We start from the raw sequence: 55,038 nt of genomic DNA, 5'->3' as shown, positions 1-55,038 counted from the left end.
TCAATTAAGGTAGTCAAGAATCTTATAATTTAACTAGCACATTTTAGTATTTCCTTCAAAAACGTTGAGAGTTCAAATCCTCCCTACCTAAGTATCAAACTATCATAAAATAAATAGATTGGGGAAAAATGCCCATACACCCCCTAAAACTTTCAACTACTGGCCAAAAGACCCCCTCAACATTTTTATTGGCCAATTTACTCCTTAAACTATTCAAAACTGCTAAATCAATGCTTCAGTTAGTTTCACGTTAAAACACTAACGGAATAAACACGTGAGACTCACGTGACTTTTAAAAACAAACCTTAATCACTCAAAAGTCCAAAACCCAACTAAAAGAAGAGGGAAGAGAACAGGTCCAGACGGTGAGAGCTTAGGTGATTAGTTCAAAGAGCTTTCCCTTGCCGTCTCGCCGCCCTTGTCCTGACGGTGCCTTGGTGGTTCCGCAGCACCGTTCTATCTTGGTATGCCTTTTTTTTTTTTTCCCTTAAATCCTTCCCTGAGTTTAAATCCACAATGAACATTTTTTTTTAATCTCCATGTACGAATTTTTGGGTTGGGTCTCTGTGAGCTTGGTTTGGTGTTGTACCACCTGGTATGTTTGTTTTTCCCCTCTTACGAATTACTATTTAAATCCTCATAGAACTTGTTTTCAATCTCCATGTGAGAATTTCTATAGTAAGAATTATTTGTTTGTTTTAATTTTTGGGTTGGGTCTTTGTAAAATTCTTGTTTTTTTTTTAATCTCTATGTGTCGTTCACTTGGTGTTTGATTAAATGCCTGAGAGACATAGCTACTGCTTTGATGATTTAAAAAATGAAGGCTGCACGCATCAATGAAGATACAAATTGCAAATAATTTCAATAGTGAAAAGAAAATCTTACTTGGTCCTTCACTAAGCTTCTTGCCCATTTGAAAATCTTACTTGGTCCATCTCTTTCACGATTTTCAGCACGTCTTCTAGCACAGTGCTTAGTTCCCATGGTTCTATACAATCATGTTCCCTGTTTGTGGCTTTGCTGAGTGCACCAATGCAGATTCCACTGCTAGCTTTCTTAACTTCAGCAATTGAGCCATTGACATGCCCATCTTATGTTCATTGCCTCTGTTAGTAAACATTGACACCTACATGTCCCTCCCATCACTTATCACCATAGCAGCACAGAGGTGTTAATCTAGATGTGCAGCATCACAGTTAATTTTGAAAGAGCCAAGAGAGGTGCTTGCCAGTGAATTATCTGCCTATAACTGCTGGTTGTGTTTTGAGTTCTGTTGATCTAAAACTGCTTCATGCTCCTGGAATTTCTTGTCTAAAACAGCTAGCATGCTCAAATATTAGTTTGTTTTATATTTTTTTTGATGTGGAATTTCTATTGATGTGCAAATTTTTATATATTTTTTTTCCCACTATTCTCTATATATATATATTTTTTTTTAATTTGTTTTCTCCAGCTCTTCTATTAATGTTCTTGTTAATTTTGTATTGTAGCCATGGATGAATGTCCACTGTCACTCCCTGGAATTCACCTTCTATGCCAAATGTACAAGCCCCTCAATCCCAATATGATTCTATTGATGTTGATGGCCAATCTGAAATTGTTAATGTTCCAATTGATGTGGAGGATGATGAGGATGACGAGGATTACAATTTGAGTGATTTTTCTGAATCTGATGATGATATAAATGAAGATTTTGGTATGGAGGATGATGAAATCAATAGAGCAATCGGGGGCAAGTAGCTTGAGGGAGTTTGGAATGGTGAAGGAGACTCAGATTATGGGGATAACAATGAGTTAAGGAGTGCAGAAGGGTCATCTGATGATGAAGGGAATTCAAGGCCTAGGTTCCCTGAGTTTAACCAGCACATTGGCATGGAGAATGTACAACTAGTGAAGGATCAAAAATTTGCATCGCATGTAGTCTTCAAGGAGGCACTAAAGGAGTGGTGTATTAAAGAAAAACATGATTTTGAGTATAAGCACAATGATAAGTGGAGAGTGACAGCTGTATGTAAAAAAAATGTGGTTGGAAGATAAGGGAAAGGCTAAGGCCTAGTGGTAGCAAGAAGATAGATAATTTTTTAGTTCAATATCTTGTTTAGTGATACGTGGCCTTTTAAAAATACTGATGGAACTAGTATACTTTTGTTTTTCAATATTGCTAGAAAAGTGTGATTGTTGATTCATTGAGTGTTATTTTTTGGCAAACAATATACTATTTGTAAACACTCATTTGATATTTCAATTCGTGGCATATTGAGATGCTTTTAAGAATACTGATTGAGATCCTTAGAGTTATTGCATAAAGTTCAATCCATGGTAGATTGGGACACAATCATTCTACAGCCTTTCCTGCTAGTATTTTTTCTACCACACCCTAAATTAAATGGTTAGTTTCAATTAGTTCCTCCAAGAACCAACATCTGGAATGGACCAATATATATTGAATGAATTAAAGAATTACAAATGGAAATGTGGCAAGTGGACAATGCAGTTGTGCAATTTTATTGAAACATTCAAACTGGAGAAAAGCTTTTCAAGAGATCACAGGCCTTGGTGCTTAGAGACATTACTTCCATTGATACTGAGTTTTGGCAGTGCACTAAATATTAAGATGGGAAAAGGGAGATGTGGTAAATTGCATCTTAACAAGCATAGGGCAATTTGAACTATAAAATCTAAGGATATTTGGCTCCAAAAAGCTCCAAAAGCTCTTTTTTAAAGGAAAATACAAATCTAAGCATGATCACAGATAATTACTAAACTCGAGAAAATATACTGCCATTAATTTCATAAGTTGAACATTACATAGTTGTGAATATTTGTATATTACATTACATCTAATTTTCACATATAGATACATTACATTACAAATCCTTTTTTTCAGTACTCCTACATATTTAATCACTGCAAATAAAGATGACTTTCAACGTTAACACTTGGACCCCATACAAAAGGCTATTACAATCCCACTATTGATTTAAGAAACCACTAATAATCACCAAAGCCACTTAAGGATTCTCTTATGCATTGCAGCTTCATTCTTCAGCCTTCAGTTAGTGTCCAATAGTCTAGTAATTACATTTTTTTTCTTGTTGGTGCGAATTCAATGTCATGCCTCTCAAAGTAGTTACATACATTACATTCTTCAGTCTTCAATCTGATCACCTGAGATAGCTGCGTTCCCTGCAACAAATAGTTTTTAAAATCGTAAAAACCCCAGGTTACATAAACCAATAATTTTTTATATTACACTCTACTACAATTATATGCTGCCAAATGCCAAGTTTCAATGAAATTTTAACACAACTCATTTATAAGCTGTGTGCACCTAAACTGATCGTTACCCTTCATCAGAAAATGATTAATAAAACTGGACAAGAAAAGGTTATAGATAAGAGGTGTGTCACTGGCCACTTTCCCTGTAGGTTTGTATCATGAGAATTTAACCAAACCAACACAATTCTGATGCAAAGAACGTTGATTCAAATAGAATCAAAAACACAAAATGCAATTAAGCTAGACAAAGCTTTTTGTACCATAGAAGGAGTTAGACCTATGAAAAACATCCTGATGGCATTCCAGCATTCTTCTTCACAGATTTTTGGCAAACAGTGAAGCAAGATATCTACAGCACAATGCAAGCATTCTTCCATTCAGGTACCAAGATGCCTTTATTAAAGAGGAACTCAGCACTTTCAAAAATAGTACAGAGTTCCTGAATTGAATTTAAACCTCAGCTATTTTTTCCACCAGCTCAGATTCTTTCCCCAAAATAACTTGGAGAGCTGAACACTTTCCAGTGATTGACTTGATCACCCATCTCCTGCAAATAGACAGTGTGCATAAGAACTCTGTATTATTACTTAAAGCCATAATAGATAGGTAGAAAAGAAAAAAATACTATTAGAAAGGAATGTGAACAAAACAGAAATTTTGGCCAGGTGAAAAATTAGATTAATAAACCCAAAACCCTGTGTATCAACAAGGAGATAATTAAAGAACAAAAAGAAAGATTGGCCCCCTAAGTTCTGTTCATCAAGTTGATAATTTTATCTCTTAAGGAAAAACTAACCAACAGGAATGGCATGTGAATATCGTGCTTTGTAGAAACGATACAAAACAATTAATTTACAGTTAAAAACTATGTTACCTATGACTCCACGCCTGATCACTTTTGGGTGAACATGAAATTCCAGGAGCGTGAAGCAGTTTCAGATCAACAGAACTCAGAACACAACCAGCAGTGATAGGCAGATAATTCACTCGCAAGCACCTCTCTAGGCTCTTTCAAAATTAACTGTGATGCTGCACATCTAGATTAACACCTCTATGCTGCTATGGTGATAAGAGATGGGAGGGACATGTAGGTGTCAATGTTTATTAGCAGAGGCAATGAACATAAGATGGGCATGTCAATGGCTCAATTGCTGAAGTTAAGAAAGGTAGCAGTGGAATCTGCATTGGTGTACTCAGCAAAGCCACAAACAAGGAACATGATTGTATAGAACCATGGGAACTAAGCACTGTGCTAGAAGACATGCTGAAAATCGTGAAAGAGATGGACCAAGTAAGATTTTCAAATGGGCAAGAAGCTTGGTGAAGGACCAAGTAAGATTTTCTTTTCACTATTGAAATTATTTGCAATTTGTATCTTCATTGATGCGTGCAGCCTTCATTGTTTAAATCATCAAAGCAGTAGCTATGTCTCTCAGGCATTTAATCAAACACCAAGTGAACGACACATAGAGATAAAAACAAAAAAAAGAATTTCACAGAGACCCAACCCAAAAATTAAAACAAATAAATAATTCTTACTATAGAAATTCTCACATGGAGATAGAAAACAAATTCTATATGGATTTAAATAGTAATACGTAAGAGGGGAAAACAAACATACCAGGTGGTACAACATCAAACCAAGCTCACAGAGACCCAACCCAAAAATTAAACCAAACCAATAATTTCTATTATAGAAATTCATACATGGAAATTTAAAATAAATAAAAAAGTTCATTGTGGATTTAAACTCAGGGATGGATTTAAACTCAGGGAATGAATGAAGGAAACAAAAAAAAAAAAAAAAAAAAAAAAAAAAAAAAAAAAAGACATACCAAGATAGAACGGTGCTGCGGAACCACCAAGGCACCGTCAGGACAAGGGTGGCGAGACAGCAAGGGAAAGCTCTTTGAACTAATCACCTAAGCTCTCACCGTCGGACCTGTTCTCTTCCCTCTTCTTTTAGTTGGGTTTTGGACTTTTGAGTGATTAAGGTTTGTTTTTAAAAGTCACGTGAGTCTCACGTGTCTTGTTTTAACGTGAGACAAACTGAAGCATTGATTTGACAGTTTTGAATAGTTTAAGGAGTATATTGGCCAATAAAAAATTTGAGGGGGTCTTTTGGCCAGTAGTTAAAAATTTAGGGGGTGTATGGACATTTTTCCCAATAGATTGATTAAGATTTGAATATTAGTTATCATGAACTGTGTCAAGGTGTCATTGACATCAACATTAATGATTATACTTTAGTAGTTGAGATAAACATGGGTAACAAAATTTCCTCATCTTGCCTATGTGGATTTTCTTGTCTTGAAGAGGGGGAGTAGGTGGGGACTAATCTAATGATCTTGCCTACCTCACCCCATTTCACCTTACCCACCCAAAATGTATGTGTGCACAGACAGTCACACACAAATATATATATATATATATATATATATATATATATATATATATATATGTATATATATATATAACTATATATATATATATATAACCCTCCAAAACACCTATTTAATACTCCCAATGTTATTACTTCTCTTTCTCTTTTATACATATTTTTAAGACAAAAATGCAAATGTATGTTGATATATATCGCGGGATTGTGGAAATATTTAATAATGATGGAATTTATCCCAATTGGATGGTATCTTACACAGTTTTTCATGTTTAAGGTCAAAATGACTAGCAAGCTATCAAATTAAGTCAAATTTTTACCCAAATGCTAAACTTCATCTTTTCATGTTGAAATTAGTGTTTTTAACCACTGTTCAAAAGTTTAACCAAGTTTAACTACAGTGGACCCTTTTTTTTACCTTGTTTTGACACCCAAAAAAAAAAAAAAAATCTAACCTTCTGATTGAGATAATTTTTGGCCCATGTCATATATAATTTGATTCTCTTCATTTTGATAGTTTATGGACCAATATCGGAGTAAAACAAGCAAGATATTGTGAAAAAAAAAAAAAAAAAAAAGCGCTTATCAATTAATTTTGGCAACAAGTCATTCAAGTTTAATTAAAGTTCAATTTATTGAGTTATAAGCAAATGACCTCAGAATGTCCCAAATAAGGTATCATTGAAAAGTCTTGTGATGAATTTCAATTTGGTGAGATTGATTTAATAAAGATTTAAAAAATATAAATGAATTTATCATAATTACAAAAAACTACTTTTATTGTTTATTTAAACATTGTTTCTACCCCTTTTTCCAAAGTATCAAGCTCACTCAACTTGAAAGTTGGAAATAAAAAGCAATGATTTGAAGGAAGTAGACATCATAAGCTTTCCAATGACACCACATTTGATCAAAATGGAGGTTGGAAAGTCCAAAAGATTTAAAAGTAAGATAGGCCAAAGTTAAGGAAAACGCAGATTAAGAGATATCAAGTTTAGAAAATTAACCAAAATCATGGAAATTAATGTGGGCAACCAAATTTGGAGGCTAATAACTTTTAGCACTTTAACTCCAAAAATGACTTGAGGCTGGAACCTATCGAAAGTAAGATGCGAGATTTTGAACAACCACTTATTCCCTCCTTTTTGTTTTCCATTATTAACATGTTGGAGTATTTCCCTTTTGCAGCATATTTGAAGATTAATTACCTCTGGTTCCATCTACTAAATACCCTACAAAGCTTGCTTGTTCACAAAACAGAGCAAGGTAATTCCAATTGGAGTAGCTTGCCAAGTCTCTTTGATCATAAATTCACAAGCATCATTCCTAGACCAAAACTCCTCAAATTGAAACTATTTTTGCCTCTTTTATCTCACCTGAGCTTCTGACATGATGTCTAGTAGTAGGACAGAGTGATTAGAAATTGGCAGAACCAAGTGCCGCACCCTTGCGTGGCAATGTAGACCAAACCAAGAAGGATTCTACAAACATATCAAGTATCCGTTTGGATACGGATTAATTTGGCTGCGTTTGCGTTTTCACGTTTCCTTTTTTTTTTTATTCTTCTTCTTTCTGCTGCTACACGCGTCAAGAGGGACAAATTCTACTATTCATGAACAGTAGCCGTGAATTGTTGACTTTTCAGCCCTTTTTATCATATCTGTGGGTCCCGTGTACTGTTCACGGGACTCACAAACTTCACTTTTCAGCCAATTTTTTTATTAAAAATGGGTCCCACGGCACTATTCACACATTTAAAAATTATTTCGCTACATTATTTTCAGTTTTCAGTAATAAGTTCTATCCAAACGGACCCCAAGTCTTTCAAATAGATAACCACCTTCCATACAATTGTTTCATCTCAGAAACTTTAAGCAGGGACGTAGCTAAAATTACATTTTTTTCCCTAAAATAATATCATTGATTCTTTTTAGAGTAATGCTATATTCACAAACTTTTTTACAACATTTTTACAAAATGTTTTGGTAGCAAATTCTTATTGGTTCATACATGAGCCCACCACTCACATCATTTTTTTACTTACTAGTAACCACTTATCACATTAGTAGTCTATAAAAAGTTTGTAACGCTAGTATTTTCCTTATTTTAGTGATTATAAAAAAATTTATAAATCTAAAATTTAAAACAAAATATACAAGCCCAAAAGAAATAGCTCAACAACAAAAATTACAAATAGTAAATCTAAAAAAAAAAATTAAGCTCAATTAACCAATTTTATTTAAAATAAACAACCCTGCTCTTTAAAAAATCCTAAACAAAGATAATTTTGTTCTTACCAACACACAAAAAAAAAAAAAAAATCTCAGTAGCTAAGTAATAACAGAGTCAAATGTTGAAACTGCTGCACACAGCCAACAATAAAATTGCCCCTCTTAACTCAAAGTTTTGGCGCTGTCCCTGACTTTAAGCATGCAAAACCCATGTCTTTCAAATTGCAATCGTTATGCACCCTGCTAAAAGCCCACATTTGAGTAGAAGATCAAACTAATTCTCCCCTATATTTTTTGGATGATATAATTAATTTCATTAAAATCACTTACGGATAGCCATGACATCATTAACTGATACTTAAGTCCTTGATATATTTGCCATAGAATCCGGTAAACCACCAATTGTGGCATTTTATTTAGAAGCGTAACGCCTTGTAAAATGAGAATAAGAATAGATTTGGTCCATAAATTGTGTCTCTTGATGCCACAAAAACATAAGCCTACCACACCAAAACCTACTATTTCCACGAATATAGTGTTTTAACACTGATGGGACTGACGAAATCAACTACCAACGAAACTAAGGCATCTAATGGGACTGACGAAATCAACTACCGACGAGTTCAGTAGGACAGACAAGACCGCTCTCTGAGACGAGCCTAAGCATGTATCCACGTCACCGACGAGGATATCAGGATCATTTAATGCCACCAATAATACCCCGGACGGTTACATAACCAGCTGGACAAACCATTGAAGGCATATTAAAACCCCATTACTCAGCAAGAAGCATTACCAAAAAAGGCATTAACATCACAATATCAACCTCAACAGCTAGAATTCAGAGCAACATATATAAAGCCTTCACATTGCCAACAGGAGGTACGGACACATTTTACAAGAGATACCTAATCAATCTTATTTTCTATTTTTAAAAACTCCCTTATACTGACTTTGGCATCGGAGGTGTTGTGGCAGGCACCACACCGGTGACCTTTTCAGAGAATAGCTTCTTCCATTGCAACACAAGCAGACATCTGGTTCCGTTTGGACGACCTCACTACAACTGACGAACTTGTGTTTCATCAGTTAGGTGCCGTCTGTGGGGAATGACATTTTCGTACTCGGGTTCGAAAGCATAGTTTCTACCAACTTCGATATTCAAATGGAAACCAACCAGGATTCAGCGACCCTAGCTCAGCAAGTCCAAGCTCTTGCGGCCACTATTAAAGAACTCATTAGGCGGAATCAAGAGATGAGGCAATGACTTCAACAGGAGGAGAACTGGTCCAAAGCCGGCCAGGAGGATGAGGTGGGCAGCCATGGAAGAAGTGACTGACGAAGGCCCACTACTCCGGACGAACAGGGCTCTGACCTCCTTCAAGAGATGAGGAAAGAGATGGACGAGCTGAGGAATGCCATTAAGGAGAAGACAGATCAGAGCCTGGATAGGATGGTCAGGGCAACAGACTCTCCTTTCACCACAGCGGTCTTGGAACGCCTCGTACCGTCAAAATTTCGGTTGCCTCAGCTTGAGCCGTTTGACGGGCTTAAGGACCCCTAGGATCATCTTAACACCTTCAAGACAACATTAGGCCTCCAACAACCTCCTGACAAAATATTGTGTCGTTCTTTCCCTACCACCCATAAAAGAGCTGCAAGAGAATGGTTCACAAAGTTGCCAACTTCATCAATTGACAGCTTCGAGTAGTTAAGTAACGCCTTTCTGCGTTACTTCGTTGGTGGGCAACGTCCTAAAAGACTAGCAGACCACTTACTCACCATTAGATAGGGGGAGAAAGAAACATTGCGATCCTATGTGAAACGCTTCACCCGAGAAACCCTAGAGCTAGATGACGCTGACGATAAGGTGCAGTTGACGACCTTTAAAGCAGGGCTGAAGTCTAGAGAATTTGTGGTTTCTCTTGCAAAGAATCCACCTAAGACGATAACAGAAATGCTCATGAAGGCACAGAAGTATATAAATGCTGAAGATGCATTAGCAGCCATAACAGACGAAGAAAAGCCAAGAAAGGAGGGAAGGAGAGAAGACGATCGTAGGGGACAAAAAATGGAGCGTCCAGGTCATTGAAACAGTGACGGGGACAAGCGGAAGGACGACGAAGCCAAAAGATCATCAAAAATGGCTAGGTAATAAGATTCCACCTTGATAGATGTACATTACTGACGAAACCAAAAGATCATCAAAAATGGCTAGGTAATAAGATTCTGCCTTGACGGATGTACATTACTGACGAAGCCAAAAGATCATAAAAAATGGCTAGGGTAATAAGATTCCGCCTTGACGGATGTACATTACTAACGAAGCCAAAAGATCGTCAAAAATGGCTAGGTAATAAGATTCCTCCTTGACGGATGTACATTACTGACGAAACCAAAAGATCATCAAAAATGGCTAGGTAATAAGATTCCGCCTTGACGGATGTTCATTACTAACAAAACCAAAAGATCATCAAAAAATGGCTAGGTAATAAGATTCCGCCTTGACGGATATACATTACCGACGTAGTAAGTAATAAGATTCCGCCTAGACGGATATACATTACTGACGAAGCCTCAAAAATGGCTAAGTAATAAGATTCTACCTAGACAGATGTACATTACTGACGTAGCCAAAAGATTATTAAAAAAATAATAATAATAAATAAATAAATAAATAAAAAAACCTTTCATCTTCTATGGTCGTCATGGCACATCATGACGACCACAGAATCCGGGGGCATCTGATGGGACTGACAAAATCAACTACCGACGAGACTAAGGCATTTGGTGGGACTGACGAAATCAACTACCAACAAGTTTAGTAGGACAGACGAGACTGCTCTTTGAGACGAGCCTAAGCAAGTATCCATGTCACCGACGAGGATATCAGGATCATTCAATGCCACCAATAATACCTCGGACAGTTACAGAACCAGCTAGAAAAACCATTGAAGGTATATTAAAACCCCATTACTCAGTAAGAAGCATTACCAAAAAAGGCATTAACATCACAATATCAACCTCAACAGCTAGAATCCAGAGCAACATATATAAAGCCTTCACATTGCCAACAAGAGGTACGGACACATTTTCCAAGAGATACATAATCAATCTTATTTTCTATTTTTAAAAACTCCCTTATACTGACTTTGGCATCGGAGGTGTTATGGCAGGCACCACACCGGTGACCTTTTCAGAGAATAGCTTCTTCCATCGCAACACAAGCAGACATCTGGTTCCGTCTGGTCGACCTCACTACAACTGACGAACTTGTGTTTCATCAAACACCTAATTCAAACCCTTACACGTTTGGCTTCAAAACTTATCAAAAGGTGTTGTTATGATGAACACTACCATGGGATATTTAGTTTTCACCAAATGGTGAAGGAACTCAACTGTACTTGGACAACCTTTTAGGCTTGAATACAAGTTTCACGTCTTTCGCATAAGTCAATCTCTTCCACCATATTAGGCTTGAATATAGCTTGGACAACCTTTTAATGACATAATCGCCGGCAAAAATGGGCAAATGCCCATTTCGCTAAAAAAAAAGGGCAAATGCCCCCTTTCCCAAACTAATTAGGAAAATGCCCCTTTTTTGAAACTCGATTTTCTCAAAATAGAGTTTTTAAAAAAAAATATTTTGGAGCCCTATAGTGACGTTTTAAGGAGCCTATAGCAACGTTTTAAGGACCTATAGTAGCGTTTTGTAACTTGAGTTCCATGCAAGTTTTTTTTTTTTTTTTAAACCTATAACTCGATTTCATAAAACTCAAGTTCCAAAATGCCGCTATAGGCTCCTTAAAACGTCGCTATAGGTTTCTTAAAACATCACTATAGGGCTTAACTCGATTTTGAGAAAATCGAGTTTCAAAAGAAGGGCATTTCCCTAATTAGTTTGGAAAATGGGGCATAATGCTTTTGCGCGAAAAGGGCATTTGCCCATTTTGGCCCATAATCGTCTCCACATTTTTGTCCCGATTGACCTTACACTCCATGTCATGGTCATCTCCCTCTTATTTGTAGATCAACTATATCCTTTATTTGCATGTTCCTAGTCATGTCTTGATTAGGAACTTCCATGGGCACTTCACTAACCACCATCACAGTAGTATTGGGCTCAATATAGCTCTCCTCTTGTCGTTCAATAGTCTATCCCTTGCTTGGACCTCCATGAGAATCATTAACCTTAGTTGAATTACTTTGAGTTCTTGTTTGGGAGTATGGAAAGGAATTGAATGGAAATGAATGAAAACAATAATTTTATAATATTTCTCATTTTCCCTTGTTTTGGATTTTTAACGGATACCTTGTTTGGAAGTTTAAGTGGGAGGTAGTAGAATGGATATAAGCAAAACATTCATTTCTCAGTATTCATTTAAACCTCAAATTTTCATTATTCCCAAAATTGGGAGAAATCGGAGGGAATGGAATGAGATTTAATTAAATTTTCACTAAAACTCCCAAAATGCCCATATATATATATATAGTCATTTATTTTAAAATAAGGGTTTAACAATAATATTATGATTAAATGTGAGAATCATACCAAGTGTTTTTTTAACTTGGATACCATAGGCAAAGCGCTCAACCATGCACCATGAAGTTGCCCTTCCTACTCTTCTCATTACATATTAGCCATTCAACACATGCTTTATCATTGTGGCCTAGGCGAACACAATAATATATAACAAAAACTCAATGGCCATTTTATATTTGAAATGTACTCAAATTGATTCTTTCCTATCCAAAGTTTCTAAAAACATTTCCTTTAAATCTTATACTAGTTTCATATAAACCCTTAGATCTCGTTTGGGAGGAGGGAATGGAAATGAATGAAAACAATAGTTTTAGAATATTCTTTCCTTCTCTTGTTTGGAAGTTTTAAAGGGGAAATTGTGGACACAAGAGGGGGGGGTCGAAATGGAGTCACCACCTAGTTTTTGCAATGGTCTAGGAGCCATATATATAGCATCCTTTCGAGGAAGGTCATTTTGATCTTACTACCAGAGATATGGGTTCGGAGTTAAGGTATGGTCTTGAAAAGGTGTTAGGCACCCAAAACCGCCTAACCCTAAGGTTGTCTTCACATCATTGTGTCTTATGTCTTAACCCTATTAAAGGCTCACTCAATACTTGTATCTAACTCACACATGCACTAACATATATTTAGCAATTAACATGGCATCAAACATCTTTAACCATACATCTATCATGCTCACAAACAAAGCCTACCATGCATCCAATCATGGCACAACATCTCATCATATACCCTAGCATTAATCTAGCATGGCATCTCCTAACATTCATCTAGCATACATCTTAACCAACCTAGCATTCATCTAATCAAGGCAGCAAAGCATATCAAACTAGGCAGCAACAAAATAAGGCAGCAACATATGAATCATTAATAGCATTGCACGTACACTTTGGAAATACTCAACCAAACAAACATATTCATCTCTAATACCAAACATGATCGTATCACAGATGCATGAACATTTCCAATACATGACTTACCTTTTACTTACCTTGTAGCAACTCAGCACCCATGGTATTTATGCATGAGCATGTGAATGAATGATCATGTCATCAAAACAATAACAACACAATAAACCCTAACTCTAACATGTTATAGCAAACAAGCAATTAAACATGTGAAACAGAGACTTTTGGAAGTATAAAAACATGGAAAAAAAGCTAAACAAAACAAATATGTGAATGCAGAAGCAAAACTAACAAAAAACCAAAATCAGGATTTCTGGGCAGTGGCTTGCACACGCAAGAACAAGCCTACATATACATAATTAAGCTTGCGTACGCAAGCAAGTTTATGCATACACAAGTTCTTGCCCAAAAATCCTAAAAACACCAAAAATAGGGTAGAACCTCAAAAAGGGAATTCTAACAACCTAACATGCATTTTAAACATACAAACATATAAACCTAAACTAGATAAACATGTTAAAGCATATTAAAACAGGAAAACAAGCAAACAGAAAGATTTAAAGGCAAAAGAATAAAGAAAGGAAAAAAGAAAAATTTAGACTAGATACCTCAAAGAAAAGCTCTTCAAGCTTGATTTTTGACCATTTCTCTCAGTCAAATCTATTCACAATTCAATAAAAAAGTTATTAGTAAAGATTAAACTCAAAGATCAAGGCCAGAAAAGGCCCTAATCAAAAGAAAATTGATTTTGTGAAAAAATCCCTTTTAATTCACCATTTTTAGTGAATCTTAGTGTTTTCCCGTGGGATTTCTATTTGTTTTGAAAATATACCATATAAGGCTTATTATAGTGTGAAAAAGGAGGTTTGGAACGATCCCCAGACAATGTGGGATTTGTTCCAAACCTCAACATATATGCAGAAAACTTGCCTTGTTTAGGTTTTTGGAAATTGCTGTGTGTGCAAGATCAAGCCTATGTACGCATGCAAAAAGCTGCATACACAAGTTGATTCATGCGTACGCATGGCGAGGGTTTTGTTTGGCCTCATTTTTCAAAAATTGATTTATTTGCTCGTTAAAAGTTATATTTCTCATTTTAGCACTTCTCATCCAAAATTAACTTCTGATTGGCCCCTAAACCAACCTTGGGGTCTTAAAATTTAGCGTCATTGGGGAACGGGGGCCCAAATCGTAAGGGGTACAAAATGCAATGTGTACAGATGCCCCTCTTTTGATTCATGAGTTTCACTAACAAAATCAAAAGAATAAGAGACAAAACATTTTGTTTTAATGTACGGCTCAAGCCCAACCCACTCACACGACACACATCACGCATACATAGGACAGGGTGCAACTTCAAAGAGTTGTGTGGGAATTCGTATGTCTGAATTCCCATCTTTGTTGCTTGGGAAATGAGCAACGGCATGTTCACTATCCCAGAACCTGTTTTGCCAATTGAAAGCAAAAGGCGAGTGACTCACTATCCTAGAGTCACTTAAAAAGGAAAACAAAGGTGCTCTTACGAGCTCAAACAAACAAACAAGGGTGCTCTTACGAGCTCAAACAATCAAACAAAGGTGCTTTTACGAGCTTAAAATGATATATATATATATATATATATATATATATATATATATATATATATATATCTGTGGTTTCCATATGGGGCTCTTGGCTCAAACTTCTCCAAGTGGTATTTGTCTTCTATCTCCATCTCTACTTGTACTAGTAAGGCTCTTGCCTCGGGGTTGACCTTGGTATCTACCTCTATCTCTACCTCTATCTCCATCTCTACTGTACTAGTAAGGCTCTTGCCTACATGTTCAATTCTCGAAGGATATGTGCGCAAAATTCTTATGGTGTGCCTGAATGTTCAATCCCGAAGGATATTTGCATAACTTTGACTTATATAAGATATGTGCTTGCAAATTCAATTTCCGTAGGATATGTGCACAAAATCTGTCTTTTGACTTTCTTACTTGTATAAGATCTATGCCTGCATATTCAAATCCCGTAAGATATGTGCACAAAAACTGCCTTCTATCTTTCTGACTTGCATGAGGTTTCATGCCTGCATGTTCAATTTGATGAAAAATTACATGTTTGTATCGCATACAAAACATATGCAGCGGAAAATTAACAGATCTACTTCATTCGCAATTGATAACATGTTCTATGTAAATTTGAGAATATAAGAACAAGAGAGTGTACATTGGTGTGATGAATTTCAAAACAAAGAGTAGAAGTACTCGGGAACATTTTTAATCTTCACTCCAATTCCACTAACGCCCAAGAAGTGTGGTCTCTCAATCAGTTTCTATGAATTTGTTCAAAGAAGAATGAGAGAGTGTCTCACACTCACATACATACCATTTCATGTTCTTGTCTCTTATTAAAAATTCTAAATGTTTCTCTCCTTATAACTGATTATCTAATTGGGCTAGCCTTTTGGGCCTTTCCAATTAGGCTTTAGTGTGTGGCTTGGAGTGGGATCAAAATGGAACAAATAAGACACTAGCTCCAATAGGGCTTAGGCTTTTCTATCAACTCTTGACAAGTCCAAAATTACCATTAACTATATTTAATACCACTATATAAATATGATTGCACTCTAGGCCTTATTTATAAATCATATCCCAAGACTTTATTATACATGCAACCCCTTCATAAAATATTCATAGTAATACAAAGTCATTAATGTAGACTACCACTTTGTAGATTACTACATTTTAATCCATGAGTATCCGGTTTAATCCTTTAAAGTTATTCATCATATATTTATGAAATCCAATTTCATAAATATATACTTTAGTAACTTCTTACCAAAGTGATTAGGCCTAACTCTCTGAATAACTGAACCCATTAAACTTATCTCAAGGGAATATTTTATATCTCCGTTAAGAAACTATAAATTCCATCTTGAGAATACATGTCCCATCAACACTAAATGTGGCTGCCTAATATACTGAGGTTTTGGCCGTTACTTTAGATCTCACTCCTAATATATCAAAGCATCCTGCACTTCATGATCAGGTCCATTATTCTCTCAAGATTAAGAGTTCATGTAAATATAAGTCGTGAGATTTATTATTCAATTAACAGTCGTTAGGAAAATAACAAATCTCACAGCGGTCCAGTTCAATATGTCTTAACTTTTAAAACATATCAACATACCAACTAGAAGTCTCCACTTTCATGATCAAGAAAAATCATTTTAGTTAATATGTTATAGTCTTCGCAGATGAAATGCCCAATTTCATCACCGACTACGAACTACAATTCTGAGTTTACAAAGAACTTGTAATTTATATTTTCTGTGACTTTTCACATAAATCACATACTATGCATCTCACGGACTATATGATAATGTCCAAATATTCAAGTTACTATTATTTTAGATAACAATAAAACAACTTTATTAATACAACATTAAGTCATACATAATGTCTTACATAGCATCATACAATAGAATTTAAGGGCACTAATCCTAACACAATTCTCATAGGATATGTGCACGAATTTTGTGTTATATGGGATCGGTACCTGCATAATTAATTCCTGGAGGATATGTGCACCACTTTGACATGTGTAAGATTTGTGCCTGCATATTCAATTTTCGAAGGATATGTGTACAATATCTGCATTCTGACTAATTTTGGATGAAAGATCCACTGGGGATGCTGGAGGACTCACTAGAGAGTATGATTCTGTTGAAAAGTGCTTTGGGTAATGATTTCGACTTACCATGAAAACTTGATGGTGTATAGCTCACTGAGGAGGAGGTAGCTTACTAGGGATTTTCTGATGGTGTGCTGTTTTCTGGGGAACTTCCTTCCACCGAGGAAATGATTATCTTCTTCTTGCTCTAAATCACTGATGATTGATGTTGACTTCACCCTCGAGGGGGTTTTATCAAACTCTACTGGGGAAATTTTCTTTTGCAACTCTCGAGGGAGCTACTTCTGTGCCTTAGACCCACAGAGGAGTCCGTCTATGATACTGGATTTACTTGATATTTAATTGAAGATCTTGACTCATAGACGAGTATTCATGATGATTTCTAGTCCACTAAGGGATGTTTGGTGCCTTTGATCCACTAGGGATATTTTTGATGGTTTCAATCCACTGGGGAATGATCTTGATGCTTTGATTTATTGGGGATGCTTTTGATGTATGTTGATCCACTGGGGATATTTTGGCATTCTTGGATGTACTTTGAATTTTCCTTTGCACTTCTAGCCTTCTGGAAACTCCGTGGGATTTTTGAATTACTTTTTACTAAACTACACATAGTTTAGCGGGGAGGCCTAAACTATGCGTAGTTTAGCCATCTGGTGTGTTCCTACCTCTTCATTTTTCTCCAACGGTTACCAACCGTTTTTTTTTTCATTCTCTTCATCTCCCTCATCTCTTCATAGTCTCTAACTCTTCAATGTCTTTTCTTTCTTTTTCCCTACAAAAGCTTATGCCCTCTCTCTCAATCCCTCAAAATTTGACTTCCATCTTCTTCTTCATTCTCAACTTCTCTCTCAAACTCTCTCATCTCCTTCAATGGCACCCAAGTCTTAGAAACATTCCTACGTCCTCTCCTTCAACATTCTCCATCTCGCCTGTAGGAATAGCATCAGGCAGAAACCTTAATTTAGTATCTTAACTCCTTTTTCACCCATTTTCTCTTCTATTTGGTATTTTAACATCATTCTTCACCACTTTTGCAATCGATTGTATGTCTCATGTCACATTTCATCTTATTGTCAATATCACTTTTTCACAGCTTCTTTCACTTAATCAAGTCTTTAATCCCATTTTCTTTTGCAGGTCCCAGCCTCATATTCTGGTAGTGGAAGTACCAGCTAGGTCTTGGTGTAGTACTATATATAGAATGAGGAGACTCGGGGCTATGTCTGTGCTGCGGGTTTTGAGCCTATTATCCATTTGATGCCCAAGAGGTCTACTAGTGCTGTCTGGGCACAGACCTTGGCTAAGAGGTTGTAGGACACTTCCAACACCTTCCACATTTCTAGCCGAGAGATGACCATCACTCCTTATGACTTCCACCGCATGATAGGCTTGCGATTTAATGGGGTCCCGGTCAGCCTCGAGGATAAGTTGGGTGTTCAGTTAGGTGCAGACTTACTAGGGAGGTATGCTACTGAGACAATCCGCTACATTGTCCTCGAGGCAAACTTTATGCATCATCCATAGGAGACAACTGAGGAGTGCCTTCGAATGGCTATGGCCTTTCTGTTGTTCCTGGTGGGGGGCGTACCTATCTGCCACAGGTGGGCAGACTGTGTCTTTAAGGTGGTTGGCCCTTTTCCAAGACTTTGAAAGGGCTACCAACTAGGGGTCAATATGCTTGGCTTACTTGTTCTCCTCTTTGGATACTCTTAGTCGAAGGACACTGTGCCAGCTGGTGGGGCCTTGGAAGCTCTTTGAGGTTAGTTTCTCTCTCTTTTTTTGCTTGTAGTTCATGCATTCTTATTCTTATAGTCATACAACCACATGCCATATAGGATAGGATCATGTACTATATTCCTGCTACCTGCATTCATACCTGTATCTTGCAAACTATCATCTTGCAAACTGCCAATTTATCTAAACCTTGCAAACTATCATCTTGCAAACTGTACCATTACCTTTTGCAAACTATTATTTCTGAATCTTGCACACTGTCATCTTGTACACTATCTTCTTGCTCATTGTCATCTTGCAAACTGTTCTTTTTTTAACCTTATACACTACCATTTTTCAGCGTTGGGCCGTGAAGTACGGTTTGCTAAAGGAGCTAATTTGAACTTGAAGAGGATCATTTTGCTTTAGGTCCACCTGGATAGGCTCTCTCCTGAGGATGTAAGTTAGAAGCATATTTCATTTCCATTATTTGCATGCTTCTTTAAGGTTCTCTTTCTAACTTCATGTGTTGTTATAGATCATATGGAGTCCTTGGCTGGAGCTGCCCCTATAGCGGACCTAGGATTGGAGGCAGTTGTGGTAGTTGCTTCTAGTCTCTCTCAAACTCTTAAGGATGGTGGAGTGAGGGTGATTTACTTGGCAGAACGGGTGTGCTACCAATTGGCGGGGAGGGCGCGCCTTAGGTTTCAGTGGACCCTCTAGTGTTCATGCTTGCTCCTTGTTCCATGATGGATGCAGAGTATAGCCAGTAGGGGTCGAGCATTCCTTTTATGAGGAGTTTAGTGGGGCTCGCCTCATGCCTTCTCTCCTTGCTCCGATATGTGTTCTTGCTCTCTTATTTCTCTTAATCAATCATTATCTACATTCCTGTACCTTAGTAACACATAAATGAAATACTTGTGTCAGGAGGACCCTACTACTGGTGCTATCATTGATCCCCCCCACTTGGTCGGGAGCATCCTGTTGGGCGCAACAAAAATGTCATAGGCTACGCCTTTCCTGAAGGCACTCGGGTGGTGAGTTCTCTTTCATCCTTTTCCTTTTTTCCTTAAAATCCTTGCATCTGAATACTTGTTCTAACAACCTTTCCTTCAAAATTCAGCCCACTGTTCAGAAGAATGAGGAGCCCATCTTGCTTGCGAGAAACTCAAGCTAGAGTTGACTGAGTACTCTCGGCAGCTATATAGAGGCGGGGATGATGAAGATGATGATGATGGTGGTGGTGGTGGTGATAGTGTGGGAGGTTCAAAGTTGACTCCAAGCCATCAACAGAGGAAAAGGCGCTTTCGGTGATCCTGCAGATAAACAGACATAGGCACAACATAGCATAGCATACTTTTTTCTTTTTGTTGCTTTTATCATTTTTTTTAGCACACATGCTTGCACTTTACATTTGGTTTGAGACATTGGGTTATATTTTAAGAACACCTTTTACATTCATGCTTTTATTTGGGATACGTACTTAAATTACAAACTTGTGGGAACTTTATGTCTACCAAAGGACATAGAAGAATTAGAATTCTTCTGAAATTGAGTTGAAAAGCTCAAGACTTTTAGGCCTTGTTTGGATTTTGCAAAACTGAGTTAACAAAACTGAGTTTTGTTAACTCATAACCCAAAATCCGTGGGGCCCACATAAGGAAACATTGTTTGGATGATTTTTTGTTTGTTCACTCAATTAACAAAACTGAGTTTTTTTAGTTTTGAGTTACCAATTTCAAAAATACAAGAAGCTTGTTTTCAAGTTATGAGTTTTTTAACTCAGTGGCAATTTTCGTAATTTTTTTTCCAAATGGGTCCCACAGCAGTGTGTAGTTACATCACTGCAAACCCACAGAGAGAGAAATGGATATTTTGGCTTAAACTTTCCCAACTACCCAAGCTCACTTTCTTCATCTCACTTTCCCTTTTCCTTCTCCCAAACCCACAACAACTGAAGCAGAGCTCCAGTCCGGCGATCATCACCTTCTGCCCGAGACTCTATCTCACAGCTCCGTTCACCGATTTTTGTTTCCGGTGAGACCCACATTCAGCCCTTCCATCTGTTTACATGCCCGAAGCTGCTGGGTTTTATTTTGATTTTTTTTTTTCATGTTCCTCCATTTCCATGTTCCTCCATTTTTTGTGTTGTGTTTACTGAGACCTTGGCTCACTTGGCTGTGAATGCTTGTTTATTTATGCCTCTTTTTTTACTCTCAACTCAAGTATAGCTTTTATGCCTCTTTTTTTGTTTTTATTTTTTTTATTTTAGAAGTTTCTTTGTCTTGTTCCTTTGTTACAGCCATGGTATTATGAACGTAGCATGCTTTGCTTTGCTATTGGTTTGGGAAAAAAAAAAAAACTATCTATACCAAAACTCTACCAAAAAAACCATCACAGATTCCTTAAGGTTTAGATTTAGTTTTTTTAATCATCATTTTTGAAGAAAACTAATCACCCTCTCATGTTGTGGGTTCCCCTGCTTTGCTCGTTTTTGAAGCTTTACTCTAAAGAAATATTAGTATTATGAACAATATCTGCTTTGCTCATTTTTTAAGAAAACTAATCATCATTTTTTTTTCTTTGCTTAATCCGTGCTGTGGGTTCCCCTGCTTATTTGCTTACTGATTATATTACTTTTTGACATGGTTCATGTGATATTCTTATAATGGAAGATGGATGTACCTTCCACAAAAATATATATATATTAGAATCAAAGATGGATGTGCCTTAGTTGCTCTTTCTTTTTCTTTTTCTTTTTTAATTATGATTGTTACTTTATTTACTACTTAGTGAAACTGATAAGATGTAGCTACTGACAGACTATACATGAATATATCAATAGAGAATGTAACATAGCTAACTGTATCCATATCCATAAACAATATGGTGGGTTTTTAAAGGAGGATAAAGTGACAACTATTGCACCTTAAGATAAGACCCTAAACACTATTGTCTGACTTTGATTGAATACATGGAAATGTTTATTGTTTACATGTGATTGTTACATGATCAGAGGTTGTTGTTAGATGGCTGGGGATTTAAGGAGGTGGGACGATGACTGTGTCAATGAACTTTGTGACATTGTCTTCGGCCAATTCCTGCTGGGTAATTTTGCAACAGGGCTTCCCCATGAGCCATTGTAGGATATAATCACAAACACTCTCAACGCTCGGACTGGGAAGGATTTTCGCAAGAGGTAGGTTATGCGTCAGTTCATGTTCGTCCAGAAGGAGTATTGTAGGGCCAATGGAGTTCAGGTTGGGCCAAGGTGTGGGTGGCCAGTGGTGGGTCCAGATGAGGGGGCTGGTCCGTCTTAGTAAGAGGCGATTGGTGGACTCAGAAGCATTGTAGTGCATAGCTAACCATTTTGTTTTTGCTAACTTATTTTGTTCCCACTATGGTTTGTAGACTACTATGCTGTTGTTCGCGTACACTTTCACATGCACTATCCTATGGCTATTAGTGACCACTTTTGTACTAAAACAATGCTTCGGTCTTTTGACTTTTTGTATGTTACATGGTCACAATGTACATGTTTAGCTGTGAACTGGAGTATATGTATGGTGTTATCTTTATTTACATGTACCGCTTGTTTATGTAGAGTTACTTGTGCACTTTCTCATTACGCAACATACTTGGTCACGGTAACACATTAATATTCCTTGTTCATTTATTTACCTGTCAATACAAAGTGTGTTCATCTTATCATGTGAGATATTTGAATTAGATGGCACATGAATCCCAAGATGCGAATGACAAAATGTGGCCTCCCCATATAGAACACATATTTATAGAGATTATGGTAGAGGAACAAATAAAGGGTAACATGGAGAATGGTGTTTTAAGGGCCCTATATGGGAATTAATGACACAAGAACTTAATAAAAGGACTGGTAAAAATTTCACCACTAAAAAAGTCTTCCAAAAGTACAATAGGCTTCGAGGTAAACAACACAAGTGGAGTCAATTGCTTAATCGTACGGGGTTGGGGTGGGATGAGGCCATCCAAACTATGACATGCACTGACGAGGTTTGGGCGCATGTGGTGGCGGTATGTTACTTTATGCATTTCAAGTTTCATGTTAGTATTGTATGCCTTTGCATTGTTATGATTACTTTGCTGCCTAACAATTGTTCTTATGCTTGTGTTGTTGTAGGTTGATTGGAACACAAATAACCTGCGAAAGAAGGGATGCCCCAACTACAATAAGCTGAAACAATTGTTTGCCCCCAGTACTGCAAGTGGGCACCTTCAGATTTCATCAAACACACCTCCACTGAACAGCAATGAATAGCGTGCACTAGAGGATAAGCTTACCGCTAATGCTGCTCCTATCCATCTTGATGATGACTGTTACACCCTCAACTTGGATAGTATTTCTCGAACTACGGAGGAGACTGATGGTATTGACCAAACCCAAGCTGCAGGCAAGCATCCCATGCAAGAAGCAAGTGTCAAGGGTAAGAAAGTGGCGAAGAGAGCCGATAAAGTAAGTGAGATGACTGTGGCCCTAAAGGAGTACACCGCAATGATGAGGGAGAGGTTTAGCGGTAACAGGGGCAAGTCAAGTGGCACTTCTAAGCAATTTTCCCAATCAGCAACTGGAGGCGATCCATGTTTTCTAGTGAAAGCCATTGACATGCTTAATTAGTATGAGGATCTTGAAAACAAGGCATATTTGAAGATCTCAAAGGCTCTCCATGTGAAGGAGAATAGGGTGGTGTCCATGGGCATACTGGAGCATAGGAGGCGAGCATGGATGGACAATATTCTTAACCCGGAGGATTGAGACATGGATCTTATTTTATTATGTTGTGGTTATTGTAATACTGTAGGATTATGTTATGGTTATTGTAGTACTTGTACCTTTTGTCACAAAAATCGTTGTTTTGTTGGTTATTATTCTCTACTATGGATGTTTGTCAGGTTGCCTTTTTTGGCATCTAGACTTGATGCATTTTTGTATGTTGAACAATCTTAACTTATTATGAGTGAAGATTTATGATAATTTCTCGTATTCGACTTGGTTTATTGTTGAGTGCTTGTTATTAGCATTGGTTTGCTTTATAAAATAAAAGGGGTTAATAGTATGTCGTTGTGGTGCGTAGGTGACAATGGCATCAAGGATTGAATGGTTAGATACATCCCTGGCTTATGATGTTAACGAATCATACTTCAACAGCGTTGATTATGATGATGCTGGTTATGATACCAATGATGACGACTGGTGGGGTTCAGAGTGTGATAGCGAAGATGAAGCAGAGTTTGACTTTATGAATCCTTTGGTAGGTGAGATGTTCGCTTATATGCAGCGACATTATGATAAACAGCCCATGCGTGATAGTATCCTCACGAGGCAAGGATACATGGATGAACTTGACAGTAATCCTAATAAGTGCTTTGAGATGTTTTGCATGACACGCTCATATCTATTACATTTAGTGGATGAGTTAGTCGGTCATGGATACTTGATGGAAGGGTAGGGTGATGTGGATGTCACGCAGGCAGTCGCCATGTTGTTATACATACTTGGCCACAATATCTGAATAAGGTGTATTGCAAACAGGTTCCAGCACTCAACTGAGACGGTGTCTCACCACTTCCGCAGGGTGTTGCGGGCTCTTCACTCGTATGCGAGACATCTGATTAAGCCAGATCTAGATGTAGTTTGCCTCCCCGAACATCTTCAGGTGAACAAGTATTGGTCATGGTTCGAGGTAATATATATCACTTAATTATATTGTAAACATATTTATATTTAACTATGTACATACGTCATCAGTACTTATGTCAAGTGTAAAAATGTGTTGGGGCAATGGATGGCACCCATGTGAGTGTTCGGCCTCCTAAACATGCGACTTAAGCGTACAAGAGCTTAAAGGCTATTGTAACCACAAATGTGTTGTGTGTGTGCAACATGGATATGCAATTTATTTATGTTCATGCGGGGTGGGAAGGTAGTGCTAATGACTCACGGGTATTGGAGGAAGTGATTGGTGACCCGAAGCATGGATTCCCATGGCCACCTACGAGTACTACAATTAATCTCATAGGCTATCAATTTTTACATGTTTTTGTTATAGTTAATGTAGCCAATTCTGAATAGCTTCATAAACACGTAGGATCATACTACTTGGTGGACTCAGGCCTGCCTATTGGCACAAGTTTCCTTCCACCTCACAAATCAACTAGGTGCCATGCCTAGGAATTCCATTCTAGTAACAGGTTTCCAACAACCAAGAAAGAGTTGTTCAAATATCGACACTCTTCCTTGCGAATGGTTATTGAATGATCATTCGGGGTGCTAAAGGCTCGTTTTCCCATCCTCAATTTAATGCCAAACTTCAAGCACAGTAGGCAGCGCTATGTGATTACTACATGTTGTTGTCTACACAATTTTATACGCATTAATAATCGGAGTGATGAATTGTTTAACACCTGGGACAATGTTGAATATGAAGAAAATCCTGTTGTTTCGCCCAGTAGTGGCAACAATGGAGCTTCCATTAGCACCGTAAACCAGAGACATGTTGTGGAGATGTCGGAGGTATCAAAGAGACGTATGGCCCACTTTAGGGATGACATCACCGATGCTATGTAGGCTGATTATGTTGCCTGTCGGCATTGATTTCGCACATGAATTGTATTGTAAATGCTTACATTTTGATGTTTATAGACTTGGTAGCATAGGCCAGGCGATTAGCATTTGATAGGTGTATGTTCAGTAGATGTTATGTATTTTTTTTTTTATAACAGTATTGCGCTATTTTGGAACCACGAATGTATGATGCAAAAAAGAGATGGTTATTGTAGTATTTGTACCATTATATTATGCACTATTATTGTAGGGTCAATGGTATTTGAAGTTTATGTCAAGTCCACATTTTGCCTAATTTTACTTTGGTGATGATGGGTGATTTTGTAATGGTATAGCGTGATTTTATAAACTATGTGCAATGAACTGCAATTTTTTAGATAACTTAGTCATATTCGAGGCAACTATGCTCCTAGAAATAAAGGGAGAGAAGGATATTTGGGATTAAATTCTGCTTGCCTCATATTATTCATATCGATGCTTAAATACACTAACAACACAACTAAATTATAAACAATAGGAATGGCAAAAAATAAGAATGCTGCCATTACAAAACATCAATGTTATATACAAGGTTACAATAAGTCTATCATTCAACACATTCGTTGCCAAGTCCAACACCTACATTAGAAGGCACTGCCAACACCTACAATACATTTCCATGTCCAACCACATAATTGAATTTCATTATGCAAACCACTAATCCAAATTCAAAATCATGGCAGACACATTTGCCGTAATCCAACCTCTCTATTACAAAGTGAAAATATAAACAACACCACAAAGATAAGTACAACAATTTGATATTTACGTGCTCGCGCATTGACCATACGAAGGGAAACCCTTGCTTTTTCAGCACTATGCTTTGCTACTCTTTCCCTGTGGAGTAGGTCTACTATCATTGCACGGGCTTCCGTCTCATTGTTTTTTGCCATAGCTGCCTTGGCCTCAAGCCTAGTAAATTTCGCAATGACAATCGGTGTTGTTTCAGCTCCATGCCTACATGGGATGCCACCCAACCACTTAAAGGACTTACAATGTTTGTTGCTGCCTTGCATATTAAACAAAGCTGGTAAGGACATGAGCTGAGGAGCATAGCAACTTTAACTGTGAAGGAACGATAATAGTAAGCGCAGTTGATACTTACAGGCTTCCAATGTCTACAGCCATAAAACCATCTACCGTAATTATGGAGTTGCAAAGATGTCCGCAACATGCACTGATCCATGTCACACACATACCCCCTATAGTTGGAGTTATAGCTACTAGCATTTGCCTCCGACATGGTGGTGAAACATGCACCCCTACAAGGCATATTCACTGTCATTCAACACATAGCTAACCATACTAAAAATTTTCATCAAGTTGTATGTAGTAAGAGATGACACTAGTGTATAACCAAATTGTCGTAAAGCTTAGTTGTTATCAATAGTTAAATACCAAGCTTAGTTGTTAAATACCATGTTCAAAGATGTTAGCTACTTAGTGTATAAAATCTTATAATGTTGTGCCAAAAGTCCCACCTTTGAATTCTTGGTCAAAACACTCCCTGTACTTATTGGTCCAACTCTACAACAGCATAAAATTAGATCATACTTCCTTTATCATCACACACACTATCATAATCTGAGTATAGAGTATAGTTAACATTTTAACACTAAGTTTTCTCACTTTCAATATATTGACAATAAAATAGTATTTATTTCTTTAACTACTCATCAAATATCATTAATGATCTTCTCCCAATTAATATTAATGCAACTGCTAAGTTGGAGCTAGCAAACAAAACATTTAAAGGCATTGAAAAGAGAAAAACCACCCAACAAAATAATATATTTCAGTTTCCAAACGCCACCAAGGAAGGACACCCAAATCCCCACACTCTCTCTATATTATAAAAACTTTGAATTACTCTTTAGTAAATTTCAACCAAAACCCATCTCTGGAAGCTCCTATTCCAAACCCTTCACAAATTAAGCACCCATGGTTTAGAAACAAGTTTCAAACTTTTTCAAATGGGTTTGCACAAAAAACCTTTCTCCTCTTTCACTGCTTTCATTTATCAAATTTTATGTGTTGGTTATTATTCCCCTATGTCATAATTGCCGCAGATAACACAAACTTGGTGTACAAGGGTTGTGCAGAACAAAATTTCCTAGACCCAATTTACTCACAAAATCTCAAAACCCTATTGTCTTCTCTAGTTTCACAAGCTTCACAGAAAACTTTCTACACAACCACCACTGGTGACAGCCAAAATGCCATGATGGGTCTGTATAAATGCAGAGGGGACCTCACTCTCCCTAACTGCTACAGCTTTTGATATGGTGGAGAGTGGGGTTAAGAGTGGTGGTAGTGGTGATGGGGGTTTGTTTTACACAAGGAGCTATGAGTCAGTGTATGTGTTGGGGCAATGTGAGGATGATTTGGGCAGTGATTATTGTGGGGATTGTGTGAAGACAGCTTTGGAGAGAGTCAAAGCTCATTGTGGTGACTCTATCTCTGGACAATAATATCTCTATAAGTGCTATATTAGCTATAGCTATTATCCAAATGGCGTCCCCAACGTAGATTCATCATTAGGCAAAGTTAGAAATACACATATTTGATATATTCATGTTTTATGCCTAGTTTAGAATCCAGAAAAGTCACTTCAGAGAGAGAGACAGAGAGACACTAAACAAAATAAAACCCACCTTTGAATTAAAAGAAGGGCATGAATTGCATAAATATCAATACTATAGGTCCAATTACACAACACTTTTATTAGTGATGGACCTATTGTCACAATTTATTTAATAATGGCTTCATATTAGCTATTGTAATCGGTGAATGATAAAAACATACATCTAAATAAAAATATACATCCAGGAAAAGTACCAAGGCTCAGGAACTACCAGCTTCAAGACAAGTTTGAGACCTATTTCAACATAATTTGGATGTCAAAACAAGATAACAATTTCCATAACTTATTTATTTTCTATTAAATTTTTTATTATTGGTATTTACTCATGTACCCAAGGGGATTTGAATCCTCAACCTCACTCACCAATCACACAAGGTTGATAGAAAAGACACAGTCAAGTTAAATTTATAGGGAATGCGACCAAAGCAAAATCTTACAATTTCTTAAAAATTGGCATGAAAATCATTTCAACAAGTATAAAATCTGCCAGATCATATTTCATGTCAATCAATAGCATACCAACTTATTTTATAAAATCTCAAGCCCATATTTCTTAAACTAATGAAGCTCATTCAATTTCTTAATATCATTTGATTTTTTTTCTAATCCTACAACAACATGCAATTTCTGTTCTTCCATCTGATTTCTTAATATCATCTGATTTCAAAAATTAAAAAAATAAAATAAAATAAGTTTAACAAATTAAACTCATAATTTACTTATGCTCTGAGAGAGAGAGAGAGAGAGAGAGAGAGAGAGAGAGAGAGAGAGAGAGAGAGAGAGAGAGAGAGAGAGAGAGAGAATTCTCAGTGTGTGATGGTGGCTATCTAGGCTCAGTTTCAGGGGCAGAGGTGATGCGGTGGACAGAGCTGTAGCGTCCTCTTCGAGGTGTAGTGGCGCTTGGGTTCAAGGATAGGGAGAAAATGGCGATGGCGGAGAGAATCTGTGGTCTTTTGGCTTTGGGGTTTGAGAGGCGCAGACAACAGAGGAGTTGGGGAGAATGGAGAGAGAAGCTGATGAGATTTTTTGTGGGAAGGGTGTGAAGAGGAGAGAGGTATTACACGCAGGTATTTACTTAGCCGTTGCAGAGAATAGCAGTGCTATGTGGGACCCAGACAGTGACATAAAGTTCAGTTCAATTTAGGATTTAAATTTGAGTTAACTGCTTCCAAACAAGCATAGAGGTGAATTTTGGGTTTTATTGAGTTAGAGTTGTGAGAAATTGAGATATGAGTTTGATTGAGGAGATTTGAGTTATGAGTGTTGGGATATGAGTTATTGACAAGCCAAACAGGGCCTTAATAACTCTCCAAACAAAGGTGTACTTCCTTGAGAGGAAACCAATGACCGTTTGGACACTTGCTTTTGAGAATACAACTTAAAGCAATCAGGACAAATGTGTCTAGAAAAACCATAATGGTGACAAACATGAGCAATTTTAGAACTACTTGGCACCCTAGAAGGAGGTCTAACCTTAGAGGTTGACAGAGACCTCAACTTAGGACAATTTGGCCTAATATGACCAACAATATGACAATGATGACAAGTGGGGAAAAATTCAAATTTTTCTTTCAACCTAGGAGGAGTTTTAGACATAGGCTTAGAAACTTCAGCATTATCATCAGAATTTTTACCTTTATCTATTCTAGCAATATTGGCCTTCACCTCCTCATTATTCCTTTTGAATGGAGGACTATAAAATCTTTTTCTTTTGAGTTAGGCTCAACAACAAGTCTGGCACTAGTTAATTTTTCAACTTCAGTTTTAAATTCAACTAGTTGCTTTTCCAAACTCTTAATTTTGTCCACCTGAAATGAAATTTGATTTTTAAGATTCTCATTCAAATTATTGGCTTCATCTAATTTTGCAATCAAATCATCTTTTTCAAGTTTGACCTTTTTAAAATTAGCTTTTAATTTTGTAGAACATTCAAGGGATTTCATACAAAAATTATAAAGCTTGCAATAGGCATCTTGAATATTATCATCATCATTCAACACAATATCATGCAAATCAAAACAATCAAGAGTTTCCATGACAACAGGGGTCAAGGATCACACTCAGGAAATTAATCCAATTAGAGTGTACCCGCTCTGATACCACTTGTTGGAAAATTTAGACCCCGGTTGATAAAATTAACAAGTTTTAAATCAAAATTGTTAATTAGATTGATTATGAATAAATCTTGTTAAAACAAAGGAACATCAATATCATGCATAGCAGAAATAAATAAGACAAGATATGATGACCCAAGAAAACCAATGAAACAAACTAGTTTTACAGTAAAAACCTGAGGGGAAACCTTCCCGAAAAGCAATTCACTATAGTAAAGAGAAGTTTCAAATCTAGTACAAAACCTTTGTCCCTAGACTCTACAATCCACGTAGATGAATGTATAGCAGAAACCTTCTACCGCTTCAGAACCTCTGAACTCTTCAATATATGAATGCCACCATTTTGCACAGATCTCAGTATGTGACTAACCAATGATGCACGGCTCCTAGTACGTGACTAACTCACCAACTTGAAGAAGATGTTGGCTGTAAAGTTCTTCACTTCATCAACAATGAAGATCAAGAAGCACTTAGTTACAAAACCCTAAAGCACAAAAACGCAGTAACTTCTTTAAGAGAGAATAAGGCATCGGTCACTTTTTGCATGTGTTCTCCATGTATTCTCTTATGTGACGGGCTTTAAAATAAGCCTTATATATGTCTAGGGCTGTGAGAAAAAAAACCTTACACATACATGTCAGCATGGGCCGAAAAGCAGATCTGAAAATTCTGATTTCGTAATTCTCGATAAATAGTATCTGTCGAGAAGCTGTCAAGCCTCGATAGATACTATCTGTCGAGCAGCTATCGAGAATCTATCCAGCTTTAATAAACAACCCTTCTTCACTTTTTTCTTGGACCAATTTGTATGGCTTCAATATTTGGACTTGAACTCTTGTTCCTTGAAGTATTAAACACATCCTAGATCTACTTAATTACAAATAAAGTGCATTTTGTCATAGGATTAGTCAATTCTAAATGACATATGTTCTTAACATGATTCATATATGTCCTAACAAAACCAAAGAGGTAGCCGCACTCTCTATGTTAAGCCCCCAGCCCTAGCACTAGCCTCCCTGAATTTTGCCCTAAAGAGCCTTTAACTAGGTTAAGGAATCCTATTACAAGTTGAATTCCCGTTTGGAGAAAATCCCAGATTTTTAGGCTTCACTTAATCGACGATTTTGGCATATTTAATGTCAAAATTTGGACTTTTGTTAAACTACAAAGTTGTAGCCCTTTAAATTAAATTTCTAGCCCAACTTGAATCATCTTGATTGGACATCTAATCCAAAAGTTATGTCAAAAATACTAACTGATGTGCAGGCTAGAATCCTAATCCCAATTAGACTTGGATTTGGTGCAAATTTCCTTTGATTCCTTGCTCCAATTGGACTTAAATTTAATTGGGCTGACCTTCTTTAACTTCATCATGGCCCCTGTAAGAGTAAAATCCGTTAGCTTTCTTCTTTGCACAAATCCACTTATGTAATTCTATTCTCCTATAAAAGACAAATTCATGCAATAAATTCAATTAAGCACAAAATTAATTATTCAACATTATTCCAAAACCAAATATAAAATGTATAAATTAATTCAAAACAAGTATGATTATGTTTTCTAACAATGATATAAATATGCAAATTTAAGCTATTATCAATGCACATCAATGTGCCTGAACAATGGATAATGCCTTAGGGGAATCCATCCGCCGAGCAATAATCGATGTCTGGAACAAGTTCCAAGGAGGTTATATTAGCAACAGATGGTGAGCCCCATCTGGTCAGAAATATAGAACAGAAGGACCCACTGACGTGGGAAAAAAACCCCTCATCATAACAACCCCACTAAAGGGAGATTATAAATAGGGGAGTAGAGGCAAGATGTAGGAGGTTGGAAAATTTTGGGAAATGAAACACAAGATTAGTAAGAAAAGACTTAAGTCAAGGAGAAGAGAATCTTGCTCAGATTCTAGGGTAGAAACTTGGCTATCTAGTGGTCATCTTGGCTGAGCTAAGAACTACGGGGTTTGGTGTAAAAGAAACATTAATTCTCTCATATACTTAAAGAAACACCTCTTAGACCTCCCATTGTGGGATAAGCCCAACCTAGAATACAAGTAAATTGGAGATCAAAGTCCAAAAGCCTAGGGTTGTTGGGAACAGACCACCACAGCTAGTTACCAAGCTAAGATACTAGATGTTCCATTTCTGATTTGCTCGCCTAGATTGCTATTTTCGAAATTAATAAAATGCCGTAATGGGATGATGTTTGTCCTCAATGTCAATCCCATGATACCACATCAATTTTTTAAAAGAACAAGATATGGCAATACTAGTCATTCACTTGCTAAGCTTGACCAACTTTGTCATCTTAATGTTTACATCTTGAAGGATACTGGACCTTGGAAAAGCAAAGGTGTTATCAAATATATCACAGTTTATGTGGATAATTCAGAGATATCTTTAGCTGATATCAAGATTGGTTCTGTTACATGGTCATCTAGGTGGGGACCTAAAGGTCTTTCTGGTAACTCAATTCATCTTTTGGACTCAATTAGATGCCTACAAGCAACATCCATCTAGGTGGGGACCTAAAGGTCTTTCTGGTAACTTAATTCATCTTTTGGACTCAATTAGATGCCTACAAGCAACATCCAGAAAATTCATTGTGACCAGTCCATCTGCGGCACTGAAAATTGGCTCAATTGATTGTCAACGTTACAGAGCAAGCAATATGGGAGCTATTGAGTTTGTTACTGATTTTGGTATATTTTTAGGGTGTCCATTTACTGGACTTTCTCAAAATGGAACGCCTCTATTCAAGTTGTGGTTTGAGTAAATGATTGAAAGTATTCGGCGTGTTCAATAATCAAGATGCATGGGAGTATTGGTTTAGTGGCCTCTCTCCCCTCATGAAGATGTCAATGACAACAACACCTTGTGGGCAAGGTGTTTTGAAGGAGAGGGAAATGTTAGGAACCCACATTTAGGTATAGAATACATTTAGTTAGTTAGCTACAATTCCCATAATGTTTTTTTTTTTTTTTTTTTTTGGACAGAAACAATTCCAATGCATGTTAATCACATTTAACACATGTTGGTATTATTAATGTATATGGAGAAAAATAGGATCATAGGGATAACGCCATGTGGGCCAATAGAATAGTTTTATGATTCTATAAATATCTACTTGTAATTACATTTCTATTATTGAAGAATAAACTAATTACTTAGTGCATATTTCTCTCTTAATCTCTTTCTTTCTTTATGAAGGGTGACTACCTCAAATTTAGTCAGTTTCCCTATTATTCTCATCTATTACTTAAATGCATTATATTCCTTAACAAAAAGCATTATATTCCATTCCATTTTTGTTAAGAACCACTAGGTTCATAACAAAAAGCAATCATCAAGAGTGAACTCCATAAGTAGAACTCTTACTTAATTTCATCATATTCCTTTCTTTTCATTCCCTTTCCATTTCCTTTCTATTACTTAAATGCATTATATCCCATTCCATTTTTTTATAAGCTCCTAAACGAAGTCAGTATCATACAATTTTTTTTTTAACTTGAATAGGCGAAGCCCTCAACCATGCACCAGGAAGTTGGCCTTCCTACTCTTCTCATTACATATTAGCCATTCCTTTCCTATCGAAATTTCTAAAAACATTTCATTTAAATCTTATACTAGTTTCATATAATCTATTAAAACCTTATAGTATGCGTTTAGCTCAAAATTAAAAAACCAGTTTATTTTACTATTTTACTATGCAGCTTATTTTTGCTACTATTCATGAGTCCCACTACATTTTTTAGTACTATTCATAAGTCTTACTATATTATTTCAGTTACCTTTTACCTTTATCTACAGTATTTTCAACAAAATGTTTTCAGTTTCAACAAAATAAGCGATTCCCAAACAGACCCTTAGAGTTTGGGTAAGTTTACTTTAAACTTCCAAATTTTAAATAAATTTCATTTAAACAAATTTATCACTTGGCATATGACTAGCTAAAATTATAATATAAGGTTTAATGTTTAAATAAAACAAGCTCAAAACTATCTCTTATGACTTATGACTAGCTAATTATTTGGATAGTGGAATCCACTGATCTCCTTGAATGAAATTCTCAACTGAATATGTGCCAATGTGTTGTGCAGGGATCTGACTACTCCAAGTTACCCTCTGGGACGTAGTTGAACCTGATCCGGAATTCCCAGATTCCCCATAATAAAGCGTTTTCAACGCAAAATCGCCACTCCATGGCAGCCAGCCTTGTGGTGAAATAAGAGCTTCAAAGTTGCACTGTATGAAAACTGTCCTGGAGTACTCCTTCCATGGCCTCCCCAAGAAATTCTTGTGTACTTTGGGATTGCTATTGTACAATTTCATATATTCCTCGGTGCCATTAATCAAACAATTTTGAAAAACAAAACCTGTTGATTGGCCAGGATCTGTTCTGCCATGTGCAGTGACGGCATTGGTCGAGCCTTTTTCTGGTTTAACTTGCCGAGGAGCAACTAAGATCTGGCAGTCCTGGAAAAAAGACGCCGAGTTTCCAAAAATAAAATCCACATTGCCTTGAATCCGGCATGATTTGTAGAACTGGCGCAGTGACTGAGCATAGAGAGTATCTTGATTGCCTAGGAATTCACAGTTTTCAATGACAGATAAATCACTGCTTGATCTGAAGGCTACTGCTTGGTGGGCATCAGGACCGGCTGTGTTCTGGATTGTGAGACCAGTGGCCATGAATCCATCGCCAAGAACAGCTGCCCAGGAATGGATGATTAAAGCATTAGAACAAGAAGTGATTATCAAAGCAAACTCAATATAACTGCTTCCTCACATTTACATTTTTTGGACTCAATTAATTCTTCTCCTTCAAAGAAGGATATCATTTGCATTTTTAGCTCTCACTAGTGTCTTGCATGTAACCATTTAATTATAATCATTTCACAATTTTACTCCCTTATTTTACCTATCCAAAAAAAAAAAAATCATTTCACAAGCACTTTGGTTTCGAAATAAGCTTCACATGAATGGATGGATTTGTGCTTGTAAATGTCACTGAAAACATAATATATCTTCGGGTTTTTCATTTATTCAGTTAAAATTAATGGTTAGAAATATAATGGCTAAAAACTCAATAATTTATTCAATAAAACAAACACACACACATATATATAAGGCTAACTTACCAAATTGTACAAATTGAAACTTCGACATATTTTCATATATATCAATTATTTAGGTTTCATCTATTTCGTTTCAGTGTTTTAACTTCCATTAAAAGACTTCCATTCGTTTCAGTGTAGTAGTTCTTTCATCAAGTTTTGTCCAAAACGATGCTGTTTTAGAAAATGAAAGATACTAAAAAGTAAAAACTAATTGCAAGATTGGACGCAACCAAACAGAATGACTAAATTAAAATCAGGCTACGCTAATCAATAACAAAGGGAAGAATGACTGAATTAATTAATAACAAAGAAAAGTTAAAAGGATTAATTTGTAATTTAGCAGAAGACAAAAAAAAAAGTAAAAGTTAGGGGGAGACAATTCACAGTGGGTTTAGGATTAGGTACGCTTGAGTTGAGTGGAAGTAGACGTAGACGTAGACGTCAACCAACCATGTGATATTGTCGACTCACGCCACACTCACATGCAGATACTGTAGTGGATGTCGATGTGGACCTACCAAAGCGCGTAATTCTACATTTTCTCTCTCAATAGTCAATACGTTACTACTTACTACGCTGAAGAATTTCATTACAAAGTCGCCCTTCACAGCTGGTTCTTCACTTCAAAATTACTCTTACATCATCAGTGATAGATACCATCAAAGTTCTTTTTCCTTGGACTAAAAAAAAAAAAAAGTTCTTTTTTTTTAAATTCCTCTTTTTGGTCTGTACTATTTTATTTTTTCCGTCAAACCATTTCATTCCCTATCCATATATAAAATACATTTACTTTACGTCCTTCAAATCCGTTATTAGTTAGACTAGAGTAATCCTATTGTTATAGTTAGCTTAAACAAAATTCATACGCATTTTGGAATGAAAAGAAAACAAGTACTAAAACTGCACTGAAAGAAAAACAGAAAAAGTTAGTTACCAACGGTAGGCGTATTGTAGGTGGAAATCCCAGGCTGGCCCACATTCAAGGAGCCGGTAATGACCGTTTTACCAATGCCATCCCCCAAAAACACGACATTCTTCTTGGCCAACGGAATTCTGACCGTCTCTTCATACACCCCTGCCTTTATTCCTATCACAAACCTCTTCCCAGCACCGTCCTCGGGCGCTGCGTTCACCGCCTCCTGCACCGTCTTATAAGACCCACTTCCGTCCTTACTCACCGTCACGTCCTCCTTCAAGTCCCTCGGAACCCCACCTTTGAACCCACCCCCGGGCTTCCCCACCGCCTCCCAAAACCCATCACGCTCGGTCCTCGCTGGAACCCACGAAGCGGTGTCGTTTCCGAAATTATCGTACGAAAACAACAGGCTCAGCGCGTTGCTCGTCAAGTGGGTTAACGAGTCCAAAAACGACATCGTCTCGTCCGTCAAGCTCGTGTCGTTTGCGTACTTGAGAGCTGACCAGCAATCGTATTGGGAGAGAAGAGAAGAGCTCATCCAAGCTCTAGCGTTTTTGAGGTTGCCTTGTGGGAGGGCGACATCGGTGGTGATAGAGATCCGGTACTGTGCATTGTCGAGAACTTCAAGACAGTTGGTCGCGGCGGTTGTGCGGTTTTGGTTCCCTGCGGAAGACTCTAGGATGGACTTCACCTTTGATTGGGCTGTACGCAGATTATCAGAGGAGACAGAGATGGATGTGTAGAGGAGCTGGAGAGGTGTTGGATCTGCAGGGAGTTGTTTGGATTGGGATAAGGAGCTCACGCATTGATCGGGGAAGCGAGTGGCTTTACAGATTTGTTGAATCAAAGAACTGGGTGTGCGTGTGGGTGTGGGTGTGGGTGTGGCTTTGGGGGAAGAGTGGTGGTTGTGGTGGCGAGAGGCGGAGGAGAGAGAGAAGAAGAGGATGAGAGAGAGGAGGGAAAGGGCAAAGAGAGTGGACATAGTGATGAGAAGTAAGGTTGATGATTTTTTTGATAAGAAAGTGAAAATGGGTTTTGTGGGTTTTCTGTGATGAATGATTGAGAGGGTCATTCTATTTATATATAAAGAAAGTAGTGAGTATGGTATAGGTGATGTTTGTTGGCTGATTTGATTTGGATATGGAATTGGGATATGTATAGATTAGAATTTGATGGTAAAGGATTGTTGAAAATTTCTATTCTAAAGAAATTGGGGAAAAAGCATAAAGTAAAATTAGAAAATTGGGTTCACGGGCTCTCTTTCTGAGTCTGACTGAGTCACGGGATTATTTTTGGCGCAAAGTAGGGAGTGGACTGGAAAGTGTGAGTCTGTTTATTGTCGTCGATGAAGGTAGGACGAAATAAAAGGAAACTATTTGGAGGTTTCGGTGTTTGGAAGGATCCGACTCATTTGCTTGGGTGGATATGCTGTGTAATCACTAATTAGGCTCAACATTTGGTTTTGCAATGAAACCAGTAAACCACCGAAATTGTTGCCCACCCGAAATGAAGGGAGGACATTCTCCCAAAAAAAAAAAAGGGGGAGGGGAGCAAAGGGAGGGTTATTTAACAATTGCATATTTTGAGGGATAATTACAATCTACTGTTAACCTTGCAATTCGAACTTTTTTCCCCTTAAACAACTATTGAAGTGAAGATAAATGTTTTTTTTTTTTTAATAAAAGCGAAGATAAAGTTTGACTCTAAATATATTTGAAAGTTTTTTTTGAGAATAGAACAATCATTCATTCATTCATATGTAAACAATCTTGATACAAAGCTTCTAAGACAAGTGGTGGTGAATCTTCCACCTAATACAACTCATCACTAATGTTCCTAGCATAACGAGCCAAAATATGCGCTACCCTATTCCCCCCTCTTTTAATATAGCTTATGGAAACTGATTACAGCCCACGAAGATAGCATTGGATATCTACATAAATGTGTCACAGCAAAGAATGATTGCCTGATGAACCCGAAACTACTTTCATAACAGTAGCATTGTCACCTTCAATTAGTAACTCTGAAAAACCTGCTTCCATTGAGAACTCTATTGCCTTTCAATAGGCCAAAGCCTCTGCTTGTTCATTACTGCTAACTGAAGGCCCTTTGACAAACATTGCAACCATCACATCTCCATCTAAGTTACAGATTATTGCCTCAAAACCCGAGCAATGAAGCTAAAAAAAAAAAAAATAGCCGCCTCAAAATTGAGCTTGTACACTGATGGAGGGAGGAGGTTGCCAAGTGTTTCTGGGCTGCGTCATGCTTGGGAGAGTCAGCTGCTCTTGTGCCTTCTAATATTCATCCAAATAATCTGTTGCTCTCTTGTTGTTCCACTTCGGTTTCTTAATCTGCCCTCCATGTACAATTGCATTCCTCTAGTTCCAAATGAGCCAAGCTTAAACAAAAAACACTTCAAACTCAGTTATTGATAACTTGTCCAATAATGACTCAAACAACACTAAAATACATGGAAAGCAATAGTGCATTTCTGCAAGCTGATGGAGCTTCCTGCCCACACATCCTGTGCAACCCCACATTCCCAAATTGCATGTAGGTAGACCTGTACAGCATTGACAGCCACTATCTGAAATTATTCTTCTTCAAATAAGGTTCACTCATGTTGGTAAAATGTCTTGGCATACTCTCCACTCGAAAACCTTTATTTTATTTGACACATATAGCTGCCAAATCTTCTTCCACACCTACTGAAAGTTAAAAACTACTTTTTCCAACTCTTTTTACTAAACTAGTGTATAGCTTCATGCATATACACGGATACAATTAACAATACTTGCAATTATATGGTTAAAATTATTTTTTTTTTTAGAAGAGGTTCAAATTATATATGGTATTAGCTTACACTTTTTTTAAAAAAAATCATACATTTCTAAAATATGTAATGGTTTCTTATTATACACACACACACACACACACACACATATAATTTAAAATTTAATTTGTTTTAGACTTTTCAATTTTTGCACCCAATAATTCATTTTTCACAAAAATCAAAAACTAAAATGAACACATGGCAGAAAATTTGACTTCAATTGAAATTCAATTTAGAATCTAATTAGATTTGGACTCTTCGATTTTTATACTCAATAATTCATTTGGCACAAAATTAAAAATTAAATAGGATACATGGCGCAAAATTGAGAATTTAATTAAAATCTAATCGAATTTTCTCTAAAATCTCTTACTTTTTTAAACTTCACTTTTAACTATTTTTTATTATGTTCAGTTTTTTAAAGAGAAGTGCTAGATCTACAATATTTTTACAACAAATCATAGGTGATAAGTTCTTATTGGCTCTAATGATGCGATGAAAATCAGTAGGCTGGATTCTTCGGATTTGTAATGCCTACTTGCTGTCTTGATGGTTTGAAAAAGAAAAAAAAATGATCAAAGGTGACCAGGGTTGCCGGCTAAGAACCCTCCAATGGCAAAGTTAGTTTTCTCTCTATAATTTTGAAGTTCCAACTTTTCAGGAAATGTAAAAACGTACCTTTGTTTGGTCTGAATGAGCGTTTATATAGTGTCCTAGAAACAGTTATTAAACTTGTAACCTCCCCTGGATTTGAGGAGGTGGGAGGATTCAAAGACTTCTATAACTGTTTAAGAGTTACATTTTTCTCACATAACAGTCACTGGAAGTTATGTGTGTGATAAGGAGTTGTACTACACACTCAGAAATTTTCCTAAGTGTCAATGGCTCGTCCAGCGGTCCTCCTGTCGAGCGCACCTCTATGGACGACCTTCTTCAAGACGAGATTGATGACTCCCTTGGACGAGATGGTGCGGTTTTGTCAAACATGACCTTGCGAAGCTCGTCTAAGCATCTTCCTGCATGGACGAGCTTTTTATGGACAAGGTTTTTACAACCTTTGCTTTCCTGGTCTTGTCCTGGATGACCTCCATGGATGATGTGGAGTTATATTTTATCATACCTCATCAGTTGCCCCTTGTCTATGGGTCGTCTAAGAAGTACATAAACTAACGTCATCTTTTGGACGTGTGTCTTTATGTTAGCTGTTATGTGTGCCACATGTTGCAATTTCATTGGCAATTTGTTATGTTGATTTAATTTTTCGAGGGAAATGCCACGTGGCGTGTCCTGGTTAGTCACGTAATTCGAGACACTATTTTTCAACGCCTATAAATAGCATTGTTATTGATACCGTTCCATTCTGGCCGGAACGGCCAGAATTTTTCGTACCGGTATGTAAACTGGTACCAAAATACCCCACGTTCCACATCGGGTCAGATTTCGGGCCATTTCGGACAATTTCGGCAAATTTCGGCCGAGATGTAAATTCCGGCCGATACAGGATTTGGCCTGTTATTATTTAAAAAAAAAAAAAAAAAAAAGAGTAAAGGTCCGCCGCTTACTTGAATGAACCCAGCGTCCCAACTCCCAGGCCACTTCTTCATTTTCTTCTTCTTCTCCGTTTTGTATCCACTGGTTAGTGGGACTGGTCTTTTCACTCTTTTGATCTTTTATTTTTCTATTGTCTTGACTCTTGAGTGTCTTGTGTCTTCTAGAGTCTAGTTCTATTCTATGATTCTATCCTCTTTTATTGATTTAAATTTTCAGCTTTTCTGAGCCCATCATCACGTGAGTAACTTTGGAAATGACAAAAGAAAGTTTTAAAAAAAAATCCAAAAGCAAATGTCAGTTAGAGCCTTAGAGGTATCATTCTTATTTTCCTCACTGTGTACAATGGTTTATAACTTTATATTAATGTTATATTGATAACATTTTCACAATACTTACACAATAAACTGTAAATAATAAGTTGATATTAGTTGTTATCGATAAACAAAGTAATTTTAATTCTAGATTTAAATTAAAATTAATAACAACTAGACACTTATGATTTGTTGTGAAAATATTGTGAACGTAGCACTTCTTTTATTATTATAGTTTTAAGATTCATATACTAATTAAAATGTTAAGAACTTTTGTGCTTTGACTTTCACATTTATTGTATTTTTTAGGATTATCCAAAATGTAAATTTTATTTGTAGACAATTATAAATAAATATTTTTTTTAATTTTACTTTATTTAATTTTTTAAAAAAATTAATTAAATTCATTTTTTATATAATAGTAACACTTCTTTAAATTGAAACTTTTATGTTGTATACGTGTGGGTTAATATATATATATATTTAGGAATCCCGAAACACCTTGAAACGGTACGCTGAAACAGGCCGGTACCGAAATATTCCGTTCCACTAGACAAACCGAAACGGGGTCCAAAACGGAATTAATAACATTGATAAATAGTGGAATTCCTCTCGTACCCTCTACATTTCCTCAAATTTTCTTCTTTGACATCCCTCGTCTTAGCGCCTTGTCTAGAAGTTTCCTGCGTCCATAGTCTCCCTTCGTCTAGACCTAGGTATTTTCTTCATCCTCGTCCTCAAGTTTTAAGCTTTCTTAAAGAATGTCTGTGGTAGTCCATTCTTTGTCTAGCAATAGTGTTGACAAAGTCATAGACGAGTATCATGACCCTAGTAGTTTTAGTGAGTCTAGTGATAGTAGTAGTAGTGATTGCAACAACAGTAGTGAGGGAAACACTACAGACGAGTATATGTCTAGTGTCCCTGGGGTTCCCTTAGAGGTACTTCAGGAAAGTCTTAGAACGAGGGCTGAGTCCGGGTCTAAGGCTGGTACAAGTGCTCACTCATCTTCCGCTCAAGACGAGGAAGAGGTAGTTTATAGTTGTGCTATTGGGATTGCCTTTAAGACAGACGAGAGAAAATTAGGCATCCTTAAGACTTGGTACCAAATTCCTGAAGACTTGAATCCCATGGTACCTGTGCGTGATGAGTGGTGTTGTCAACCCCGTTTTAGCGTTGGCATTTATGAGGCTTACCTCTCAGGGGGTTTGAGGTTGCCCCTTAATGCCTTTGCCAGGAGTTGCTTTCTAGGTTAAGTTTAGGTATATGTCAGTTCAACCCCAATGCATAGAGGCTAATTGTCGCTATGTAAGTTTTATGGAGGGAAGTGTTTGAGGGGGATCGTCCTCTTAGTGGGCGAGTTCCTTTTCTGCTATAAGCCCTCCGAGATTAACCAATCCCTTGGCTTTTATCAGTTCACAACCAAAGTGAGAGATTATAGGCTAATAAAGTCCTTAGTCACCTCAGATAGGAAATGGAAGATGAAGTTCTTCTTCGTCTCTGGCTTTTGGGCTAGACGCCCTATTAAGGTTGACAGGGATCTATTCCCTCCTTACACAGGAGAGTTAGGGAACCTTCGTCCTGAAGGTACGTCTGTGGCTGTCACTTTACTTTTTGTTATTCACTTTTGATTATAGTCGTCTAATCACCCTCTTTTTTTCTTTTTTTAAGTGTTAGATGGCCTCATTTAAGCAAGTTTTATTTTGAACGAGTTCAGAAGGCACGTTTATATACTGACAGGACTTTCCATTCCTTGGTGAGCCTTCAATGTCTTGCCACTTGGGGGTTAGGTCTAGAGTCGTCCGCTGAAGCTATTGCCTACGAACTCACTATTTGTAGACATAAGTTCTTTTTTATCCTTTTCTCTTTTCTTTTTCTTTTTTCTTTTTTTCTTTTGGTGACTGGTGTCTTTCTTTTCTAGAATGGCGACGATGAAAGAGAATAAGGGCAAGGAAGTGGTAGACGAGGCAGCTGGGTAGGGGTGGAATCCCAGCCTCGTCTATCCAGTGGTGATAAAAGGAAGAGCCTGTCACTTGGAGTTGATTTGGGGAATCTTCCAAGCAGGCGCAAGGACAAAAAGGCTAAGCATAGGTCGTCCAAGCCTCGGGACACCCAAACTCAGGACGACCAACCCAATCCTTTCCTTCTCCCCCAAAAGCACTCCGTCCAGATTTTGGATGTTGATTCAGAGCCCAAGGATCCTTATTCTATGAAAATCTCGTCACGATCACTGAGCCTACCTCGTCTCAACCTTCCTAACAGGTGCCTCAAAACCTTCTTGGAAGTGAGGACCTTGCTTGGGAAAGGTTTGAGAAAGTCATGACGAAAGAGGACGTGATGGCATGCTATGACATGACTTTAAAGGATTTTGAGCGCTCTGGCATTCATGACCTTTTTAAGGTATGCCTTTTTCATATATGTATACCTCGTCTTGTCAGTTATACTCATGTATATATGTATTGTAATGAAATGAAATTTACGCTGGCAATATCTAAGTTTATCGTCGCGTCCAGGCAGGTAACTCAATTAGACAAGACAGGGATTCTATTGGAGAAGACAGTCCAAAAGGGGAAGGACGAGTCTAAGAGGTGGGCTAAGGTGGCAGCCAAGGCTTAGTTGGCTGCCAAGGCTAAGGAAGATGCAAAGAAGCTGAAAAACGTCGAGGAGTTAAAGACAGATGTCAAAAAGAAGAACGCTCGTCTTGATCTCCTCCAGAAGAAGAACGATGAGTTAAGCGCCCTTCTTGAAAAGGCTAAGGGAGACACAGTTGCAGAGTTTAAGGCGTCCAAACAATTCACCGATCTACTGGACACCAACTATACAGCTGGGTTTGAAGATTTCAGGATGGACGCAGTGGAGAAATTCCCTGAGATTGACTTCAGTCTTATTAAACTTAACCTTGGTGGGGCTGCTTCAAGCTCCCTCCTCCAGACGAGTTCAGAGGACGTTAATGTTGAGGACGATGCCACCATGCAGCCTGCCCGGAACGAGCCTAAGGCTAGAGACGACCCTCAGTAAATTTGTATCAGAAAAAGTTTATCTTAGTTCCTTTCTCCTTTTTTTTTTTTTTTGTAAGGTCCATAGTTTGGGACCGTTTGAAATTTATTCAAGTAAAATTTTGCTCGTCCAAGAAATTGGGATGAGATTATAAACAATTGCCTTTTAGGCTTTCACTTTATAAGGGTTTTTGGACAGTGGTCGTCTACCCTTTAAAGCTTTGACTTATGAATGTTTATTTACATTATTTGTCTAATTATTGAACATATTGTTGCATGGATAAGGTTATATATATACCACTTATGCTACTAGCTTTTACAAGTATTAGAGGGTCGTCCATACACTTTTCCTATGGACGATGTTAGAGGTTCGTCCACGCGCTTTCTCTATGGACGATGTGTTTGCATATGGACGACTCATTTGTCATTCAACAATTTTTGCAAGTATAACTCATCCTCAGAGTGGCAATGATGGTTTCGCCAGTTCTTTTCCTTGTCCATAGGCTAGGCAATTGGCATTCGTCTTTCATCAAGACGTTTCTAATGCTTGACTCATCCTAGAATACTAGAGCGTCTTGGCTAGATGCTCGTCCATGGACTCTAATGCTTCGCTGTATGCCCTTTTCTCATCCGTCTGCTTTTTAGACGAGTATGCCTTAGCTTATTTTTCTTTGATTTATCCTCATTTCGAGGAAAGCTTGTGAACGTTACATCCCTGAGTCCAGATTTTCATTCGTCTTAGGCTTTTGCCCCCTTGTGGGTACTATTATGGAAATTAGACTTATGCATGAAATACATTGGAAATCCAAACCATATTATTATATAAACATTATTCACAAATATGGCACCTGCTTAGAAGCTAGTGCCTTAGGAAAATACTTAGGAAAATGCTTTTACATACATAACTTCGTCTTTCACTAACGTGTCTGTAGACGGTGCAAAAGTTTAAAAACTAGTACACTTTTTATTCTTAAAACACACCATAGTAGTAATAAGAACACAACTGTAAATATGAGTAAACACATAGACCATAGCTGTAACTTTGTCAATAGCTGCAACCTCGTCCTTGGAGAATTTCGTCCAAGCTTATTACTGATAATACCTCCTTAGGTGCTCCACGTTCCAAGGATGCTCTAACTTTCGTCCGTCCAGGGCTTCCAAGTAATATGACCCCTGCCTCTTGCAGTTGATTACCCTATAGGGTCCTTCCTAATTGGGTCCTAATTTTTCATGAGCTGGATTCCTGATTGCCTAGGAGACTCTTTTGAGAATGAGGTCCCAATGTTGAAGCGCTTGGGCTTTACCATGGTATCGTGCTGCCTAGCCATAAGATTTTTATATGTCCTTTGCTCTGCATTCATCCTTACCTCATCAATGAGATCAAGGTTAAGACGGATTTGCTCTTCATTATCTTTCTCTTGGTATTTCATCACTCAATGATTAACCATATAAACTTCCGTAGGTATGACTGCTTCACTTCTATAGGCTAGCCTGAAGAAGGTTTCTCCTGTTGGTGTCCTCACAGTCGTCCTGTAGGCCCAAAGAACACCTGGCAACTCATCTGGCCATATTCCCTTTGCCCCCTCTAGCCGAGTCATGATGATTTTCAGCAGGGATCGGTTTGTTACTCTTGCTTGTCCGTTCGCCTATGGGTGGGAAGGCGAGGAATAGTGATTCTTGATTCCAAACTATTCACAAATGTCCCTGAAAGGTGCGTTGTCAAACTGTCGTCTGTTATCAAATACTAGTACTCTAGGTACTCCAAATCTTCATAGGATATTTTTCCAAACGAAATTCTTAACATTTTGTTGAGTGATTTTTGCAAGAGGTTCGGTCTCCACCCACTTGGTAAAGTAGTCAATCCCTACTACCAAAAACTTCATTTGTCTAGTTCCTAGGGAGAAAGGACCTAGGATATCCAATCCCCACTGTGCAAAGGGCCATAGGGCCATCATTGGGGTCTGGTACTCCAATGGCTGTCTAGGAACGATGCTATAGTGTTGACACTGGTCACACACCTTGACATAAGCCTTACTATCTGCTTGAATTGTAGACCAGTAGTAACCTACACGGACGACCTTATGAACTAGCAATCTTGCTCCCGAGTGATTCCCACATGCTCCTTCATGGACCTCCCTCAACACATAGTTTGATTCGTCCGGAGCCAGGCACCTTAGGTAGGGTTGAGAAAAGCTTCGCTTGTATAGCACTTTATTTGTGAGGATGTACTAGGCAGCCTTGACCCTCAGCTTCCTAGCCTCATCCTTGTCTTCCGAAAGCCTTCCATCCTTAAGATAGATTACTATTGGACTCATCCAATTCTCTCCTCCTCCTATTTGCTATACATCTGGAAGGTCTATGCTCGGCATGTATTATATTCTGTCATATTCGTCCATAACTCCTCTTGCCAAAGCTACTCTTGTCAAGGCATCTGCTTCCATGTTCTCCTCCCTTAGGAGTTGAACAAAACTCACTTCTTTAAACTTTTGGACAAGCCGCTTCACTTTGTTGAGGCATTTCTTCATCCGATTTTCTTTATCATCACACATTCCATTTACTTGGTTGATGACTAGCTGAGAATCTCCTTCGACTATTATTGATTCCGCCCCTAGGGACTTAGCCAATTCTAGCCCTATGAGTAGAGCTTCGTACTCCGCTTCATTGTTGGTGGTTTAATACTGTAAACGGGCTGCGTACTCCAACTTGTCACCCTTCGGGGATTTTAGTATGACTCCAATCCCTCCCACGTATAATGTGGATGACCCGTCTACATTGATAACCCACCTTTCGACTCCTACGTCTTTGTCCAGCTCGTCCTGGCTAGGGGTGAACTCCACAATGAAATTCGCCAACACCTGTGCCTTTATCGCACTCCTTGGCTGGTATCTGACATCAAACTCACTAAGTTCCACTGCCCATTGGATTAGTCATCCTGCAGTTTCCAACTTATTCATTGCCTTCTTTAGGGGATGATCCGTTAGAACATTGATAACATGAGCTTGAAAATAATGTCTCAGCTTTCTAAAAGCCGTGATCAAAGCAAAGGCTAGCTTCTCCATCATCAGATATCGTCCTTCCGCTCCTCTTAGTGCTCGCCTCATATAGTAAACCGGTTTCTGAACTCGTCCTTCTTCTCTAACCAATGCCGAGCTCACAACATGCGGGGACACTGTCAAATACAAGTACAATTGCTCTCTAGGTACAGATCAGCTTAACAACGGTGCTGTCGTGAGGCAAGCCTTCAAGTCTTGGAAGGCTTTCTGACACTCGTTCATCCACTTAAATGTCTTTCTAAAGACTTTAAAGAATGGAAAACACTTGTCAGTAGCTTTCGAAACAAACCTGTTAAGGACGGCAACTCGTCCGATAAGAGACTGGACTTCTTTGATGTTCTTCGATGGTTCCATATTTAGTATCGCCTAGATTTTGTCTGGATTCGCCTCAATTCCTCTATGCAAAACCATGAACCCCAAAAACTGTTGGAGTTTATGCCTTAAAAATTCAATTTATTGGCATGTCATAAATAATTAAATTGTTTAATTATATGAGACTATTTATAAATGAATTAATGGGACATTATCATAGTCCATGAGATGCATTGTATGTGATTTATGTGATTTAGTCATAGACGATGTAAATCACAAGTTCCTTGTAAACTCAAAATGTAGTTAGTAGTCAGTGATGCAATTGGGCGTTTTATCTACGAAGACTATAACACATCAACTAAGATGATTTGTCTTGATCATGGAAGTGGAAACTTCTAGTTGATGTGTTGATGTGTCTTAAGAGTTAAGATATATTAAACTGGACCGCTGTGAGATTAATTATTCAATCAACAACTGTCACCTGAATAATTAATCTCACGACTTCTAATTTCATAGACTCTTAATCCTGAGAGGGTAGTGAACCCAATCATGAAATGTAGATTACTTTGATATATCAGGTGTAAAATCTAATATTCGTGGTCAAAACCTCAGTATGTTGGATAACCACACGTAGTGTTGAGGGAACACATATTCTCAAGATGGAGTCCATAATCTCTTTTAGTAGAGATATGAAATATCCCCTTGAGATAAGTTTAATGGGAACTGGTTATTCAGGGTACCCACTTTAGTAAGAAGTTACTAAAGCTTATATTTATTGAAATTGGATTTCAATAAATACGAATAACTAAAAGATTAAACCGGGTACTCAAAAATAAAATAGTTGTTTACAAAGTGACAGTTTATTATAATTTTGTTCACTATAGATATTTCATGGAAGGGTCAAATGATATTATTAGAGTCTTGAGATATAATTTATTAATAAGACCTAGAGTGCAATTATTTTTATATAGTGGTATTAAATATAATTAATGGTAACTTTGGGCTTGTCAAGAGTTGACAGAAAAGCTCAAGGCCTATTGGAGCTAAAGTCTTATTTGTTCCCTTTGGTCCCATCTCAAGTCACAAACTAAAGCCCACTTGGGTAAGCCCAAAAGGCTAACCCAATTAGATAATCAGTTTTTATTTAATAAGAGTTATTAAATAAAGTAACTACTAAAGTAGTTAGCATGTATGTATGATGAAAAGAAAGAAAACAGTTTTTCTCTATAAGGAGAAGAAAAAAGATTTTTCTTTGAGAATCAACGTATATAAAGACTGATTGAGAGACCACTCTTCTTGGGCAGCATGTGCAATTGAGATGAAGATTAAAGGTATTCTCAAGTCCTAGTTTTGAATTTCATAGCATCAAGGTACGCTTTCTATTCTTTGTTCTAAAATTCAAGATTACATGTTATCTCTCATGAATGAAATAGATCTATGATTGTTGCTTCCGCTGTGGATTTTGTATGAGATGCAAAATCAGTTTTTTCCAACAATTTGTATCAGAGCGGTCTTCAATATCATGCTTGTATAACATGTAATTGAGTTTTAGAATTAAAGAAAATAGTTTTCTTGGTGATTTAATTGTCTGCAGCAAAGTTTTTGCATAATTTTGTTTTGGAACTGCTACGATTAATATATGTGATATATTGGTTGTTGATTCGGAAACCATTGGCTTGATATTTGTTTTTTAATTATGGGTCAGACACGATTTGTAAAGGGAATGGTTGTTTTTGTCATCAAGTGCGGTGTATATGTAGTCCAACTATTGGAGTTACACGCCGCTAACATATATTGCTAGGTTTAATTGATATCTGATATAAGTCAATTGCATCATGTCCAAGGTGTGAACTTTTGTTTCGCACGTCTTGGATATAGTTGGCAATTGGGCATAGCTATTGGATGAATATCATGGAATGTATATCGTGGACCCATAGGCATATTCAACTTGGCCGTTAACATGCTTTTGTTCATATGTTTTAATTAAAGCTTGGTTATTATATTGCAAGTAGCATTTGTTTTTTGGCTGAACGTACATGTATCATTGTATGTTTTTCATTCTTCAATGGTAAACACGTACTATTGGGAATCTTGCTTTATTTATATATATATATATATATATATATATATATATATATATATATATATATCTTTATGATCAAACCGTATAAACATGCTAGAATTAAAGTATTTTGGTTACTTGTTAAAAATCCTTTAATGAAATTTATTCCTAATGAGATTAGGATTATTTTATCAAGGGTTTCTAGCATTATTAGGGTTCTTGAAAATGATCTTGAAAACCTTAATGTTTGATCTGTGAATCTTCATTCATAAAATCAAAAAGGTGTTTTTGATGGAAGAACAATAAAGATGTCAAAAACAGTTACTTGAAAATTCTGAAAAAATTCAGTCTTGCAAGTTTCGATCCATCGAGAATTCCTTTCGATTGATCGAAGAGGAATCGAGAACCGATCGAGTCAGGCAGAAACTCTATGATGAAATTCTTCATTGTCTCGATCGATCAAGAATTCCTTTCAACCGATCGAATGTTAATTTTGATCAATCTAACAGGAATCGAGAATCAATCGAACGAGGCAGAACCTTTATGATGAATTTCTTCATTTTTCGATCGATCGAGTAATAAGTTTGACCAATCGAAGGAACTGAATTTTGAATTTTCACTAGTTTTTGACTAAGTGTTAAAATTTTGATAACAAGCAAAGCTATGTGATTAATTTTATAGGCCTTAAAAGTTAAGGACATTTATTAATCATTATCTATCTAAAAGACCTAATGAGATCAAAGATCTGATGAGATCAAAGATATTAGTTAAATAGAACTCTTAGTTCTAAATTTTTTTATGATTAAAAATCCTTAATTTATTTTAATTAGAGTTTTTTTAATGAGCTTAAAAGTCTAATTAAAGTTATATAGTCTCTAATGAGATTAGAATACTTTATCTAGTAAATTAAGGATAGAATTCTATATAACTAATTTTTGATCCATTAGAGTTTAAGGAATCCTAAATAGTTTAGGACTTCCATTTTAGTTAGTGATTCTAATGAGATTAGAGTCGTCAATAAGTGCAAGGTTATTAGTTGTGATGGGATCACAATTATTTAAGAAAAACCCAAATAATGAGTAGGAGTGCTGAAATAACCCTTTTGTTAAGTTTATTGTAATGTGAATAAATACCTAGTCTTGACTTCGAGTCTTGCATTCCAAGCAGAGGGTATTTACTTCACGGATTACATAATTAAAACTTCTTTGTGATTACGCGAATGTTCATTACGCTATTGTGACGTGACTTAGTAAGATCACATTGAATTTAAACAATTAAACACATTTGTTGTGTAGGGTTAAAATTGTGATTAGATCACAATGATTTCAAGACAATCCACTTGTTTTAAAATTTCTAGTGGGAGAGAGATTCAAGGGTTGATTCTCACGGCCTCCATTACCGGTTTATAGTAGTGTGATTAGGCATCTCGCCTTGGCATATATGTCTTGCTCCCTTCGGAGGGTGTTTAATTCATGGTACTACAGATTAAACTTCATAATGATGGATGAAGTGTATTTTTACATTGAGAATGACCACACTTCCGTGGAGTTACTTGGTGACTCACATAGATTCTAGGCAATGGTATACACTAAACTAAGTTTAATGTTAACCTCCCTACAGAGCTATGTCATTATTACTTAGAGGCTAAAGGAAATGCGGCAAATTATTTTTGTTTGGTAAGAGTTACCATGATAACATTAATAATGAGAATAATTCTCGCCTAATCATAGTGATTGGTATGACCTCGCTTCCGAGAAATATTAATTGCGGGATTAGGTTGTCGTTGCACCTAGTATAGTATGGTTTTTGGGTTCCATATTATATGGTTATGGTTGCAAAATATAATGTCCTTGTAATTAAGTTCATAGTCTCAAATTAAAGTTGTCATAAATTTTTGTTCTCTAACTACTATTTAATAGAATCACATTAACTAAGAACCACATGGTACTTAGAGGAGCTGAAATACATATTTATGTTTTGATTCTGCATTGTCATAATTTCTTATACATGATGCATTTATGGAAGACAGCTTATGATGTGATCATAGTCTCCATTGGAATGCTAAAATGTTACATTGGCTTCTATCTCAATTGTGCTACAGCATGAGATGCAAGAGTTAGTACTAAACTTAAATTTTATATTAAGTCTAAATGGGATGTTTGGTATGAATCATATTGAGTGCTAAGAAAGGCTTAAGGAGTTCCAATTCTATATCATTTTATGAAAAATATTTTATTTTTTAAATAAATTAGAATTCTTGGATGTAGAGGTTAAATGTTAATCTCATATGGATATGCAAGTCCTTGTTAGAATCATTTGATCAATTCAAATTGTTTTGAAAATAAATAAATTCTTTTTATATTATCTGAATTGATGAGTGAGTTCTACGCAACAGAAGACATCCTAAAAGCTAAGTTTAGGATCAATATGATTTAATTCAAATTCTTAGCCTAAACTGAAAGGTAAAGGTGGTAAGAATATGAATTATAATACCAAACAGTTGGACATGCTAGTTGCCCTAGTAGTTGCCAAAAGGAAATTAGACTTAAAAGTATGACCAAAAGGAAAGTGTTTCCGTTTTGGTGAAGCTAAGCATTGTTCATGATTGTCTTTTATATGGAAGTTTACATGTTTTACTTTTTAAAGAGAAAGTTTCATCCTTTGGTATTGTATGTTTTGGCACTTATGTCTAGAACTTATTAACTAAATGGTATTCAAAGATTGGTGAAAGATGGACTTTTAGAACCATTATTTTGTTATATTCCTAGTCTATAAATTCTATTTAGAGAATAATATGATCTAGGGATCCTTTTTGTAAAGGAATAAAGTTCCAATGACTTCTTTAAGTCAGTGCATACATAAAGGAGGAATAGGGTTCTTTTAAAGGTAAATTGTTCTAGAAGAAAAATGTCAGTATTTGTTGTAGAACAACAATAAAATATATTTAGAAATGAGATGGTTGTATTTGATACACCACAAGACCTTATTCTATAAATAACTATTACACCGGTACAATATCGTAGTGGGAGGATTATCAAATAGATTCATACTTTTGGAATAAACTTTTGAAGTCATTCCATAAGGATATGAATTTGATCATTGGTCTTACGTAAAGGCAATAGATAATATAAATATGGATTATTGGATCAAGGTTATGTGAATAGAATTGGATTCTATTTAAAGTCTAGAACTTATAAAGGCACCTAATGGCATTAAGCCTATTATTTTCAAATAAGTCTACAAGAAAATGAGATTGATAGATTTCAAGGTGTAAACCTTCTAAGTCAAGACTAGTGGTGAAAAGATTTATTCAAAAAGAAATGGTTCGACTATGAAAAGATTTTTTCACCAATAGTCAAGTTTGACTCTATCTAGATTCTCTTATTCGTTATATTTCATTTGGATGAAATATGACAATGGATATCAAGAGAGCTTCTTTTAGTAACAATCTTGAGGAAAAGATCTATATGATGTAACTAGACTTGTTCATAACAAAGAACCAGTAGTGTTTAGTATGCAAGTTACTTAAAGTCCATTTATGAACTAAAGCAAGCATCTGAATCCTAAAATATCATCTTTGATCAAGCAATCAAGTTGTTTGATTTTGATCAAGTATTAAAAGGCCTTATATATGTGTAAAAGCTATATAGAATAATAAATTTCTTAATGTATGTTGATGACATTCTAATCATTTAGAATTATGTAAAGTTATTGTCATCAATAGAGTTTATTGTTGTCTAGTCCAATTTGATATAAAGTACTTGGGAAAGACTGGTCACATCCTAAGAATTTAAATTTTGTTAAAATTCAGAAATTAGGATGTTGGGTCTATCTCAAACTGCTTAAATAGATTAGATTCTAGCCAAGTATAGCATGTTATACTTCAAGGAATGATACCTTCCTTTCAAGTTTGAAGTTCCTTTATATAGGACCATAGTCCTAAGACATATAAAAGGAAGAGCATATTAAGACGGTTTCTTATGCTATATACATAGAAAGTCTTTATGCTATGCTATATAATATGCTAAATATTAATTTAGTCGGAGTAAAGCATATACTCAAATATCTTAGGAGAATAAGGGATTATATGCTTGTCCACCAAAATGAGGATTTGATCGTTACTGGTTGTACAAATATTGACTTGTAGTTTAATTGTGATTCACGAAATTAGACTTCAAAATATGTGTTCATCCTAAGTGGTGAAGATACATATTAAGCGTAAGTATTATCTCATTAGAAAGATATGAGTACGTGAGATATAGTAGTAGAAAAGATAATTTATGCAATAAATCTGGCTGAAATATGTTTCCAAACCTTGCCTTAAAGTGATTATGAATTACTCCAAAAGGAAATAAGTGTTGGATAAATGATATATTGCCTTTGAGGGCAAGTGTGAGATTGTTGGGGTTTATGCCCTAAAAATCCAAATTATTGGCATGTTATAAATAATTAAATTGTTTAATTATATGAGACTATTTATAAATGAACTAATGAGACATTATCATAGTCCATGAGATGCATTATATGTGATTTATGTGATTTAGTCATAGAAGATGTAAATCACAAGTTCCTTGTAAACTTAAAATGTAGTTCGTAGTCGGTGATGAAATTGGGCGTTTCATCTGCGAAGACTATAACACATCAACTAAGATGATTTGTCTTGATCATGGAAGTGAAGACTTTTAGTTGATGTGTTGATGTGTCTTAAGAGTTAAGACATATTGAACTGGACCGCTGTGAGATTAATTATTCAATTAACAACTGTCACCTGAATAATTAATCTCACGACTTCTAATTTAATAGACTCTTAATCTTGAGAGGATAGTGAACCCGATCATGAAATGTAGGTTACTTTGATATATCAGGAGTGAGATCTAATATTTTCTGTCAAAACCTCAGTATGTTGGGTAACCACACGTAGTGTTGAGGGAACGCATATTCTCATAATGAAATCCATAATCTCTATTAGTAAAGACATGAAATATCTCCTTGAGATAAGTTTAATGGGAACTGGTTATTCAGGGCGCCCACTTTAGTAAGAAATTACTAAAGCTTATATTTATTGAAATTGGATTTCAATAAATGTGAATAACTAAAAGATTAAACCGAGAACCCAAGAATAAAATATTTGTTTACAAAGTGATAGTTTATTATGACTTTTGTTCACTATAGATATTTCATGGAGGGGTCAAATGATATTATTAGAGTCTTCGGATATAATTTATTAATAAGACCTAGAGTGCAATTATTTTTATATAGTGGTATTAAATATAATTAATAGTAACTTTGGGTTTGTCAAGAGTTGACAGAAAAGCCCAAGGCCCATTGGAGTTAGAGTCTTATTTGTTCCCTTTGGCCCCATCTCAAGTTACAAACTAAAACCCAATTGGGTAGGCCCAAAAGGCTAACCAATTAGATAATCTATTTTTATTTAATAAGAGTTATTAAATCAAATAACTACCAAGGTAGTTAGTATGTACGTACTGTAAAAAGAAAGAAAACAGTTTTTCTCTACAAGGAGAAGAAAAAAAAATTTTCTTTGAGAATCAACATATATAAAGACGGATTGAGAGACCACTCTTCTTGGGCACCATGTGAAATTGAGATGAAGATTAAAGGTATTCTCAAGTCCTAGTTTTAAATTTCACAGCATCAAGGTACGCTTTTTATTCTTTGTTCTAAAATTCAAGATTACATGTTATCTCTCATGAATGAAGTAGATCCGTGA

The 55,038-nt window shown here is 36.7% G+C and overlaps 1 protein-coding gene and 1 pseudogene across 1 annotated transcript; one reads left to right on the top strand and one right to left on the bottom strand.

Moving 5' to 3' along the window:
• The first annotated feature begins 27,366 nt into the window (after nt 1–27,366).
• LOC142625189 (plasmodesmata-located protein 1-like) lies at nt 27,367–27,960 on the top strand (annotated as a pseudogene).
• A 6,113-nt stretch (nt 27,961–34,073) lies between these two features.
• On the bottom strand, nt 34,074–37,613 carry LOC142624645 (putative pectinesterase/pectinesterase inhibitor 51). The gene is made up of 2 exons (XM_075798301.1): nt 36,211–37,613; nt 34,074–34,868 (listed from the first exon to the last, which is right to left on the bottom strand). Exons 1-2 carry the CDS (start codon nt 37,262–37,264, stop codon nt 34,183–34,185), a joined length of 1,740 nt encoding a protein of 579 aa, XP_075654416.1. The 5' UTR covers nt 37,265–37,613; the 3' UTR covers nt 34,074–34,182.
• Between the last annotated feature and the right edge of the window lie 17,425 nt (nt 37,614–55,038).

This window comes from Castanea sativa, chromosome 2 (assembly GCF_040712315.1).
Source record: "Castanea sativa cultivar Marrone di Chiusa Pesio chromosome 2, ASM4071231v1".
Taxonomy (NCBI): domain Eukaryota; kingdom Viridiplantae; phylum Streptophyta; class Magnoliopsida; order Fagales; family Fagaceae; genus Castanea; species Castanea sativa.
The sequence above is the reverse complement of the archived record's forward strand: the minus strand, read 5'-3'. Positions and strand labels throughout refer to the sequence as shown.

Bases quoted from the DNA above. Each gene is read 5' to 3' on its own strand.
- LOC142624645 (XM_075798301.1), bottom strand. From the start codon at position 37,264: ATGACCCTCTCAATCATTCATCACAGAAAACCCACAAAACCCATTTTC. The intron at 34,869-36,210 runs GTAACTAACTTT...ATTCCTGGGCAG, and splicing joins CTACAATACGCCTACCGTTG to CTGTTCTTGGCGATGGATTC.